Source organism: Delphinapterus leucas, chromosome X (genome assembly GCF_059928025.1).
Source record: "Delphinapterus leucas isolate spDelLeu-1000000601 "Yukka" chromosome X, BTC_Dleu_Yukka2, whole genome shotgun sequence".
Lineage (NCBI taxonomy): Eukaryota > Metazoa > Chordata > Mammalia > Artiodactyla > Monodontidae > Delphinapterus > Delphinapterus leucas.
The window spans coordinates 76,872,848-76,944,936 of NC_143150.1; the positions used below are offsets into that span (position 1 = coordinate 76,872,848).

The following is a 72,089-nucleotide window of genomic DNA, read 5'->3' on the forward strand; positions in this document are numbered from 1 at the left end:
CTCAATAGATGCAGAGAAAGCTTTCGACAAAATTCAACACCCATATTTGATAAAAACCCTCCAAAAAGTAGGTATAGAGGGAACTTTCCTCAACATAATAAAGCCCATATATGACAAACCCACAGCCGACATCATCCTCAATGGTGAAAAACTGAAAGCATTTCCACTAAGATCAGGAACAAGACCAGGTTGCCCACTCTCACCACTCTTATTCAACATAGTTTTGGAAGTTTTAGCCACAGCAATCAGAGAAGAAAAGGAAATAAAAGGAATCCAAATCGGAAAAGAAGAAGTAAGGCTGTCACTGTTTGCAGATGACATGATACTATACATAGAGAATCCTAAAGATGCTACCAGAAAACTACTAGAGCTAATCAATGAATTTGGTAAAGTAGCAGGTTACAAAATTAATGCCCAGAAATCTCTGGCATTCCTATACACTAATGATGAAAAATCTGAAAGTGAAATCAAGAAAACACTCCCATTTACCATTGCAACCAAAAGAATAAAATATCTAGGAATAAACCTACCTAAGGAGATAAAAGACCTGTATGCAGAAAATTATAAGATACTGATGAAAGAAATTAAAGATGATACAAATAGATGGAGAGATATACCATGTTCTTGGATTGGAAGAATCAACAAGCTGAAAATGACTCTACTACCCAAAGTAATCTACAGATTCAATGCAATCCCAATTAAACTATTGCTGGCATTTTTCACAGAACTAGAACAAAAAATTTCACAATTTGTATGGAAACACAAAAGACCACGAATAGCCAAAGCAATCTTGAGAACGAAAAACAGAGCTGGAAGAATTAGTCTCCCTGACTTCGGACTATACTACAAAGCTACAGTAATCAAGACAGTATGGTACTGGCACAAAAACAGAAAGATAGATCAATGGAACAGGATAGAAAGCCCAGAGATAATCCCACGCACATATGGTCACCTTATCTTTGATAAAGGAGGCAGGAAACTACTGTGGAGAAAGGACAGCCTCTTCAATACGTGGTGCAGGGAAAACTGGACAGGTACATGTAAAAGTATGAGATTAGATCACTCACTAACACCATACAGAAAAATAAGCTCAAAATGGATTAATGATCTAAATGTAAGGCCAGAAACTATCAAACTCTTAGAGGAAAACATAGGCAGAACACTATGACATAAATCAAAGCAAGATCCTTTTTGACCCACCTCCTAGAGAAATGGAAATAAAAACAAAAATCAACAAATGGGACCTAATGAAACTTCAAAGGTTTTGCACAGCAAAAGAAACCATAAACAAGACCAAAAGACAACCCTCAGAATGGGAAAAAATATTTGCAAATGAAGCAACTGACAAAGGATTAATTTCCAAAATTTACAAGCAGCTCATGCAGCTCAATAACAAAAAAACAAACAACCCAATCAAAAAATGGGCAGAAGACCTAAATAGACATTTCTACAAAGAAAATATACAGACTGCCAGCAAACACATGAAGGAATGCTTAACATCATTAATCATTAAGGAAATGTAAATCAAAACTACCTTGAGATATCATCTCACACCAGTCAGAATGGCCATCACCAGAAATCTAGTAACAATAAATGCTGGAGAGGGTGTGGAGAAATGGGAACACTCCTGCACTGCTGGTGGGAATGTGAATTGGTACAGCCACTATGGAGAACAGTATGGAGGTTCCTTAAAAAACTACAAATAGAACTACCATATGACCCAGCAATCCCACTACTGGGCATATACCCTGAGAACACCAAAATTCAAAAAGAGTCATGTACCAAAATGTTCATTGCAGCTCTATTTACAATAGCCCGGAAATGGAAACAACGTAAGTGCCCATCATCGGATGAATGGATAAAGAAGATGTGGCACATATATACAATGGAATATTACTCAGCCATAAAAAGAAACGAAACTGAGCTAATTGTAATGAGGTGGATAGACCTAGAGTCTGTCATATAGAGTGAAGTAAGTCAGAAAGAGAAAGACAAATACTGTATGCTAACACATATATATGGAATTTAAGAGAAAGGAATGTCATGAAGAACCTAGGGGTAAGACAGGAATAAAGACGCAGACCTACTGGAGAACGGACTTGAGGATATGGGGAGGGGGAATGGTGAACTGTGACAAAGCGAGAGAGAGCCATGGACATATGTACACTACCAAACGTGAGGTAGATAGCTAGTGGGAAGTAGGCGCATAGCACAGGGATATCAGCTCGGTTCTTTGTGACCGCCTGGAGGGGTGGAATAGGGAGGGTGGGAGGGAGGGAGACGCAAGAGGGGAGAGATATGGGAACATATGTATATGTATAACTGATTCACTTGGTTATAAAGGAGAAATTAACACACCATTGTAAAGTAATTATACCCCAATAAAGATGTTAAAAATAATAAAAAATAAAAATAAAAAGAAATGAATCAAATTTCATATGGCTGTGCCCATCTGTTTTTCAGGATCTACATGTGTACAAGTTCTTCCATCATTGCCAGCTGATTCAGTCAGGCTCGAATGAAGTTCCAGGGGAGCTCATTAAATATTTAAAGGTAAATGAACTGTAGCTTTCTGTGAAAGGTTTGTTTTTCATGTTGTTTGGTTGCCACATTTTTTGACGTGGCGGAAAAAATATCAAACGAACCCTTTAAAAATACTTTTGGCTGTGTACCCTCAAGAGAACACTTTCTATTATGTGCTTTTCCATCAAGAGGCTGTTTAGAAGCAGACCGCAGAATTGCTACATTACGAAGAAAATGTTTTAGCCAGAATTCGTTGACATATTTTTGAAAATCTCATGAAAATGTTTATTTCAGTTCCATAAATTGATTTTTCCAGGCCTTTTCTCATCTTGCCGATGGCCTGGTAAATGTGGAAAAAGTTTGGGGAAAAGGGCCAGGAGAAATGGAGTCACTTTTGCTTGGAATGAAATGTGAAATGATTCCTGTGTTCATAGGTGAAAGATTATCAGAAGGGTCAGCTAAAAAAAGAGAACCTAGTTTCTGCATGTTGCATAGGAGGGAGTCACAATTAACGCCATATTTTATCAAATGTATTGAGAATCCAAGACTCCATTTATTCCCTAATGGGGTGGGACAGGGTGCACGTCATGGGACCCAGCTAACAGTGACTTTTCTTTTCAGTAGATCAGCCATGGCCAGTCAAACATTTTTATTTTAAATGAAGCCTCTAAAGGATTTCCCTTTAGGCATATGTTAATAGTGAATGATATTCTCAGGAAATGAAAAGGTTCATTTCTTTCAGAGAGGTAGTATGACATGGGGTAATACACTTATGGGTTCTGGAATCACAAACTGAATTTGTGTCCCAGGTATGTCACTTATTAGCTCTTTGATTGACCTTGACAAACTTACTTAACTTCTCCAAGCCTTTGTTTCTTCTTCTCTCACATAAAGATAAAAACCTACTTGTAGTCATGAGAGAAATGCAAATCAAAACTACAATGACGTATCACCTAACACCAGTCAGAATGGCCATCATCAAAAACTCTACAAACAATAAATGCTGGAGAGGGTGTGGAGAAAAGAGAACCCTCTTGCACTGTTGGTGGGAATGTAAATTGATACAGCCACTATGGAGAACAGTATGGAGGTTCCTCAAACAACTACAAATAGAACTACCATACAACCCAGCAGTCCCACTACTGGGCATATGCCCTAAGAAAACCATAATTCAAAAAGAGTCATGGACCACAATGTTCATTGCAGCTCTATTTACAATAGCCAGGACATGGAAGCAACCTAAGTGTCCATCGACAGATGAATGGATAAAGAAGATGTAGCACATATATGCAGTGGAATATTACTCAGCCATAAAAAGAAGCGAAATTGTGTTATTTGTAGTGAGCTTGATGGACCTAGAGACTGTCATACAGAGTGAAGTAAGTCAGAAAGAGAAGAACAAATACCGTATGCTAAGACATATATATGGAATCTAAAAAAAAAAAAAGAAAAAATGGTCATGAAGAACCTAGGGGCAAGACAGGAATAAAGACGCAGACCTACTAGAGAATGGACTTGAGGACACGGGGAGGGGGAAGGGTAAGCTAGGACGAAGTGAGAGAGTGGCATGGACATGTATACACTACCAAGTATAAAATAGTTAGCTAGTGGGAAGCAGCCGCATAGCAAAGGTAGATCAGCTCGGTGCTTTGTGACCACCTAGAGGGGTGGGATATGGAGGGTGGGAGGGAGACGCAAGAGGGAAGAGATATGGGGATAGATGTGTATGTATAGCTGATTCCCTTTGTTATACAGCAGAAACTAACACACCATTGTAAAGCAATTATACTCCAATAAAGATGTTAAAAAACAAAACAAAAAAAAACAACCCACTTGTAGGGTGGTTACGAGGCCTCAGTGAGATAAAGCATCTGGTATATAGTATTCATTCATTCCACACTTTTTTCTTGAGTGCGTCCTATGGGCCAGGCTTCATTCTAAACATTGGGAGGATAAATGAAAAAAGCAAACAGTATCCCTGCTTTCAAGGAGCATACTTTGTTGTGGAGACAGATGGACAATAAACACATAAACAAATGCACACACACACACACACACACACACACACACATATACAGTGGTCCCTCTATCCTTGGAGGATTGGTTCCAGGACCCTCCATAGATATCAAAGTCCAAAGATGCTCAAGTCCCTTGCAGTCAGCTCTCCGTATCCACAGATGCGGAACGTGTGGATACGGAGGGCCGACTGTGTTTGTCATGTCAGGTGGTAATAAGTGCTATAAAGAAAACCAAAACATAGTGCAGGGGAGTAGGAGTGATGAGTCCCTCTTTTAGATAAAGTGTCAGAGAAGAGCTCTCCAGTAAAGTGATGTTTGACAGAGACCTAAAGGAAAGGAGGGTGCCAACTATGTGGAATTCTGGGGGAGAGCTGGGAATAGCAAGGGCAAAGGCCCTGAGGAGCTTGCTTGGTGTGCTCAAGGAACAGCCGGAATTCCAGTGTGTCTGGCACACAGAATGATTTGCCCTCACATTGGAAAGGTGGCTGGGTTGCTGGTCAGGTCAGGCCTCCTAAGCCATGATGAGAGTTGGAATTGTACCCTGAATGAGATGGAAATCGTTGAACAGAGAAGTGACATGATGTGACTTTGGTTGTAAAGTATCATTCTGCCTACCATACAGAAAATATATTGTTGGAAGGGTAGAATCAGGGAGGTAGCCGATAAATGGTGGCTACGATTCTTAATTATCATTAAGAAGTATAGTAGTCATCTAACTTCAAATCCTTTTCTTGGGTAATGTCTAGAACTCCCACTCTATGTATGAATGCATTGTCTGTTGAGATCATTGTCTTTTTCTTCCAGTGGGGAAGCTTTGTAAAAGTTTTAACAGAGTTGAACAGAACACTATTTTCCTATACTGGTATTCTTAGAATGGAGGAAAAAGAAAGTACTCATATTTGCGTTTTTAAGGGTGTGGAATTTCTGATATTTATGTGACCTATGCTTGCCCTCTAGTGGCAGTGAATGAAATGTCATGTGATTATAGAAAGAGCCAAACTCCAGTATGGAATGTTAGCACTGAAAGGGATCTTTAGCGATTTTGTTTTACAGATGAGGAAACTGAGGCCCGAGGAGAGTGATTTGCCTGTGGTCATTCTGGTTACTAGCAGAGCTGAGCCAAGCCTGTCTCTTGATGTGTCTCTTGACTCCTAGTCCTGTTTTCTTTCTATCAAACCTTGCTACCTGTTGTCCTTATAAATGACAGTGTTTCATCACTTCATTTAACCATCTACATGTTGAGCCCTTATTATGTGTTCAGTATTTTCCTAGATGCTGTGGGGCTTGCAGAGAAGAATAACTTAGGCTCATTGTCTATAGGGATCTTACAACTAGTCAGAGAGACAGGATCCACTTAAGTCAAATGACAATATAAGTCAGTAGTACAAATGATAGTCCAAAGCAATATGTAGTTAAATGTCAAATGCGTGATACAGGGTATAAATGCTAAGAGTTCAGAAAACCGAGGAACCACTGAGACTAGAGGGTTCCCATCTTTATCCCTTTGGTTCCTTATTTTATTCATTTATTCAGTCATCCCTCAAATATTTATTGAGCACCTACTATGGGTCACATATTGTACTGGATGCTGGGACTATAATGGGAACGAGTTAGACAACATACCTACTCTAGTTGGGGTAGAGAGATTATATATAAGCAAGTCACGTTACATAGGGATGAGTGCTGTGAAGAAAATAGACCAGGTTAATGGGCTCTAGCATGACCAGGAGTGCAGTCAAGATGGACTTGTCAGGGAAGGCCTGTCTAGGAGATGACACCATTTCAAGCTGAAAAGAAGCTGATGGGAGGAAGACAGCCATAGGTGATAAAGCTGTGTAAAAGGATGACAGAATATTGCAGCAGGTGTAAACACTTTGCAGTGGGATGTGTGGAAAGAAGAAAAACAAAGAACGTAGCTAGAGCACATTGAGCAGCAAAGCAGGAGGATGGCCTCAGATGAGTGGGGAGTGATAGGCAGGGTACATGTAGGACGGGGAGCCCTTCACAACTTTTTGTTCATGGTGGTTGGTTTTGTTTGTAACAGAGGGAAATGACATTGTGGAATTTGCCTTTCAAAAAGAACCCTCTGGCTGCTTTGTGGAGAATAAATTCCAGAGGAACAGTACTGGTGCAGGGAGATCACTTCTGCATGGAAGGTCCGTCTCTCTTTTCTACTTGATGTGATCCTACTTACGATCTTTGAACCTTCCTCCTTTCTGAAGCCTCATATGACATTCCCTCCTCACTGGCAGACTCGGCTGCTTCTTCCGCTGTATGCCTTGTATATACCGCTGTTGTACTGTTTAGTGTTTGTATCGCAGTGATTTAGTTCCATGTGTTTTCCCCACACAGTCTGTGAACTTCTTGATGGTAGGAACCATGTTTTTTTGATGTGCTTGGCAATTGAAAGTTCATTCAGTATGCCTTTGTTGAATGAGTGAATGAATGGCTTCACTGAACTGGGGGTTTGAACTTGACTGGGAAGGGTGGCGAGGATTTGGCTACAAAGTGTGAACAAAGGTAGCAGTGCATTGATATATTCAAGGAGCAGTCAAGACACCAGTGTGGCCTCGTGAAGAATGATGAGTGTTAAGGTTAAGAGTGTAAGCTGGGTCTTAAGTAACTTAGACTTAATACCTGGGTCAGAGTTTCTCAAACTTGGCACTATTGACATTTGGGTCAGGATAAGTCTTTGTTGTAAAGGGCTGTCCTGTTCACTGGAGGGTGTTTAGAAGCATCTCTGGCCTATCCACTAGATGTCAGTAGCACCCCCCCAATTGTGACAGCTCAAAATGTCTCCGGACATTGGGGTTGGGTTGTGGCACATGGTCTCTGGTTGAGAACCACTGCCCTAGGTCATGGGGAAGCATCAAAAGAATCTTGTTGGTGGCACAAGGTGGCCTGATGTAACCCCTATTTGAGGAGGATTAAGTTTTGGAAATGAGAGACATATTGGGAGTGAGGAGAAAGTGTACATAGACCTACTAGAAAATTATTAGACTATTTTGGTTATAGGTTAGAGTTCTGAAAAAGGGCGATGGCTGTAAGGATAGAAGAGAGAGGGCAAAAGGAAGGAAAAACCTGAAGGATAGACCATGGGTTCCCTGAGCTCTGTTTCTTGCCTTATGCATCCGATTGAAGAGAGGCTGCCTGGAAATCTCAGAGGTCACTGTTGAGATGATTCGAATATAGATGAGAAAAGCCTGAAAAGGGATGCTGAGAGTAAGGATGGCAACATAGAGCAAGAGTAAGGGAGGCTATGAAAGATAAATGCTGAGTTCCTTAGTACAGAGACTTGTTTTACCCGTGTCTGTATTTCCCAGGGCACTAAATATTGAATTGGTGTAGAAGGTGCTCAGTGAGGTTTTTTTGGTTGACCAGTTGACTAAATGAGTGAGTGAATGAATGAGCGAATAAATGAATGCGGAGAGAAGGGAAGTAAGAAGAAAGACATTTTACATATTTAACTGCTTGTATCATTTCTATGTATACACGGACATATTTCTTCTTTTTGATGTCAAGATACTGATCAGTAGAGATGAGTGTTAGCACTTTGAAGAAATGTATTGTGAGATGTTAGAATGCAGAACTGCCTCAGCTTGTGGATGGTGCTAGTGTAAAGCCAATTATATATAGAAACACACTTTATTGAATGCCATGTAACTTCTCGCCACAAAGTAATGGCCCACTTGCCGCTGTAAAACACACGAACTTGGGGGCTGGTAGGCCCGTCTCCATTACCTCCAAACATGCCTGCTCCTCGCCCCGATTGAGTGTTGGTTTACCAAGAGTCTGTTGTCTTTATTCCAAAACCTGTTGATCCCAGTTATACTTATCTTCAATAGAGCATTTAATATTAAATGAACTAACAGAATCTGAGTGCCAAAATAGAGATGTGGCTAAAGTAACTGACAAAGTCCCCTATCCCCTGAAGCTCATGTTTAAAGTGAGCTTATATTCTAGTGAATGTAGTTTTCATTACTTAATTTTTTGTTGTTTCACCTTTGCAAGTTATATCATATTTTGGTTTATTTTCATAACTAATAATGACTTATTTTAGTGTTTGCATGCCATGGAGATCCATGTCATGATACAGTTTCTACCTGTAATTCTTATGCAACTCTTCCGAGTCCTCACAAATATGACCCATGAAGATGACGTGCCTATCAGCTGCACCATGTGAGTTTCAGTGTCATAATACCAAGAAGCAACTTTTGTTTCCTTTTGCATTTCTTCATTTGAAATATAAATTTATCTTCCAAATGAGAACCCCAAAGTCAGAAATCTAATATCAGTTTTCTCTAGTTTCATACTTCTCATACCAGGGGACTTATATCCCCAGGGACAGGTGATACCAGAAACCATAGGATAAACTTCCTCAACCAGAGGTTCTAAAGCTGCTGCATGTTAGAAGATTTTAAAAATGTCTGTTCACGGACCACACTTCATACCAATTAAACCAGAATCTCTGAAGGTGGAACTCAGCATCAGTATTTTTTTTTTAAGTTTCCCTGATGATTCCCTAATGCAAGGGAGTTTGAGAACCATTGCCCTTGACCAGTCTCGTCCAATAGAACTTTCTCCAGTCGTGGAAATGTTCTATACCTGTGCTTTCCAATATGGTGGCCATTAGCCACATTTAGCTGTTGAGCACTTGAAATGTGGCTAGTGTAACTGAGGAACTGAAGTTTTTTTTTTTGTTTGTTTTGTTTTTCCTTGCGGTACGCGGGCCTCTCACCACTGTGGCCTCTCCCGTTGCGGAGCACAGGCTCCGGACGCGCAGGCCCAGCGGCCATGGCTCACGGGACCAGCCGCTCCGCGGCATGTGGGATCCTCCCGGACTGGGGCACGAACCCGTGTCCCCTGCATCGGCAGGCGGACTCTCAACCACTGCACCACCAGGGAAGCCCAGGAACTGAAGTGTTAATCGTAGTTAATTTTAATTCATTTAATCGCCACTTGTGACTAGCAGCTCTCACATTGGACAGAGTTGCCCTAGGCCATCAAATTGTACTCGAAAGAATAATGGAGTGTTCTTTTTATATGAAAACAAACAAGGATATATTGTAGAGTAGGATGCAAAATGCACCTGTATTTTGAAATTAAAACAGGAGTTTTTCAAAAAATTGTGAGCTCAGTGCTGGCTCTTTCTGGCTTTGCTGCTTCTGCTGTTGCCACTTCTGTTGAGCCTCTCTGGAGCCTCAGGGCTGAAGTGCCACACACCTCCATACTGTTTGCTCTTCTCTGCTGCTGGGCATAGTCTGGTTGCAAATTTAAAAAGCATTATTCTAGTCCAGTTGTTCTCAAAATGTGGTTCCCAGACCAGCAGCATCAATATCACCTAGGAGCTTATTAAAAATGCTAATCATTGAACTTCACCCCAGACCTAAAAAATCAGAAACTCTGGGAAAGGGGTGAGCACTTTACCCTCCAGGTGTTTCTGAGGCACGCTAAAGTTGGAGAACCACTGCTGGTCTCATAATTTTAAAACTTTCTATGAATCTTAGGTTTACTTCCAATTTTAGTTCATATCATTATACCTGCTCTGTCTCTCCCTTCCCTTTTCCCCCATCTGTTGTCATGCTTAACATTTTTTTCTATTCTTTTCCTTTTATTCTCACTAGAGGGGATTTCAATATTTACCTTACTGAAGGTTTTTTGTTTTTTTTTTTTTTACTATATGGTAATTATGACCATACTTCAAATGTGGTTTAGAAAGGAGATGAAATATCTGGGTTGCCAAAATAAAATATCCGTCTTTTGAACCAGGAAACATATTTTACAAGACCCTGGGCATGTTAGATGCTGAAATCTCTGTTAGACCCGAACTAAGATGCAGTCATCTCACCTTTAATTATTTAGGCAGTATTAGGTATTTTTAGGGTTAAGTATGATGGTTTTATCGAACAATCAAACTATAGTGGTTAATTGTAGCCTGACATGCTGACTTTTGTGAATGTTGTTTCAGGGTTCTCTTACATATCGTATCAAAGTGCCATGAACAAGGCTTGGATAATTATTTAAGATCCTTCATAAAGGTTTGTGGAGTAAAGCTTTCTTTCTGAGCAGTTTGTCTTCTGAGAGAATTTTGTCTCACAGCTCGTTTTCTTTGATTGTAGTATAGCTTCCGACCTGAAAAACCCAGTACTCCTCAGGCCCAGCTGATACATGAAACTCTGGCTACTACAATGATAGCGGTATTGAAACAGTCTGCAGACTTTTTAGCAATAAACAAACTGCTAAAGGTAAGGGCACAGGAGACGACAGGCAAGAAAAGCAGCCAGAGATATGCTTGTTTGATACCCTCCCATTTCACTTCTAGTCTTTCATCGTTTCCTCATGTGACTTTCCTTTTCCTCACCACTTTACCTACACATCCTTTTCCCCCAAGTTCTCCACAGAACCTCCTTCATTCCCTTCACCCTTCCCACCCCATCCTGCCCACAGTCGAATGTGTAATAGAAAGAATTTTGGAGGAGATAGACCTGGGCTAGAATCCTCTATTCACTGCATAATAGTTCTGTGACCCAGAGCCTGTTATTTAGCAGTCCTGAGCCTCCACTTCCTCATTTCTAAAATATAAGCAAAGCATTTAACATGTTGTTTCTGGCACATAGTAGGCACTCAAATGGTGGCTCTTATTATTGTCATGTTTTTACTATTCCTGTTAATAATGGTAGAATTTCAATTTTTGGGTATTTTAGGATGTATCTGCTTGAGGCTTCTCTGTACCCTTCAAATTACATTTACACAAACACCTCTGCTACTTGGGCTGGCCCCAGTGTTGTACCAAGGGCAGGGTTGGGTCCCCCACTGGGTGCAGGCCATAATACAATTCATTGTCTATAGAGAATTTAAAACCAATACTAAAGTAAACTAAAAGTTGGTTTGCTCTTATCACCACATGTAGGCAAATCAAAGCAGTGTCAGTGATAAAACACCCCTCCCCACTGAGTTAAACATTCCCACCAAACAGCCTTTGTCCATCACCAGCCAGCCCTAAGGTACACTACTACCTTTTTGCCAACACAATTTGAAGGTATCCTGTGGGACTTGGACAATTGCGATCACTTTAAAATGTTACTAAAGTTCAGAGACAAAATCCATAGTGATTCGTCAACCTCTGCTAAGCTTCAAGGATTTGGGTAACTATTAAAGATTGATTTGTTTATTTTAGTACTCATGTTTTTTCTTTGAAATTATTGCAAAGTCTATGGCCACATACTTGTTGGAAGAGAATAAAATTAAGGTAAGTAGGCTCAAGAATAATATTTAACATAGACAAAGAAGGCTAATCTTATTCACAGGTAGCCGTGACATGCAAATCCTCTTTTATATTTTAAGGGCTCTTAGCCCTTAGCTTTTTCAATTTTGCTGAAAACAAGCAAACAAACAATGGATGTATTGCAAAAATCTGACAGTTCATTTGTTTTCAAAGTCTAATCGTCAGAGACTCTTCCACATAGATTGTTTCCTGTGAGGTATTTGCCATGTTAAATGCATTATCTTTGAAGCTTTCCCTTTGTCTTGTGGTTTTAAAATGTCTATGTCGCAGCCAGAACATGGTAAGGAATTATTCTTCACCAATATGGTCTTTAAAGCCAAAGAAAAAAAATTACCTACTTTCTAGAGACTCAGCTAGGCTGCTGGAGAAACTTTTGACTGAATTAATCCATCAATTCAGTTAAACAGCCATGTCTGATCCCCCACCCCCAATGGTTAATTATTTAAATCAGAGGTCCCACATAGGTGGCTTAACCAGAAGGCACGTCTTGCTGGTTTTACATGGTGTTTCTCAGAAATATTAATTTGAATGCCTTTAGGTGGGGCATGTACTTTCTATGTTGCCACAAACCCCACCACTCCTTAATATACCCCGACACTCTTTATACATTTAAATAACTTCTCTGACCCTGTTGGCCTCTGAGTTTGTAACTCTTGAACTAAAGGCACAGTCTACACATTGCTAATATAATCACCATCTACTTGTTGCTAATACATGTAAATAAAAATGGTTGAGTTTGGTCAATGAGACTATTTTGAGAAATATCAGAAACTCCTATATTTATGAAAGATAGCACATTTCTCGTTGTTGTATTTTTATTCTCCGTATGTAAGGGGCAATGCTGGAATGCGATTGTTCTAGAAAGTGGGTAATAATAATATTTGATTTGCTGCAGAGAAGGGGCATGGATTTGTAAGGCACTTAGTTTTTACTTCTCTCCACTCCCCATCTTCTCACAGCCTTTCAGCATGTCTCAACCTTATCTTAAGAACCTCATAGTAAATAATCCACCCAAGCAGTTTTAGTATCTCACATACCCTTGTTTTCTTATTAAAAATTCACAACTAGGTTTCAGATCTCCAGAGCATGATTTTCTGATGTAAGACCTCTGTTTACCAGAATTAAAACAAAGTTTTAACACTATTACATGAGCCCTTTTGTGTATTAAAAACCAAACATCCACATATCTTTTTAAAGTAAAGATGAGACTATTTGAAATATAAAATCTCCGTTTCTTCCATGGAGTTTAAACTTAAAGTTTGCTATGTAAACGGAATAGAACGTAGTCGATTTAATAGCAGTATTTACCTCATTCAAGTCAACAAACATTTGTCTGTCTTCTGTGTGAGAATCCAAAGATGTGAGAGGCTATCTCTGTAATTATATTCAAATACATGTACAAGATCAAGTGTGATGACTGCTATACTGAAAATACAAACAAAATACAATCGGAAAACAAGAAAGGGGGGGATTAGGACCAGGTAGTATGAACAGAGACTAGAAGAATAATTCCCCAAGACAGGGTTGAGCGTGTTTCAGGTAGAGGATTCATGAGCAAAGATGAGATATATGCATTCAAGAATTGTTCAGGGAGGAGCAAGAAAGTCATTGTGCAGAGTTTAGGATGTGTGGAGGTAGAGCTGGCAAGACCATCTGATGCCAGATGATGAAAGGCCTTGAATGTCAGGCTAAGGGATTTAGATTCGGAGCTATGTGCCATGGAGCTATCTATATACCAAAGATTTTGGAAGAGGTGAGGAAAAAGCCAGAGTCAAGGCAACCAGTTAGAAGACCAGTCTTTCCCCCTTGTCTGCCTGGCAGAGTCCATTCATCTTTTAGGCTCAACTCTTTCCTAACCTTCCCACACAGGGCTGATCACCCCTTCTGTTGTTTACCCGTCCTTTACATACTTGTATAACTTTTTATTGTGCTGTATTTTAATTATTTGTTTGTTTATTTGTCTTTACCATTAGACAAGACTAAAGACCATATCTTATTCACCTTTGTATTTCTCTAGAATGTAATGCATTGTTTCAAACACAGTAGATCCTCAAAATGTTTTTGGATGAACAGATAAATATAAGCCTACCTCATTAATCCAGGTGAGAGGTGATGAGGCAGTGGAAGTTGAAAGGAGAGATGAGAAGTGAGATGCAAATGGCTGATTAATCAAATATTGAGTTCCTTCTATTTCACAGGGTTACTGTAGGTACCATGGAGAACATAAGAAAAAGAGATCATTCCTATTGTCCTCTCTAGGTGAAAACAGGAAAATAATAAGGAAAATACAAGCTAGTATAAAGTGTTTAAAGGGCCCTGTAGACCAAGGTGGTTAATGAAAATGGGCTTCATCATTAAAGAATGGGCAGGATTATGTAGAAGCAGTGATAGAATTGCTAGCTAGACCTGGCATGAGCAGAGACCCAGAGGTGGGAATGCACAGTGCATCTTCAGTGGGTAATAAGTAGATGAGCTGTATTGGGAAATAAAACTGGAAAAGTAGGTTGGGACAAGATTGTGAGTGCCCTTGAATGCCAAGCTAAGGAGTTTGAAATTATATTAGAGGCAATAGGAAACTGTTGAAAGCTTTTGGGAAGAAAGGTGACATGATTAGGGCTAGGACTTAGAGATTAATCTGGAAGCAGTTGGATGGAAAGATTAGTGGCAGGAAGACAGGTTTGGAGGATAACTGCAGTTGTGCAGTTGCAAGGTAATGAAAGCCTTAACCAGGAGAGTGATAGCAGGAACATATAAATAACTAGTAGGGTTGTCACAGAGGAAGAATGTTTTGTAGGCCAAGACTTCACAGGACCCACAGAAAAACTTCACTTTTGGCCTGAAATGTTCACATAGGTAAGCCCCACTAACCACCCTCCAGTTCACTTTGAGCTTTGAGAGTTAACCAAAATGAGGCAGTATAGCTAATAGATTACATATCAATATATATGCATATATATGTTTATATACATATATGTGTATATATATGTATACATGTATTTGTGTGTGTATATATATATGTGTATATATATCTTAGTTTGAAAATTATACAGTTGAGTCCCAATTCCAATGATAAGTCATTTGCCCTTTATCTCTCTATTTTTTTAAAAAATAAATTTTATTTATTTATTTATTTATTTTTGGCTGCATTGGGTCTTCATTGCTGTGCTCAGGCTCTCTCTAGTTGCGGTGTGCATGCTTCTCATTGCGGTGGCTTCTCGTTGTGGAGCACGGGCTCTAGGCGTGCAGGCTTCAGTAGTTGTGGCACGCTGGCTCAGTAATTGTGACTTGCAGGCTCTATAGTGCAGGCTCAGTAGTTGTGGCACACGGGCTTAGTTGCTCCGCAGCATGTGGGATCTTCCCAGACCAGGGATCGAACCCGTGTCCCCTGCATTGGCAGGCAGATTCTTAACCATTGTGCCACCAGGGAAGTCCCATTTTATCTCTTTAAGGTCACCTAAATCTCTGAAAGTTTTTCTATTATCTGTAAAAGTGAGAATGTCATCCCCTTAATGTGGAAAAAATTTTAAAGTTTTAGAATTATGTAACTAACTGTTCATTTTGATTTGGTTTCTATAGCGCTGTCTGACACTAATGGATAGAGGATTTGTTTTCAATTTGATAAATGACTATATATCTGGATTCAGCCTCAAAGATCCTAAGATAAGTTATAAGGACATAACTGCAGTGGGTGTCAGACATTAGAGTGTGAGAACAATGGTGACATTCTCCTCTGGAGGATTTGGAACTGCTGTTTTCATTTAGGTGCTTTGACTAGAGTTATACCTCAAAGCAGGGAATAATGGATAGTGTTTTGGGGGTCCCCAATACTACCCCGTGTTTGATGGTTCACTAGAATGACTCACAGGACGTACTCATGGCTAAGATTCATTACAGTGACACAAAAAGGATGCTCAGTTGGATCAATAAGGGGAAAAGACATCAAGTGGAGTCCTTGGCAATCTACGTGTAGGCTTCCTGAGTGCCCTCCCTCCTGTGAAGGGTCACATAGAGCACATCCTCTCTCCAGCAGTGAAAATTGAGCCACATGTGTGCAACATTTCTCTTTAGGGAAGCCCATTTGAGACTCAGGGCTTAGGGGTTTTGTTGGGGGCTAGTTATGTATTTGAGGCTGGTCAAAATTTCCAGAGTCTTGGAAAGGACAGGAAGGCAGATGTTCACCATAAATCACATGGTTTGCACACTGCTGAACAGGTTGGCACAGAAGGCACAGTCTTATCATGTAGGAAATGTTTGTTTCAAGATCTAATTTCCCACACCACAAAACAGAAAATCACAGGCCAATATCTTTGATGAACATAGACGCAAAAATCCTCAACAAAATATTAGCAAACTGAATTCAACAATACATTAAAAGTGTCATACAACATGATCAAGTGGGATTTATTCCAGGGATACAAGGATGGGTCAACATCCACAAATCAGTCAACCCGATTCATCACATTAATAAAATGAAGGATAAAAATCATATGGCCATCTCAATAGATGCAGAAGAAGCATTTGCTAAAATTCGACATCCATTTATGATAAAAACTCTCAACAGTGGGTATAGCGGGAACATAACTTAACATAATAAAGTCCATATATGACAAACCCATAGCTAACATCATACTCAACAGTGAAAAACTGAAAGCTTTTCCTCTAAGATCAGGAACAAGGGGCTTCCCTGGTGGCACAGTAGTTAAGAATCTGCCTGCCAATGCAGGGGACATGGGTTCGATCCCTGGCCCAGGAAGATTCCACATGCCGTGGAGCAACTAAGCCCATGTGCCACGACTACTGAGCCTGCACTCTAGAGCCCGTGAGCCACAACTACTGAGCCCACGTGCCACAACTACTGAAGCCCGTGTGCCTAGAGCCTGTGCTCCACAACAAGAGAAGCCACCGCAATGAGAAGCCCATGCACCACAACGAAGAGTAGCGCCTGCTCACTGCAACTAGAGAAAGCCCACGCGCAGCAACAAAGATCCAATGCAGCCAAAAAAAAATCAGGAACAAGACAAGGATGCCCACAGAAATTAGGTGACAAAAAGAAATCAAAGGCATCCAAATTGGAAAAGAAAAAGTAAAACTGTCGCTATTTGCAGATGACATGATGATACATACAGAAAACCCTAAAGACTACACCAAAACTCTGTTAGAACTAATAAATGAATTCAGTAATGTTGTATGATACAAAATCAGCATACAGAAATCTGTGGTATTTCTATACACTAATAACTAACAATCAGCGAAATTAAGAAAGCAATCCCACTTACAATTGCATCAAAAAGAATAAAATACCTAAGAATAAATTTAACCTAGTAGGTGAAAGACCTGTACACTGAAAACTATAAGACACTGATGAAAGAAGCTGAAGAAGCCACAAATAAATGGAAATATTCCATAATCATGGATTGGAAGAATTAATATTGTTAAAATGTTCATACAACCCAAAGCAATCTACAGATTCAGTGTATTCCCTATCAAAATTCCAGTGGTATATTTCACAGAACTAGAACAAATAATTCTAAAATTTTGTATAAAACCACAAAAGATCCTGAATAGCCAAAACAATCTGAGAAAGAACAGAACTGGAGGTATCATGCTCCCTGTTTCCAAACTATACTACAAAGCTATCATAATCAAAACAGTATGGGACTGGCATAAAAACAGATACACAGATGAGCAGAACAAAACTGAGAGCCCAGAAATAAACCCATACATACGTGAACAATTAAGTTACAACAAAGGAGCAAAGCACATACAATGGAGAAAAGACAGTCTCTTCAATGAAAGGTGTTGGGAAAACTAGACAGCCACATGTAAAAGAATGAAACTAGACCGCTCTCTTACATCATAACACAAAAATTAACTCAAAATGGAGTAAAGACTTGAATGTAAGACCTGAAATCATAAAATTCCTAGAAGAAGACGTAGGCAGTAACCTTATTGACATCCTTCTTAGTGATGTTTTTGTGGATCTGACTCCAAAGGCAAAGGAAACAAAAGCAAAAATAAGCAAATGGGACTGCATCAAACTAAAAAGCTTTTACACAGTGATGGAAACCATCATCAAAATGAAAAGGCAGCCTACTGAATGGGAGAAGATATTTGCAAATCATATATCCATCAAGGGGTTAATATCCAAAATATATAATGAACTAATACAATTCAACAACAACAAAAACAATCATTTAAGAATGGGCAGAGGATCTGAATAGACATTTTTCTAAAGAAGACATACAGGTGGCCAACAGCACATGGAAAGATGTTCAGCATCACTAATTGGGAAACACAGATCAAAACCACAATGAGACATCACCTCATAATCTGTTAGAGTGGAAAAGACAAGAAATAACAAATGTTAGAGAAGATGTGGAGAAATGGGAACCCTCGTACACTGTTTGTGGAACTGTGAATTTGTGTAGCCACTGTGGAAAACAGAATGGAGATTCCTCAAAAAATTAGGAATAGAACTACCATAATATGACCCAACTTTTCCACTTCTGGGTATCTATCCAAAGAACATTAAAACGCTAATTCAAAATGATATGCACCCCTATGTTCACTGTGGCATCATTTACAGTAGCCAAGATATGGAAATAACCTAAATGTGCATTGATGGATGAATGGATAAAGAAGATGTGGTATATATGTGTGTAAGTGTGTGTGTGTCTTTGTATGTGTATATATATAAAATGGAATACTACTCAAACAAAAAAGAATGAGATCCTGCCATTTTACAATGTGGATGGACCTTAAAAGTATTATGCTAAGTGAAATAAGTCAGATGGAAAGACAAATACCATATGATTTCGCTCACATGTGGAATCTAAAAAGAAATGAACAAAAAAAACCCAAAACAAACTCATAGATACAGAGAACAGATTAATGATTACCAGAGGAGAAGAGGTTGGGGGGTGGGCAGAATGGTGAAGGGGGTGTAAACTGTATGCTGATGGATGGCAACTAGACTTGTGGTGATGATCACTTTGTAGTGTATACAGATGTCAAATTATAATGTTGTATACCTGAAACGTATATAATTAAAAAAATCCAATTTCCCAAATGCCAGCCAATGACCAACCATGCAAGCAGGCCTTTTTAAGGTGAGCAGTCTTAGACCTGCTATGTTAACTCTTTACTGCACAGGTCACATTTTAAGGTATGCCTAAAATACTAAACACTTCTGTTTTGAAAATTAATGCACTGTATTTAATTACTAAAATAGTAAATGACTACTAAATAGGAGTTCTTGTATAATTTCTTTGTGTTTAGGTCCTGGCTGAATACAAGTTTGAATTTCTGCAAACAGTTTGCAATCATGAACATTACATTCCTCTGAATTTGCCAATGGCATTTGCAAAACCTAAACTTCAGCGAGTTCAAGGTATGTATTTGTGTTTTCCATCATTAGGGATTGTGTTTTCTTGTTTTTGGCTAGCGCTAGTATAGTATAACGTTTTCTAGTTAAACCAGTCAATCTAAAGGTAATGTCAGAATTGTTGCTATCTGAAGATAGGTTCGTTAATGGTACTCGGCATTTCCTTCATAGTGTCAGTGGTAGTATTCATAGAATGAAGAAATTAGGTGTGTTACATAGATTGCTGCTTAAACACAGATGTCAGATACCAGTTAAATTGCTCTCTGTAGTACTGTTTGGACTCTTATGTGAGACTGAATTAAGAAAAAAAACATATAAATATATTTCTGCTGAGTGGAACATCAAAAGAGAAGTATAAAGACAGAGTAAAATAGTGATATGTATGTATTAAATTGATGAAATGCCTTCAGTTATCTCCATTGCTAGTTTTATTGAATGCTTTGTTGTGTAGCACTATTCTTATGTTACTATGTTTTTTATTTGTCCCTTTTCTTTTCATATATTAATTAGATATTTTTTCATTTGTGGTGGACCGTTTGACTTCAGTAGGTAGGTTTAACTCGGTTCACTCTAAAGTAGTTTGCTGTCTTTAAAAACAATTGATTTCATGAATGGCTAAGATGGATGGGGGCTTTCTTTGCTTTTTAAATCCTCCCTAGCCAAGATGAGGCTTTAGTTAATGTACCCAGAAAACCTAGGAGGTGGTGTATTTGTTAACTCTTAAAATCAGCTTGAGTGTTGATTGCTAGAAGAATCAACTTTAAAACGCCGTCCTCAGAAAACAAGTTTTGGCTCAAGCCAGCATGGGGCTAGAGGGTAGCTGTTCTTTAAGTGTGTCTCATCTCTGCCAGGCTTGCCTCCCTTCTCTCTGACCCTGCTTAATGACTGCTTGGCCGCAGTTTTGGAGGTTGGCTGAAACTACCTGATTCGATTTATTCAGACCCCTGAAGTAAAAAACCTTACTACCATTGTAAAGTCGACCCAGATAAGGCCACCTGGGCTAGTCCGTACTGGTTCTTGTGCATAGAAAGTGGTTGGGATTCACAAAAGAGCATGACCAATGGCAGAAAGAATATCAGCTACCTCGGTCTCTAGGAGGGTAGCTGCTGAGCACCAGTTTCAGTGCTTGAATGCCAGCCAGTGAAAATGGAGAAAAAATATTTAAAAACCCAAGCACCCGTATTCAACTGCTCCCTTATTAGATTCTGAGCATGTATAGCTCTGATACTTCCCCCAGTATTTATTGATGGCTTGAGGAATTCAGGGAAAAGAAGGGATGAGGATTTAGGATTAAATCTGATTTAGCATTTATTAAGTCCTAACTGAATATATAGCATTATATTAAGTGCTGAAGAGGCCAGAAAAGAAATGGAAAACATATCCTTCAGCTTTATGGCCTAACTAAAATTAAAGGGTACGGGAGAGGAAATATAGTAGAAATTTACCGTAGAAATGACTAAACTTGGTCACAGTCCCTTCTGATTGTGACCCAATCAGTTTATAAGGCAACTCCCAACCAGGATATTAGCAGCTGGGATTTAAAATGGACTGAGGATCTAAAAGGAAGTGAAAGAAATAGTTTGAAGCGGTAATTTTATGAAATAAAAGATTTGTATTCGCGTGATGAATTTGAGTGAGATAAGACTGTTTTTCTTATTGTTCTTGTACCCCATTGTATTGGGGCCAATATATAACATTTACTAGAACAGTCAATAGTTAATACTGTTACAGTGATTCAGTTGTCTAGTTTCTCTTCCTTTTCCTACTTTACAAATACAAACAGATAAGTGAATCAAGTATTGCTGTAGAGAATTACTCCAATTTGTAGTTGTAACTAAATCTCTTCAGATATGAAGAAATGTGTTAAAACATTGCCAAATACAGTATTCTTTCATTCTAGATTTTATCCTAAGATTTCTAAGATTTGAAAAGCATCTCGAAAAACAAAGAATTCTAGGGACTATCTTAACGACTGAAATTATCATTAAGGCTATCATCTAGCCCCAATGATGAGTGCTCGTATCTTGTAAAATTTTGCATGCTTATTCTATATGATAAAAGAACTGTTCATATTTGTTAATCATAACAATATAGTTCTTGCTAGCGTGGTCACATATGACTAAGTAATAAATATAGTGCTTTAATGTTAAAGTAATTTTTGAATATTTTTATAAATGGGTTTTAAATTTCATTATACTGCAGATTCAAATCTTGAATACAGTTTATCAGATGAGTATTGCAAGCATCACTTCTTGGTTGGTCTACTTCTGAGGGAAACCTCCATTGCTCTTCAAGACAATTATGATATCAGATATACAGCTATCTCTGTCATAAAGAATCTTTTGATAAAACATGCATTTGACACTAGATACCAGCATAAGGTAAGGATGTTCGTATCATCATCAGTATCACATTAGTTAGTTTCTAAGAAGATTTTATGTTCAAGGTGAAGTTTTCAGTAAGGAACGTTACAGGAGGATTGATGAAGTTATTTTTACAAATACGTTTTGTTTCCGTTTCAAATGATTAGGTTTTAAAAATACTGTTCAGATAACTGTTGAAGAAGAACACTGGTTTTTCAAATCATGTCTAAAGAACAGCACAGCTGCTTCATGATTTGTTACATAAACTAGAATTTTTAAAAAAATTCTTACACAATTATAGCCATGTGCACTCTTTCAAATACACGCCTTAATATATATCCTTAAATATATCTCCCTAAATAAATGCTATTATTGATTATTAACTGATTAATAGTGACACATTAAGTATGTCCAATATATAAAAGATATAAATATGAAGTTTTTCTTCTTACTGAAAAAATGTAGGTGTGGCTGTAAACCTTCCATACATTACACACTGTCTATGTGTGAAGGCCACAGCTGCAGTTGCTTTTTGCCGCACCTTTAACTTAATATATGGGGATGGAGGGTATATTCAAATCTTATTAACATTATACCCTATGGGCTTCAAATAGTAGATGGCAAACTGTATGGATTTAGAATAACCTAACTTACTTACCTGGCTCAAGGTAACATATTATTTCATAATTAAGAATTTGTCCCTTTGTTTTACATTCAAATTTAAATAAAATTATCATGTCATTTATTTACTTTGGAAAGCTGACTTGGAGCTGGATCTTATTCTTTTTCTACAGTATTCCCATTTGTCCTTAAAAAACAGAAAATACCTGCCAGCTACATCCAATTACATTTCTTTAATTATGAAGATTTGTTTTACTTACAAATTTTGCCAGTTTTCTTCATATAATTCTATCCTAAAGTAGATTTAAACTCTTTAGCTTTCAGATGTTATTACTTACTGCAATTTGCATCGTTTTTTTCCACATTATAGTTATAATAACATACTCCCATTTTGTGTGGTTTGCTCTATTATGTGCCACTTTTTGTGTGTGTGTGAATGTTGATATTGACTTAACGTAAGTTAACTGGCATAATATATCTAAATGAAAAGATATCTTAAAGTCATCCATTCCAACCAAGCTTTGTCAAAGCTTTAAAAATGCCAGTTACCACTGGGCTCTGTTTGTACCTAGTAGTAGCGGAGGAAAATGTCTTTAGCCATGATTTCAAAGAATTTGTGGCAAAAGTACAAAATGAAGTTCCTGTTCTTAAAGCACGAAGTTGTATTTTTTTCCCCTGCCTCCTTAGATGAAAGTGAAGGAATATCGGATTTCACTAGTGTCTTACCTAGAGGTAGAACTTTAAATATTTTATATCACATATTTGCACATTATTTACTTTTTAAAATTCTGAGAGCATATATGTACTCACATGCACACACACACATCACTGTTGTTATCTGTAAATAACACTCTGCCTCTTTGAGTGTTTGAGGTTTTAGACTATGGGAAAGATTGACATGCCAGCCTCATTACCCTTTCAGTAATTTCTAAAGCCCTTTCTTTGTTCAAAATCTTCTGACAGGTTTTAAGTGTGTATAGGATTCTCCCCATGAAACTTTGCTTCATGGACCTGCTTCATTCCCTTTCTCTGTTTGGTCCAAAGACTTCACAGGTGGCCTGAGTAAGAGGTCATTTGTCAAATATCGATACATTCACTTAAAACATGTTCACCATTAATGATGATGCCACGGTGAGGGCAGAGAGGGGAGCTTTGAGCCTCTATAATTTCCATTGGGTCCCCCAAAGTGACCCCAAATAAAAATACAGTCAAGAAAAAAATTCTTGCTGTGGAAAGGCTGCTTTGAGACTAGATGTCCTAGTCACCGCCACCCCCCATTCCAACCATGTTGCCTTCCTCAGCCTCTCCTCTAATGAAACTATGGAGATGTCACTGGTCCCTATTATGTGCTACTCAAAAACTGCTTTGGGAGCCCTCCTAATACCATGAGACATCTTTCCTACCCAGAACAAGAATATCCAACATCTAACATTTATTCTGGGGTCTGTATTAGTTCCTGTACCACTGCAAGTGATGTTGACTCCTAAGAATTGCAATTTCTGCTTGGACTGTGGGCAGATTTTTTTTTCTTTTTTTTTTTTATGGTAATCCTACACACATGTTAAAAAAAAGAATCAAAATGCCTCTCTCCCATTCCTTACCTCCATGCCTCAATTCATCTCTCCAGAAGCAACTACTGTTATCAGCTTCTTATATAAACTTCTATTTTATGCATGCACAAGCCAATATGCTATATATATGTCTATATATAAATATATAATAGAAACCATTATGCATTTTTCCTTTGTCATTTAACAATATAGCCTGAAGATTTGATCTGTATTTATTTTAAATCTGCATAGTATTCCATCATATGGATATACCTTATTCTATTTATCTAAACTGTCTTCTGTTAATAGATTCTTAGATGGTTTTCTGTCTTTTGTGCAGACAAAACTTTTAATATATTTGCCCTGACTGCATGCTTTCCTGTGTTCCTGTTCACCTGAGAAAGGTGTAGTAGTATCTCCTTCCCTAGTGATCATTCACTATCAGAACTAAAATGAATTCCCATCTAGAAGCTATAATATTAATAATAGTAGCTAAAATTTATTGAGGACTCACTATATGCCAGGCACTGTATTAAACATTAGCTTACATGAATTAATGTCACTGTTATTATCCCCATCTTACTAAAGAGAAAACTGTGGTTGTGACTTGATCACAATCAAGTAACTAGTAACGGGAGAGCTGGAATTCATGTGTCTAAAATTCAAAATCTGTGCTCTTAACCACTAGACTATACTGCCTCTCAAATCTTAAGTGGGACCCTGGAAAATTAGAGAACTGCCAAGAAAGGGTGATGATGATGGTGGAAACTCTTGAAATCAAAGCCATGTGAAGAATAAAGGAAAGTAGTAACAGCTATTTAGCCTTGTGAAGAGTGAATTAAGACAATTTGTGGTAATTGTCTCCAAATATTTAAAGGGTTGCCATGTAAAGTGGAAGTGGGCTATAACTAGCAGGTAGAACTTAACTGCTAAAGGATTTTTCTAACAGAACCTCTGAAAGGGCTGGAGTGTTTAAGAAGTTTAAAAACTAACCGTCTGTCAAGGATGCAGGTAAGGGCTGTTCCTGCCTTGAGCAGGATATTGAACTAGATCAGTGGTTCTCAAACCTCAGTGCACATCAGCACCATCTGGGGCAGATTCCTGGGACCCAGCCCAGACCTACTGAACCAGAATCTCCTAGCGATAGAGACCATTACTGATTAGGGTTGCGTATTAGAAGTAGGTCTGTTAAGAGTTCCTGAAACTCATAAAAGAGGAAGTACAAATGGACAATTAACATATGAAAAATTGTTCAATTTCAAGAATAAATGGAACTATGAGACACTATTGATCTGTATTCTATAGGTTAACCATTGTACCCTAGAGGCCTTATCTAAGTCTACAGACAAACCTCCCAAAGTCCTAAAGTATGGAGGGCAACTCTTGTGCCATCACAACCACTGGTTTGGCTGATTTGAATGTATGTACGTATCTGGTGAGGAATGTCTATAGCTGAGAAAAGCAATAAATAAATTCGTATAAGAGGTACCACATTCATTAAGATGACCAGTGGCCAGCTTCACTTGCATATTTACAAATATATCAATCTCCCAAGTTGTATAATTGATTTAGGGGGCCAAGATCACGTAATTTTAATTGCAGCTTTACTCAAAGCAAAGACATATTTCTTGAATGAATACAGTAATTCACCATTTTTTTACTTCTTCCATCCATTCATTCAGCTAATGTATATTGACCATATACTATGTGCCCAGGCACTGGGGATGAAGCAGTGAACAAGACAGACAGGATCCCTGCTCTCATCAAACTCAACCCTCGCTGGAGTTAAAGAGCAGGACTAATATGATCTGCTATTAAAAAAAAATAAACTTTTGCCTGTTATGTAGTGATGTTTGAGGGATGTGCTTTGACTCTCTATTGTATATAAATTCAAATACCAACAAAGTGGTGTGGCAGTTAGAGACTATGAGTATAAATAGACTCATGCTTCACTAATTTGTTATGGAAATTAGCTTGCTTTTAGTGTTTAAATGGACAGATGGAGCCAGCTTTATTTGTAATACAGGCATATTATATATCTATTAAGCTTTTGATAATTATTTTTCAGAACCAACAAGCCAAAATAGCACAATTGTACCTCCCATTTGTTGGACTGCTTTTGGAAAATATACAGCGATTAGCAGGTCGAGATACCTTGTATTCTTGTGCAGCCATGCCTAATTCTGTAAGTAGTAATGTGTTTCTATTGGCATTTTATCCTGTTTTATTGACTGTATTCAGAATTAGGGTCATACGCTGTATGGTCTCAATAGTGCACCTTTTACAACATTTTAAATTTATACTTTTTCCTGGAGCAGTGCTTCTCAAATCTTAATGTGGGGGGGACCTTGAAGATGGCGGAAGAGTAAGACGCGGAGATCGCCTTCCTCCCCACGGATACACCAGAAATACATCTACACGTGGAACAACTCCTACAGAACACCTACTGAAGGCTGGCAGAAGACCTCAGACCTCCCAAAAGGCAAGAAACTCCCCACGTACCTGGGTAGGGCAAAAGAAAAAACAGAGACAAAAGAATAAGGACGGAACCTGCACCAGTGGGAGGGAGCTGTGAAGGAGGAAAAGTTTCCACACACTAGGAAGCCCCTCCGCGGGTGGAGACTGCGGGAGGCGGAGGGGGGAGCTTCAGGACCGCGGAGTAGTGCACAGCGACGGGTGCGGAGGGCAAAGCGCGGAGATTCCCGCACAGAGGATCGGTGCCGACCGGCACTCACCAGCCCGAGAGGCTTGTCTGCTCACCCGCCGGGGCGGGCGGGGCTGCGAGCTGAGGCTCGGGTTTCGGTTTTGGACGGAGCGCAGGGAGAGGACTGGGGTTGGCGGCTTGAACATAGCCTGAAGGGGTTAGTGCACCACGACTAGCCGGGAGGGAGTTCGGGGAAAAGCCTGCACCTGCCGAAGAGGCAAGAGACTTTTTCTTCCCTCTTTGTTTCCTGGTGCGCGAGGAGAGGGGTTTAAGAGCGCTGCTTAAAGGAACTCCAGAGACGGGCGCGAGCCGCGGGTAAAAGCGCGAACCCCAGAGACGGGCGGGAGACGCTAAGGCTGCTGCTGCCACCACCAAGGGGCCTGTGTGCGAGCACAGGTCACTCTCCACACCCCTCTTCCACGGAGCCTGTGCAGCCCGCCACTGCCAGGTTCCCGGGAACCAGGGACAACTTCCCCGGGAGAACGCACGGCGGGCCTCAGGCTGGTGCAACGTCACGCCGCCTCTAACGCCGCAGGCCCACCCCGCACGCAGTGCCCCTCCTTCCCCCCCCCCACCCCCGGCCTGAGTGAGCCAGAGCCCCCGAATCAGCGGCTCCTTTAACCCTGTCCTGTCTGAGCAAAAAACAGACGCCCTCCAGCGACCTACACGCAGAGGCAGGGCCAAATCCAAAGCTGAGCTCCTGTGAGCTGTGAGAACAAAGAAGAGAAAGGGAAATCTCTCCCAGCAGCCTCAGAAGCAGCGGATTAAAGCTCCACAATCAACTTGATATACCCTGCATCTGTGGAATACCTGAATAGACAGCGAATCATCCCAAATTGAAGAGGTGGAATTTAGGAGCGAGATCTATGATTTTTTTCCCTTTTCCTCTTTTTGTGAATGTGTACGTGTATGCTTCTGTGTGAGATCTTGTCTGTATACTCTTGCTTCCACCATTTGTCCTAGGGCTCTATCCGTCCATGGTTTTTTTAAATTTTTTTTTCTTAATAATTAATTTTAATTGTAATAACTTTACTATACTTTACCTTCGTTCTTTCTTTCTTTCTTTCCTTCCTTCCTTCCCTCCTTTAGACAACGAATCACCCCAAATTGAGGAGGTGGTCTCTGAGAGCAAGATTTATGATTTTTCCCCCTTTACCTCTTTTTGTGAAGGTGTATATGTATGCTTCTGTGTAAGATTTTCTCTGTAGGGCTTCCCTGGTGGTGCAGTGGTTGAGAGTCCGCCTGCCGATGCAGGGGACGCGGGTTCGTGCCCCCGTCTGGGAGGATCCCACATGCCGCGGAGCGTCTGGGCCTGTGAGCCATGGCCGCTGGGCCTGCGCGTCCGGAGCCTGTGCTCCACAGCGGGAGAGGCCACAACAGTGAGAGACCCGCGTACCGCAAAAAAAAAAAAAAAAAAAAAAGAAAAAGAAGATTTTCTCTGTATAGCTTTGCTTCCAACATTTGCCCTAAGGTTCTATCCGGCCCTTTTTTTTTTTTTTTTTTTCTAAATATTTTTTAATTCAATAACTATATTATACTTTATTTTATTTTTACTGTATCTTCTTTCTTTCTGTCTTTTTCCTTCTTTCCCTCCTTCCTTCCTTCCTTCCTCCCTCCCTCCCCCCCTCCTTTCTTTCCTTCTTTGCTTCTTTCTTCCTTCCCTCCTTTCCTCCTTTCCTTCTTTCTTTCCTCATACTTCTACTAATTCTCTCTACTTTTTCTCCCTTTTATTCTGAGCCGTGTGGATGAAAGGCTCTTGGTGCTCCAGCCAGGAGTCAGGGCTCTGCCTCTGAGGTAGGAGAGCCAACTTCAGGACACTGGTCAACAAGAGACCTCCCAGCTCCACATAATATTAAACGGTGGAAATCTCCCAGTGACCTCCATCTTAACACCAGCACCCAGCTTCACTCAACGACCAGCAAGCCACAGTGCTAGACAACCTATGCCAAACAACTAGCAAAACAGGAACACAACCCCACCCATTAGCAGAGAGGCTGCCTAAAATCATAATAAGGCCACAGACACCCCAAAACACACCACCAGACGTGGAACTGCCCACTAAAGAGACAAGATCCAGCCTCATCCACCACAACACAGGCACTAGTCCCCTCCACCAGGAAGCCTACACAACCCACTGAAACAACCTTAGCCACTGGAGACAGACATCAAAAACAACGGGAACTACGAACCTGCAGCCTGCAAAAAGGAGACCCCAAACACAGTAAGATAAGCAAAATGAGAAGACAGAAAAACACACAGCAGATGAAGGAGCAAGATAAAAATGCACCAGACCTAACAAATGAAGAGGAAATAGGCAGTCTACCTGAAAAAGAATTCAGAATAATGATAGTAAGGATGATCCGAAATCTTGGAAGTAGAATGGACAAAATGCAAGAAACAGTTAACAAGGACCTAGAAGAAATAAAGATGAAAAAGCAATGATGAACAACGCAATAAATGAAATTAAAAGTACTCTAGATGGGATCAATAACAGAATAACTGAGGCAGAAGAACGGATAAGTGACCTGGAAGATAAAATAGTGGAAATAACTACTGCAGAGCAGAATAAAGAAAAAAGAATGAAAAGAACTGAGGACAGTCTCAGAGACCTCTGGGACAACATTAAACGCACCAACATTCGAATTATAGGGGTTCCAGAAGAAGAAGAGAAAAAGAAAGGGACTGAGAAAATATTTGAAGAGATTATAGTTGAAAACTTCCCTAATATGGGAAAGGAAATAGTTAATCAAGTCCAGGAAGCACAGAGAGTCCCATACAGGATAAATACAGGGAGAAATACGCCAAGACACATACTAATCAAACTGTCAAAAATTAAATACAAAGAAAGCATATTAAAAGCAGCAAGGGAAAAACAACAAATAACACACAAGGGAATCCCCATAAGGTTAACAGCTGATCTCTCAGCAGAAACCCTACAAGCCAGAAGGGAGTGGCAGGACATACTGAAAGTGATGAAGGAGAAAAACCTGCAACCAAGACTACTCTACCCAGCAAGGATCTCATTCAGATTTGATGGAGAAATTAAAACCTTTACAGACAAGCAAAAGCTGAGAGAGTTCAGCACCACCAAACCAGCTTTACAACAAATGCTAAAGGATCTTCTCTAGACAAGGAACACAAGAGAAGGAAAAGACGTATAATAAGGAACACAAAACAATTTAGAAAATGGGAATAGGAACATACATATCGATAATTACCTTAAATGTAAATGGACTAAATGCTCCCACCAAAAGACACAGATTGGCTGAATGGATACAAAAACAAGACCCTTATATATGCTGTCTACAAGAGACCCACTTCAGACCTAGAGACACATACAGACTGAAAGTAAGGGGATGGAAAAAGATATTCCATGCAAATGGAAACCAAAAGAAAGCTGGAGTAGCAATTCTCATATCAGACAAAATAGACTTTAAAATAAGGACTATTAAAAGAGACAAAGAAGGACACTACATAATGATCAAGGGATCGATCCAAGAAGAAGATATAACAATTGTAAATATTTATGCACCCAACATAGGAGCACCTCAATACATAAAGCAAATACTAACAGCCATAAAAGGGGAGATCGACAGTAACACATTCATAGTAGGGGACTTTAACACCCCACTTTCACCCATGGACAGATCATCCAAAATGAAAATAAATAAGGAAACACAAGCTTTAAATGATACATTAAACAAGATGGACTTAATTGATATTTATAGGATACTCCATCCAAAAACAACAGAATACACATTTTTCTCAAGTGCTCATGGAACATTCTCCAGGATAGATCCTATCCTGGGTCACAAATCAAGCCTTGGTAAATTTAAGAAAATTGAAATTGTATCAAGTATCTTTTCTGACCACAACGCCATGAGACTAGATATCAATTAGAGGAAAAGATCTGTAAAAAATACAAACACATGGAGGCTAAACAATACACTACTTAATAATGAAGTGATCACTGAAGAAATCAAAGAGGAAATAAAAAAATACCTAGAAACAAATGACAGTGGAGACACAATGACCCAAAACCTATGGGATGCAGCAAAAGCAGTTCTAAGGGGGAAGTTTATAGCAATACAAGCCCACCTTAAGAAGCAGGAAACATCTCGAATAAACAACCTAACCTTGCACCTCAAGCAATTAGAGAAAGAAGAACAAAAAAAACCCAAAGCTAGCAGAAGGAAAGAAATCATAAAAATCAGATCAGAAATAAATGAAAAGGAAATGAAGGAAACGATAGCAAAGATCAATAAAACTACAAGCTGGTTCTTTGAGAGGATAAACAAAATAGATAAACCACTAGCCAGACTCATCAAGAAAAAAAGGGAGAAGACTCAAATCAATAGAATTAGAAATGGAAAAGGAGAAGTAACAACTGACACTGCAGAAATAAAAAAAATCATGAGAGATTACCACAAGCAACTCTATGCCAATAAAATGGACAATCTGGAAGAAATGGACAAATTCTTAGAAATGCACAACCTGCCAAGACTGAATCAGGAAGAAATAGAAAATGTGAACAGACCAATCACAAGCACTGAAATTGAAACTGTGATTAAAAATCTTCCAACAAACAAAAGTCCAGGACCAGATGCCTTCACAGGTGAATTCTATAAAACGTTTAGAGAAGAGCTAACACCTACCCTTCTCAAACTCTTCCAAAATATAGCAGAGGGAGGAACACTCCCAAATTCCTTCTACGAGGCCACCATCACCTTGATACCAAGACCAGACAAGGATGTCACAAAGAAAGAAAACTACAGGCCAATATCACTGATGAACATAGATGCAAAAATCCTCAACAAAATACTAGCAAACAGAATCCAACAGCACATTAAAAGGATCATACACCAAGATCAAGTGGGGTTTATTCCAGGAATGCAAGGATTCTTCAATATACGCAAATCTATCAATGTGATAAACCATATTAACAAATTGAAGGAGAAAAACCATATGATCATCTCAATAGATGCAGAGAAAGCTTTCGACAAAATTCAACACCCATTTATGATAAAAACCCTGCAGAAAGTAGGCATAGAGGGAACTTTCCTCAACATAATAAAGGCCATATATGACAAGCCCACAGCAAACATCATCCTCAATGGTGAAAAACTGAAAGCATTTCCACTAAGATCAGGAACAAGACAAGGTTGCCCACTCTCACCACTCTTATTCAACATAGTTTTGGAAGCTTTAGCCACAGCAATCAGAGAAGAAAAGGAAATAAAAGGAATCCAAATCGGAAAAGAAGAAGTAAAGCTGTCACTGTTTGCAGATGACATGATACTATACATAGAGAATCCTAAAGATGCTACCAGAAAACTACTAGAGCTAATCAATGAATTTCGTAAAGTAGCAGGATACAAAATTAATGCACAGAAATCTCTGGCATTCCTATATACTAATGATGAAAAATCTGAAAGTGAAATCAAGAAAACACTCCCATTTACCATTGCAACAAATAGAATAAAATATCTAGGAATAAACCTACCTAAGGAGACGAAAGACCTGTATGCAGAAAATTATAAGACACTGATGAAAGAAATTAAAGATGATACAAATAGATGGAGAGATATACCATGTTCTTGGATGGGAAGAATCAACATTGTGAAAATGACTCTACTACCCAAAGCAATCTACAGATTCAATGCAATCCCTATCAAACTACCACTGGCATTTTTCACAGAACTAGAACAAAAAATTTCGCAATTTGTATGGAAACACAAAAGACCCCGAATAGCCAAAGCAATCTTGAGAACGAAAAAAGGAGCTGGAGGAATCAGGCTCCCTGACTTCAGACTATACTACAAAGCTACAGTAATCAAGACAGTATGGTACTGGCACAAAAACAGAAAGATAGATCAATGGAACAGGATAGAAAGCCCAGAGATAAACCCACGCACATATGGACAACTTATCTTTGATAAAGGTGCCAGGAATGTACAGTGGAGAAAGGACAGCCTCTTCAATAAATGGTGCTGGGAAAACTGGACAGGTACATGTAAAAGTATGAGATTAGATCACTCCCTAACACCATACACAAAAATAAGCTCTAAATGGATTAAAGACCTAAATGTAAGGCCAGAAACTATCAAACTCTTAGAGGAAAACGTAGGCAGAACACTCTATGACATAAATCACAGCAAGATCCTTTCTGACCCACCTCCTAGAGTAATGGAAATAAGGACAAAAATAAACAAATGGGACCTAATGAAACTTCAAAGCTTTTGCACAGCAAAGGAAACCATAATCAAGACCAAAAGACAACCCTCAGAATGGGAGAAAATATTTGCAAATGAAGCAAATGACAAAGGGTTAATCTCCAAAATTTACAAGCAGCTCATGCAACTCAATAACAAGAAAACAAACAACCCAATCCAAAAATGGGCAGAAGACCTAAATAGACATTTCTCCAAAGAAGATATACAGAATGCCAACAAACGCATGAAAGAATGCTCAACATCATTAATCATTAGAGAAATGCAAATCAAAACTACAATGAGATATCATCTCACACCAGTCAGAATGGCCATCATCAAAAAATCTAGAAACAATAAATGCTGGAGAGGGTGTGGAGAAAAGGGAACACTCTTGCACTTCTGGTGGGAATGTGAATTGGTTCAGCCACTATGGAGAACAGTATGGAGGTTCCTTAAAAAACTACAAATAGAATTACCATATGACCCAGCAATCCCACTACTGGGCATATACCCTGAGAAAACCAAAATTCAAAAAGAGTCATGTACCAAAATGTTCATTGCAGCTCTATTTACAATAGCCAGGACATGGAAACAACCTAAGCGCCCATCATCGGATGAATGGATAAAGAAGATGTGGCACATATATACAATGGAATATTACTCAGCCTTAAAAAGAAATGAAATTGAGCTATTTGTAATGAGATGGATAGACCTAGAGTCTGTCATACAGAGTGAAGTAAGTCAGAAAGAAAAAGACAAATACCGTATGCTAACACATATATATGGAATTTAAGGGGAAAAAAATGTCATGAAGAACCTAGGGGTAAGACAGGAATAAAGACGCAGACCAACTGGAGAACTGACTTGAGGATATGGGGAGGGGGAAGGGTGAGCTTTGACAGGGCGAGAGAAAGTCATGGACATATACACACTAACAAACATAGTAAGGTAGATAGCTAGGGGGAAGCAGCCGCAAGGGAGAGGGATATTAGCTCGGTGCTTTGTGACAGCCTGGAGGGGTGGGATAGGGAGAGTGGGAGGGAGGGAGACGCAAGAGGGAAGACATATGGGAACATATGTATATGTATAACTAATTCACTTTGTTATAAAGCAGAAACTAACACACCATTGTAAAGAAATTATACCCCAATAAAGATGTTTAAAAAAAAAAATCTTAATGTGCATATGGGTCACCTGGGGAATGAAGACAGCGATTCTAATGTAGTAGCCCTGGGGTGGAGCTTGAGATTATGCGTTTCAAACAGGCTCTTGGCTTTTTCTCGTCTAAGGACCATACTTTGAGTAACGAGGTCCAAGAGAACACCGAGAATCCTCTGTGCTCAGTGTTTTCTTTTTAAGATTTGCTGCTGTTACATGCCTTCATATATTTATTCAACTGGAAAACTGAACAAAACATTCACTTTGCAAAATATTAGGCACCAGGGATTAAACTGTATTCCTTTGCTTCTCCTTCTCTTTGACAGCCTCCTTTCAGCACTTCCTGATGAGTGGCTTTTAACTCATCACAGTTGGTCTGTGCTTTTTTCTCCCTGTGCTTTTTTCTCCCCTTAGAATCTTAGAGTTGAAAGGAACTTTGGAGGTGATCAGTCTTCCACTTGGCAAAAGAACATTTTGCCATAGTAGTAATAAAAGCTTTCCTTCTCACATTAGATCTACAAGATTTTCTATCCACTGGTCCTAGTTTTGCCTTCTAGTGATACATAGAACACATCCATTTCTACCTCCACGTGATACCCCTTCACACATGTCCCTTCTAAATTTTTCTTCAGGCCAGATATCTCCACTTCATCATTTGTTGTTTCAAACCCTTTACATTTCTTGGTTGGAGTCTTCTGGACATGCTCCATTTTACCAATTGCCATTTTAAAATGTGGTGTATACTTTACAGTCTGTCCAGTGCGACTAATAACTCCTGCCCCACCCCCACTCCACGTTCTGTCTGGCCCAAGATCACCTTCACATGTTCAGTAGCCAAGTCACATTGTTGGGTGGCAGGTGAAACTGTGTCCTTTACAGCTTCCTTTGGAAATTCCCCATAATAAATGCCCATAGATTTGTCAAGCCTACCCTGGGTTCCTGAGAAAGCTGCTTTTAAGCCTCACTTGATTGCCTGTACCTCCCAATTATGTAAATCAGCTAAATGTGGACACTATATCACTTACCTGGGTGGCAAGCAAGCCTTTCTTCACAAACACAGTTACTCATGCTTATGCTTACTCCACAACATTTGACAGTGATATTTGGAAATATTTTACTTACCTGTTCTTTCTTTTGCAACTCAAGATCATGTAGGGCCTCTGGTCACACCTCTCCTTCTAGTATTGCCCTTGCTTCAAGGAGGAGAATGGAATCATGTTTAGATCACACCAGTTGCAGCTTTTACCAGCCACCTAGAGTTGTGTCACTTTGCCAGAGGTCATGGTTGTAACAGTGTACCAGGATCCATTTTCTTTTTTGTGTGTGTGGTACGCAGGCCTCTCACTACTGTGGCCTCTCCCGTTGCGGAGCACAGGCTCCGGACACGCAGGCCCAGCGGCCATGGCTCACGGTACCAGCGCCACCAGGGAAGCCCCCAGGATCCATTTTTAAAAGAGATGTCCCCTAAATACCAATACTGATACGTGATTTAGACTTTCACAGTGAGCTTTGTTTAAAATTAGGGTACCATCTCATTGTTAATTCCGATTTCTTATCCTAGTGTACAAATGTATTTAAATGACAGAGGTATCACACTGTGTTACAGGCATCCAGAGATGAGTTTGCATGTGGCTTCGCTTCACCTACAAGTAGAGGGAGTCTGAGCACTGACAAAGACACCGGTAATTAAAAGTCCTTTAAAGATTATACGTGGCATGGCTGTTTAGAAATGTACCCTATACGTCTCTGTATTTTTGAAATATTTCATAATAAAAACTATACATAGCACAATCTCTACTAAAGTTTAATTAAAATCTTACACTTGCAGCCACATTTCTTTGCTTAGGTTTCCTTGTCTCAGCTTGTATAAAATTTAGCTTAGTATACTAAGAAAATAAAGGATAATGAGAAAAACACTGGTTTCCAATCATCTGTCTCCAGTCCTGGACAAGACACTTTCTTTTTCTGGGCCAAACTTCCTTATCTATAAAATTATCTAATTGTTTGCCTTTATTTTATGACTTGCAAGGAATTTCTTGTAGTTTCATACACGTTAAAGTGTTTCAAGGAAAAAAAATTGCTTACCCTTTATTTGGCTTCTTATTGTGTTTTGATGTAATATATAAACTTCACATTTTAGATGACCAAGATCTATTTCCTAAAATATGTCTTTACTTAAATTAACCCAGTGCTTAGTTTTAAAAATATTTTTGACAGTTCCTCCTGTTGCTAACAAGGACTTGGCTTTTTTCCAGCTTATGGGTCTTTTCAAAATGGACATGGAATTAAGAGGGAAGATTCGAGAGGTTCCCTCATCCCAGAAGGAGCAACAGGATTTCCAGATCAGGGCAGCACTGGTGAAAATGTAAGAACCTAAATATATAGGATAACCCTAGTGATGTGTTAAGTTACAGCAGTCTTTCTTTTTATGCAAATAGGGGTCTCTCTACTCTCCTGTAGTCTGTACTGGATCTTTAAAAAGCATCCCATAATGCTTGGATGTTGTAGCAGTTCCTTCCTATCCTGGCAGCTGCTACTTGGATATTTTAAAACTGTTTATAGAGGATAAGGCATTCATCTTTAAGAGTTCCAACTTTGAATACCTCCTTTAACCCTAGCACTCTGTAAACCTGTTCTAGAGAGGGAAGGTTCAAGTTTAAAATGCCTAATGTACCTTGTCACTTAAATCACTCCCTGGCAGGATTCAGCTTTTTATTCTTTTGTAATAGAGTAATGACATTAACATGGGAGAAGAAAAATTAGGTCCCCAAATGGATGATCTCAGCATCCCAGAATCACTTAATCACAATATATTCTCTAACTCTTCTATCAAATTATTTCAAGCCTGACATTGAAGTTTGGGATATGTCTGCCTTGAGACAGAGAAACCTCACTTTAGACCAGTAAAGCCTTGTCACGCTGCTACATAAAATCAGAGAATCATATAAAATTAGAATTAGAAGGGTCCATAAAAATAATAAATTCCAACTCTCAATTTACAAATTAAAACTGGGATTGTGATTTAGGACAACCACACAACTATGGCAGGGCCAGGCCTGAACCCAGGTTTTCTAATTCCGGCACTTTTTCTCCTAGATCATGGCATTCTTAGGGTGCATCTGGGGGACTTTATAAAAATGGATAGCTGAGCCTCATCCCCAGAATTTCTGTTTCCGTCAGTCTGGGGGCTTGCTCATTTGTATTTCTAAGTTCCCAGGTGATGCTGATGCTGCTGGTTGGGAACCACCCCTTGAGAACCACTGGACTATATACTCCATTGAGTCTTTGCATAGTTAGTAATTTAATCATAAAGGTTCTTATTTCACACCATTTAGAATTAAGACAACAGACACTGTCATAGGTAAGACACATAAAGGACAAAGAGGTAAATGACTTGCCAGTAGCCACACAGCTAGCAAGCGTTCAGGACCTAGATGTTTTGCTCCAAGTAGAAGTTCTTGGTGAGTCCTAGATTAGTAAATATATATCCCCAGCCTAGGTTAGCTCAGCTGAAAGTATTGGTTTCGTTAGGAACAAGTATTAGTATTCGTTAGGAGATTGTCATTGCTGTATTCATACAAATCCCCAAATAAGTCAGATCTTGTCATTTTTAACTGATATTTTAACAAAAGTCACTAAATAATAGGAACATCACTACTTTGTAGAGGCTCTAATTTTGAAGTATTACTGGGTCCTCCTTAGTAAAATTATCTTGTAATGTCATTAAGCCCCCTTTTTAAGATAGATTTTCTGACCTATTATTTAGACGTTGGATTTTAATAAACTCTAAGGAGAGATTGAAATTAAAGAGTTTAAAATGCTTCTTATGCTTCGATGTACCTTAGTTAAGTTTCTCCTTGACGTAAAAGCTATTTTTTCCTGGAATAGCCACATATGATTATTCAAAATGTTTTCTTACTAAAACACAGGACCTATGGGAATGAAACATACACAGTATATTCATGGCTGTATCTTGATGAAGACTGCAAGGTAATTTCCAGTGATATTATTAGGTACAGTAGCAAAGAAGAGTCAGCCCATTTACCTTCCAAATGTGATATAAAATTTGGATTTATGCTTAGAATTTTCCCAAACAGGACTAATGGTTAAAACAGTTATTGAGTTAAAGGCTATGGGAAGCTACAGTACCAATATTGTTTCAGAAAAGTCCTATCTTTGTATTACAGACTCGGCAGAGTTCTGCAAGGAGTAGTGTATCTCAGTATAACCGATTGGATCAGTATGAAATCAGAAGCCTCTTGATGTGCTATTTGTATATAGTAAAAATGATTTCTGAAGGTGAGTTACCAGCATATTAATCGTGGACTGTACTCCACCCTCACAGGTTTACAAGTTCATGCAACAAATATTTGACCATCATCTGCATGTAGAACACATGCACATTAGAAACAGAACTTTGAAGACTCTGACCTTAGAATGTTCCTATATTTTAACTTAAAATAGGTTCATTTCGGTCATACAAGTTTGATTCTTTGAAATAACGGTTTTTTTGATTTAAAAATTAGTTTCTAAAGTGAGGCAATAGTTTTAGAAGTGCTAAACATTTTTTTCATGCAGAGCATATAATGCATTAAATGACCAACGTAAACAGAAAAAAATAACAATAACCAGTGCCATAGTTAACACTTTAGCTTTTATTTGACTCAGGATTTGGAAAATCAGAAGCAAACAAAAAGACAGGAAGGGTTCTTTGAGGGTAAGGAATGTCGTTGTTATCTTTTGCAGTACCATTATACAGTTTTGCATGGTGTCAGGTTCTTTTCCAGGCTCTGTTCTTTTTTCCCTGGTGTACAATTGTATTATTAACTAGTATTACCATTTCCTCTTTACCTTATATGATAAAATATAACCAAAGGATTTTCATAAACTGCATGTCCTCTGGAAGTAAAATCTTATTCCCAATACCACATTTGTTTACACAATTCCCTCCCCTTTCTTCCTTTTCTGTTTTTGCTCAAAAAAAAAAAAAGTAAGCAGGAATGAAGAACATAAAAGCACCTGGGTTCTGATCATCATAATACAGTAGTTAAATTTTACTTATTTTCTATTTCTTTATTTCATTTTTAGTAAATATTAAATCTTTTTTTGTAATAAGGCAGCATATAAAAACATAAAATAAGTTGATAGTTAACTCACTAGAAACACTGAAACAAATCAAAAGCTAGATATGAATGGTTAATTCTAAAGTATATTAATAAAACAGGTTTAAATAACTAGAATCTTCAAGTTCTAAGAATGTACGATTTAGAGTAAACATCAAAGATTATTGAGGCTATGTGATAAGCCTCCATGTTTGGGGAAAGAAAACAGTAAAGGGAAATCATTTTCAACTCTGGTGGTATTTCATTCCAGGAGATAACGGATCAGTTAATAACTACAGCCACAGCTCACGGTTTTTGTCTCCCCACAAGGTGAGAAATGGGGGAGTATAGAAAGTGACTGCTAATATGTATGGGTTTTTTTTCTTTAGGGTGATGAAAATATTCTAAAACTGTGGTTGTTTTATAAGTTTTTAAATGTACCATAAACTACTGTATTGGGCACTATTTAAATGGGTGAGTTTTATGGCACATGAATTCACTCAATAAATTTGTCTTTTTTTTTTTTAAGGCCCAAGAGGCAACATGGAAAACAAAAAACTGGAAAGAAAAAGAAAAAAGTAGTTGAATACCACCACAGCCCAGGGAAAGTAAGAAGGAGGGTGGTAGGGGGAGAGAGAGAAGGAAGGAGGAGAGGGAGATGCATCGTTGACTAGTTCTCCTCTCCTCCACCCCAGTACACGTGTGCACACACACCCACATGCCCACATGCCACATACAGTGTTAACCAGTGACAAGCCACTGGCTGCTTTTTACATGTCATGGGTAAAACCATAAATGCTTTGTTTCTTGAGAACTTCATAGTTCCCCCTTGTCTTACAGTCACATCTCCTCTTTATCTTTTGTAAATGTAAAGTCATGCTGCATGGTATCTGTTAAGTCATATTCATTTTATTCCAAAGAATATCTGCTTCTTGGTCCTTCTCAATGAATGTATTCTAGTTACCTTGTCAAGTCCAGTAAATATTTCACTTTCGTTATACCTTGTCAAGTCCAGTAAATATTTCACTTTCGTTACTCTATATGCATTTAAATGTTGAACTCTTACAGTCATAAACAGTAGCAACTTAATTTCAGCAAAAAGATGGTAGACCCTACACTTTCATATCAAAGTACAGGGATTCTGAAGAATGAGTTTCCTTCTCTGTAGCTGAAATTTATTAACTGGCAATAATTCACTGTTTCAAAGTCTTAGTCATTTGCCCAACTTTTGGGTAGGTCTTATTGCTTTGTATATTATATTCTGAGAAGTGTATCAGAGTCAGGGGTTATCAATTACACAGTCTGAATTGATAGCAAGACTGTTCTCTTGGAAAAGAAAAGCAGTCTCCTTAAGAGAAAGGAAGAGGGAAAGCTACTCCCTTCTTCCTGGCTGTACTCTGGCTTTTCTCTTTGTTGTAGACCCCAAAATGGAAATCTGGGTCTCACCTTGTGGCTTATCAGTACCAGCTGCACCTGTAGATTCAGCAGTATGCTTCCTCACAGTCACCTCTTCATTGGAAGGTGTCTGGTTACAGCTATCTCTCACCAAAAATCCAGTTTTGTGTTGAGAAAGACGAGTCGCTGATCTTTTCCCACGAGATGTATAGTCAAAAGGAAATACATATGAAGGGGGCTTTCCCTTTCTCTGTGTAAAACGAAATAAGTTAGTATCATCAAGCGTATATTCATCTGCAGTTGCAGGCACTAATGGAGTAGGTGGGTTTTCTCCCGCAGAAACACTGGAAGGGCTCCAAGAGAAGTAACTTTGAGCTCTACGCTTTTGTGTGGAGCTCTTCTGTGTGAAGATCGGTTTCTTTTGTGTACTGCCAAGCCTGTCCTCAGGACGGCTGAAGTCACCTTGAAGTCCATGCCCCCCTTGAGCGCCAGGTGCAGATGTTAAAGGAAGACTTGCAGATGACTTCTGGTTGGCACTCCTTCCTGTGGGAGGCTTGCTGCTGTTAGAGGAACTCTCCAGAGGGGTCTCTGGCACCACAGAGGGGTCCTTACTATAAAATGGAAGTGGAAGCTCGGAACTCTGTTGCTGTTCCTTTTTGTCTGCAGATTTCATCTGTTCAGTATTTGATTGCGTTACCGGTCTGAAGGGCGGATGTATCTGAAATGTGGGTGGAGGGTCCCTGACTGAAAAAACTAGCCCCGTCTTTTGAGTGCGAGGAATGAAGTCGTCATCACTATCAGAACTAGAAGGATAAAGCTGTTGCTCCTTCAGTTTTAGTCTTGCATAAAGCCGTTTATTTTCTTCTTTTAATTTATTCCTTTCTTCTGTGAGCTCAGCAATAAGCTTCATATTTTGTTGTTGGATACGGTCATATTCTTTCTGTAGCGTCTTCCTGTATATTTCGTTCACTGAACAGTGGTCACATACTTTGGAGCTTAACTTATGTTGCAGGTCATTGATGGTGACATTCAGGATATTCTGTTGCTCCATCAACTCTTTAATTTTGGCTCTGGAGCCCATCTGCCTTCTGTCTGCCAATCGCTCTTTCCTCAGACTGGTTAGTTTCCCCTGGAGACAGCGTAGCTCCTTGTCATGGAGCTCTTTTAGTGTTAGCCAGGCTTTTTTAAAAGCGTCAGAAGACAAATCACTGATGCTAACCTGCATTTTACCTCTTGCGGGAGAGCTCTGGCCACTTTCCTTGTCTCCTCCACCCACGTTGCCCGCCTGCGCCTGCATCTCGTCTCCCTGACTGGGACTGGGAAACAGTGGAGACAAACCGCCGCCGGCAAAATGGCGGAAGGGCTGCTGACTAGAGCTGGGCTGCGAAAGGGATGAGAGTTTCACCCCTTCTACAGACCTGTGAAGAGGCTTCAGAGCACAAGGCCGGTGCGAGGATGGCTCGGGGGTAGACAGAAGGGCCCGCTTTGGCGGCGGAAAGGAGACCCGAGCCTCCTTTTGGCGGGAAGAGCTAGTGCGCAGAAGTAAGATGACGCCTGCAAGCCGGCCTGTAACGAGAGGCCGGAGAGACCGGAAACGTGGTGACTTCTGGGAGAGCCATGCTGTGCTGAGCCGGAAGGGCGCCCGAAGGCGGAGGGGTGGACCGGAAGTCAGCGCTCACTTTATTTTTGAAACAAATCTAATTTGACCTTACGTTAGCATCTTATTCCTGATGATCAGTATTTTATAAACGTTGAAAACTATCAGTACTCATGGTCTTGAGTAAATTGGGGAAATAAAGTCAAAACCCACACACTCTTCCCTCCCTGTCACCCCTCTGTTTAGCCTACATTACCTAGTCGTCCATCCCTATCTTCAGAGGCTCTCGCGGGGCAGGCCATTACGTCATTGCCTACTTTTTTTTTTTTTTTGCGGTATGCGGGCCTCTCACTGTTGTGGCCTCTCCCGTTGCGGAGCGCAGGCTCAGCGGCCATGGCTCACGGGCCCAGCCGCTCTGTGGCACGTGGGATCTTCCCGGACCGGGGCACGAACCCGTGTCCCCTGCATCGGCAGGCGGACCCTCAACCACTGTGCCACCAGGGAAGCCCCGTCATTGCCTACTTTTGCGATCCCTACCAGGTTTTTAAATTTAGAAGTGGACCTGCTGACACCATTAGCTATATCTGAACAGGATAAAAAAGGAATGGAAGGTTAAGTGAGAGCAATGTTTTTGTTTTTAAAAACGTCTCCATGAGTGTTTTTGAAGTTAAAAAAAAAAAAAAAAGGAACAGCTCCAAAGAGAAGTATATGTGATAGGTTTAAGGGACATTTATATCTGAAATAGTTGTTCCATTAATGTGTGTGTATGCTTGTATATTGCCAGGACTTCAAGGTTGATAATCCGAAGGCAAAGAGGAAAAAGAAAGTTATCAGTCTCTTCCTCTAAAGTTTAAAGTTCTCAGACTGTTTGGTTCGCAGAGCCCTTTGAGTAGCAGGCGAAGGTGCTTGACCCTACCTTCCGAAAAGTGTACTTAAACGCACCATCTTGCATAAAATTTTAGGAAGCTTATTAAAAATCCCAGGTCAACTTCCCTTCCTCTGTCTTCAGGGATGATAAGCCATCCAAAAGAACATTTATAAAATACATAAAAATAATTGTTGAAGTTGAAATAATTACAGATTAAAAGGTATATTTGGGATTAATTCAAAAGAATACAGTGTGGGTATTGGGCAGTGAGATGAGATAGGAGGAGAGGATATAGATGAGACAGAATTGGCTGTGAGTTAATGGTTGCTGAAACTAAGTTATTGGTACTTTGGAGTTCACTGCGCTATTTGCTGTAAGATCTATGCTATCTCAAGATGTAACACTTTATTCATTCCATTTTCAGATACACTCTTAACTTACTGGAATAAAGTATCTCCTCAGGAGCTCATAAACATCCTTATACTTCTAGAATAAGTTATATTAACTTATTTTCATAAAATTTCCTCTTATTTTTGGGAGCTTAATTTTTATACATAATAAAATATTACCCCCTTTCTGTTTTCAACAGCATATTTGTTAATAATGTAGGAAATGTTAAACTATTTTGATAGTTTAGAGGCTGATGTACAGGTTCTTCACACATAGATAGAAGAAAAACATGGAAATGAAATACTTGTGATATTATAGAGAACTCTAGCTAATAATAGTGCATCCTTGCAGACCATCAGGAGTCTTTCTGTGATATGGAAAACTGGAAGTGGCATCAGCTGTCCTAAATCATTCATTTAGAGCAGATGCTGGCTTAATGGAGCAGCTTAAATGTTGGAATTTAGAATTTGTACTCTTATGTAGAGCTGAGTAATTCTACTCACTTCAGAAATGCATATATATATATATATATATATATATTTCCATATATATATATATATCTTCATTGCAAGGTCCTTAGGGAAAATAATCTAGCCTTTTTCCTAGGTGGAGGTTGGAAATTGTCCTATATTGTATGCTGAGCTATTTTTACGTCATTATTGAAAGCTAAAAGAAAAATTAGAATGAAATGTAAGAAATTTCTAAATAAATAGTACACATATATGATATCGTGTGTGTCTACCAAAACACAAAGAGGGTAATCTATGCATAAAAACTTAGTAAAGTCTTTCAAAATTTTGCAGAAGATGTCAGCAAATAAAAGTTATGATTAAAGAAACTACTCTAATTATATTGCAATGTTTACTAATGAAAATATATGATGTTGGGGATTTACTTTAAAAAAAATAAAGGCGGTAGGGAGTGTGGAGGGAGAGCATGGGACCTGTTTGGGGTATAAGTTAAGAATGGCCATGAGTTGATAATTGTTGAAGCTGGTGGGTGCTGGGTATGTGGGATTTAGTTTGCTGTCCTCTTTACTTTTGTATGTGTTTGAGATTTTCCATACTAGGAAGTATTTTAATGCCATTATAAAAAATATAGCAATTGCCCCAATTGCTTAAGAACCTTTTTAGGTGTCACTGACTGTGCTAGAGACCTTTGGTGTGATACACACTATAAAGTACAAGGGATGATTTGCATTGACGGTTTTTAAAAAAAAATATGTCATTAGAATTGTATATGAAGACATGGAGCTTTTTGGTGTTGATGTAACTGTAGCAAATAAATGTAGAAAGATATAATATGGCAAGTAGTTATTTGTATATTTATTTTTGTATACCGAAGCATTATTGTAATATGATTTTAAATGGGTCGTTCTTTGTGACACATGAATTTTCAAATATTACTTGTTAAAATGCAAAGTATGGTAATATCTTACTAACATGCTATTGTTTTTCTTTCTAGAGTATGTTTGTTTCACTTTAGATATATGGGGAAAAGAAGCAAGGTAATTCCCATAGCACTGCAATTTCCACTTTTTTTCTTCTCTTCCAACAGAGGGCAGTCTTAATTATGCCATGTATAACCTAGATGATTCATTTTGAGTTGACATTAAGATACCCATGATTTATTTAATGCGTGTCAACTCAAAGTTGAAATTAATCTGATGTGAACATTTTTTAAGTTTTCCAGAGGGTAATAGACTGATATGCAGAGTTTCTGCTCTAATCCTAGAACAGATGCTTGTCTCTTCTGAAGGATGTGAGAAAGGGCTAGATCAAGGGGAAGGCAGGAAATCGTAAAGTGAGGACAACTGTAAGATCTGTACTTTTATCTACAACCTGTCAGTACTCACCTCAGTTACTAACGTGAATAGAAATCCCCAACAGCAATTGGGACATGAACTATATATTATTTATTTCTTCTTTTTGCTGTGTAAGTCTTAGTGAAATAAATACTTAAGAAAATGTTTGAGGAACTGTAAGGAAAAGATTACTTATTTCAATAAGATATATTTCAGGGGTAGAGTTAGTCATTAAAGGAACTCAAATAGAATTCTTTTTTTAAGTAAGTTCCATGGCACTTCCAAAAATTAAAGAGGCTGTTTAGATGGGGTTTATTGCTGAGTCTCTGGAACATACTAATAATTCAAGGGATGATTTCCACTGTCTTCCCAGCACTGGGAACTGGTTTAGACCTAATATGGTAACTACCACCATGAACCTTAACCTCTAAGATTCTGCTGACCCGCCCTCTATGTTTATTAGAGGATAGACAAACTCTTTTTCTTCCTTAGTTCCTGTATTACCCGGTTGTAATTTTTTTAATGGAACCTTAAAATTAAAGGAAAACAAAGAAAAATGTGCAAATAGACATGTTTATAGAGTAAAAATTTCTGCTACAAGTTTAACTTGGGTCCAGAAACAGATTAGATAGGCACTCATTCTTAAACATCTAACGCCAGGAATTCTTCCACCTTACGTCAACTCCTAGTATCCCTCTCACTGTTTTCTCTGACTCTTGCCTTTCCTTACCTCCTGAGAAAAGACTGGATCTTATTGGAGTGTTGTCCACTTTACTCTGATATTTTTGAGAAGAAGAAGGGAAGTAAGAAACTCCCTCTAAAGTCCTTACTTGTATTCGTATAGTATAAACTATTTTAAATATACATTAAGCTTCATACAATTTCCAGTGATGCCTCATTGAAGCCAAGTAAATACTGAGCATAACACAGTGTTTATGTGGAAACCTAGTCATTTATTAGTTTAAAAAATCTAACGTTGAGATGTATTCTCAGAGTGCTCCATTTCCTAACTTTAACATTTATTTTAGGGTGCATGATGCCTGGATGTCAAAACACTTTGGAATAGACCGAAAATCACAAACCATGCCAGCTCTTCGAAACAGATCAGGAATAATGCAGGCCCGGCTTCAGCATCTTAGTAGCCTGGAAAGTTCATTTACACTTAATCACAGTAAGTGAAAAATGTGTGTAGGGTACCCATTTGAAACAGATATTAATACTATTTAATCTTAAAGAAGTACTGGCTTAAATCTCCAATACAATTGGTAATCATTTCCCATACATAGATACAATTGCATATCTCTGTTTATGAACAGTCATTTCACCATATGTGAATATATGATAAGATATGCATGGATTTTTCGGCAATTTTAGGTAATGATGGGTTTTTTTCTTAGTTCAATATCAAGGAAGTTAATTTTCCCTTTGAATTATTGTTCTTATATTATTTTACATTTGATATCCTTTATTCCTACTTTAATGCAGATAACGGCATCTTAATATAATAGTATGTATAATATTTGTTTAGAGTCACTATTGTTCATTCAGTGATCTTAAGGGATTATCCATGCTGAGCTGACCGCAGAAATCAAAGAACTGTAAATAGTATTTTGACAAAGATGTATTTCACACAGGTTGAAGTACTGACAAGTCGAATAGGACAAGGAGGAAGCTACAGGGTTATATAAATGGAAGCTATCCTCTGAGGAACAAATATTAATAAAAAAGTCAAAGAGTGAGATAAACGTTCATTTCCACACAGTCCTTTGGGGATTGCATAAAAGGAAGCCAGCAGAACTGGCTTTGCGATAGGGCTAATAATAAAAACAAATGTCTTGAGCAGATGGACCTGAGCTAATAGAGTCAAGACTTTTAAAAAAATGCAAGTCTTACAGCCTTCAGCTTTGCTCTTTGTCACTTGTAAAAATATCAGTATAATGAACCTATGTATTTCAGTTGGCCCAGATGCTTTGTTTTCCTCCTGATTTAGAAACGTCTCATACCATTGGCATCATTGAAAACATCTGGCCATAGGGCGCCACTGTATGTAATGTAGCTGCATTTCTATGAGTTTCTCATTTTTGCACACATAATTAACAGCACAGCCTAAAATGCCTCCTGCGTTATTTCCTGGTTACGTCACCATAGTTCATCACTGAAATCTTGTCTCCAAAGAAGTGGGCACCTAATTATTTGTTGCAGAGCTGTTGATACAGAGCTGAAGTAAAAATTAGTGGAATTGATTAACCCAGACCATATTTGATTAAGGAGTAAATACAGTGAAACTCATTAAGTCTGCAGGCATTGAAAGCCTGCTTTCTTTGTGTTTGTCTCTCTCTCTGAGTCTTTGGAGGAGAAAATCATTCAAAGCTGTTATGTGAATTTCTGTGTTGGGCAGTTTTAATTTTCTTTTTTTTTAAATCCCAGGTTCTGCAACAACTGAAGCAGACATTTTCCATCAGGCACTTCTTGAAGGCAATACTGCTACTGAAGTTTCCCTAACAGTACTAGATACCATATCATTTTTCACCCAGTGCTTCAAGGTAAACATGAAGAGTTAGAACTCAGTCGGTATCATTGAAAAGAAAATATTATGCAAAAACTAATTAGTCAGACGAAGCTTAGTATAGTATAAAAGCCCCCAGTGAGCAGTCAGGAAACTTGGATGGCAGACCTAGTTTGGCTCCTGTGTGACCTTGGGAAATCACTGAGACTCGTGTGCCACATCCATAAAATGAGAGGATTGGACTAATTTGCCCTGAATTTCCCTTCTCTTTTATTTTTCTGTTTAAAAAACAGTTTTCTTTCACACTTTTATGAAAATATCCAGTAATTTTTAGCCCAAATTATGATTGAGTCAGTTTATCCAAACACCCATTGTGATGAGGTATCTTGTCAAGCCAGATGATGTCCAGGCAGGCTGGCTGGCTGGCTTCCCTCGTCAGGTGCCTGGTGGTTTCTCTCAGATGCTTGCCTCTCGATACAAATCATCATTGCTAGGACTAAAAAATAATAATAAGAAGAAGAAATTAAAAGCAATTATCTTGCAGGGTTGTTGAAGGTGTAAAATGAGATAATGGATGTGAGAGTGCTTTGAAAAGTAAAGACTGTATAACTATAATGAAGGGTAACAGTAGTGGGAGAACTCAAAAGTGAAAACTCTTGCTGGCTTTTCATCTGAGTTATACAGATTCTTTTTCTTTTCTTCCCCCCTTCTCTAAGTAATTCAGTTAATTGCTTCAGCCCTCTGGATTTACTATGGAAACCTGGCCTGTGCTTTTCAAAGAGGCTTATCAGGGAAAACTGAATTAGATACTAATAAGAAATAGGCTGCAAAATCCCTTTATGAAGTATTAAGTTCTGATTAAAATGCAGCCCAAATTCATTTTTTATTGTGCCAGTAAGTAAGACATTTGGTCTCAAGGTTTGCATTGTATTCCTTCCTCCTATTCAAATACTTCTCATTTGTTTAACATACATCTCTTGGTAGATGTCAGGCACTATCCTAAGTGCTTTAGAAATATTAACCCACTTTTTTGTCGTGGGTCTGGAGGTGGAAAAGAGGACTGCAAATGGGCAGCAAGGATCTTTTTGAGATGATGGGAATGATTGGGTTGTAATGGTTGCAAAACCCTGGAAATTTACCAAAAATAATTGAATCATGTACTTAAAATAGGTAAATTTTGTGGTATGTAAATTATACCTTAATAAACTTAAAAGTACAAATGTGAACTCACCTTTAATCCTCACACTAGCTTCGTGATATAAATACTGTTATTTTTCCCATCTTAAAATGAGGAAACTGAGGCTCACAGGGAAGTTAATGTCACATAGGTGGTTAGTTAACAGAATCAGGATTCTGATCTAGGCCAGTTATCACAAGAGTCCATGCTTCTAACCACTACCCCATGCTTATTAGAAGTAGACTAACAGAAATATCAAACACCATTCAGGGATTCTGGCTATCAAGGTTACCATTAAATCTGTTAGAGGTTTGCATATTGTTTTGGTTCGTTGTTGTTATTTTTGGCCAAGTTGTAACCTGGTAATTAGTTTCTTGAGGGATAGGAGAGCAGGACTGGAGGTGTTAACCAATGCATTTTTTTTTAAAGTTTCACAAACCAATAGATATTTCTCTACAATTTGTTGTTTCTCTTATTTCTCTATTTGCAAGGAACATTTAAACAATTTACGTAGTCTGTTCAATTGTGATCCCTGTTATTATCTCTACTCATAGAGGGTTTAATTTGCACCAGTGGCTAAAGATATCTTAAACATACATTTAAAAGCAAATTAGATAATAGACTTTTAAAATGGAATTGATGTTTTCCTTAATTCTTACATTACTTTATCAGAGAAATACAAAGGCTGGTTACCTTGTATCCATTTTTAATTTACTGATTTCTGAATTGAGGAGCAATATGGTTAGGTTAATAGAAAATACTCTTCCCATACTAGTTCTGTATTTGCTGTGTTATACTGGAAAAAGATTTTTTTCATCTATTTAAAATTATGGAATTAAGTATAGATGTAGTTTATATAGTATTTTAAGATTTCCAAGTTGAAAGATGGCACAGATGATTTTAGATTATGTTAAACTTTTTATTGTTACTTTTCAAGCAGTGGTTTGATAAACAGGTTGTTGGTAAAGCCTGTTCTCTCATTCTGGGGGGAGCGGCATAAACTATTTCTGCAAATTTTTTTTCATGTTTTGTAGAGCCAAGTTTTAAATAATGATGGCCACAACCCGTTAATGAAAAAAGTATTTGATATTCATCTTGCTTTTCTTAAAAATGGGCAATCTGAAGTGTCGCTGAAACATGTCTTTGCCTCACTGCGAGCTTTCATTAGTAAGGTAAGAGCAGAGCTTTGTGGCTGCGAGTGGCCTTGCTTCATAGCAAGAAGGAAAGGGGAACAGGGATCATTGCGAAGACCTCTCCAAACCTCAGATAAGGAAGCCATTAAATCCTACCTTTGTAAATATTAGAACAGCAAAATACGTAAAGAGAGCCTGACCAGGCATTCCCTAAAATCAGCACGTGCTTTTTATTTTGCCTGTCATCCCTTTCTGAAGAGTATCATTTTAAAATTACCAACTGCCAGTTTTTCTTCTCTTTTGCTTCTTTTTAAAGTATTGTCATGCTGAAGATATATAAGCTGTGAGGGTACTCGTGTATAAGCACTTTGAAAGCAGAGACCAAGTCTTATAACCCCAGGGCCTTGTATGATATCTTGCAAATTGTAGGCACTCAATACATGTTCAGATGAATGAATGCTTCCTTTCAGTGCGAATTGTATCGGTGGCCTCTAAATGTTCAGGCCACTTACCTCATCTAAACTAAAACTTCAGACTAGGCTTTTAGGATAAGTATGACTGAAACAGATAGCAAGATTTATTTCTGATCTGGTTTTGATAGCTTTTAAACATAATTAAAAGCATTAGGAAGCAAGATGGAGTTAAAATTATGGAAAGGCACAGTCTAGGCCTCCACTCTAGTATGTGTAACTCCAACAAGACAAATTCAGTTAACCGATTTGTGTAATAGGATAGCTGAGCATGGAAAACTTTTTTGTCATTATTTGTATGGCAACTTACGGGGCTTAACTGATATAAAAATTAGGTGATCTTGAAGGTTTATTTTTAAATTGACGTTCTTTTTTTAAAATTTTTAAATTTTTGGCTGCGTTGGGTCTTTGTTGCTGCTCGCGGGCTGTCTCTAGTTGCGGCGAGCAAGGGCTATTCTTTGTTGTGGTGCGTGGGCTACTCATTGTGGTGGCTTCTCTTGTTGCGGAACATGGGCTCCATGCATGCGGGCTTCAGTAGTTGTGGCACGTGGGCTCAGTAGTTGTGGATCGCAGGTTCTAGAGCGCAGGTTCAGTAGTTGTGGCGCAGGGGCTTAGTTGCTCCGCGGCATGTGGGATCTTCCCGGACGAGGGCTTGAACCCATGTCCCTGCATTGGGAGTCAGATTCTTAACCGCTACGCCACCAGGGAAGCCCTAAATTGCCATTCTTTAATATATATATATTTTTACATCTTTATTGGAGTATAATTGCTTTACAATGGTGTATTACTTTCAGCTTTATAACAAAGTGAATCAGTTATACATATACATATGTTCCCATATATCTTCCATCTTGCATCTCCCTCCCTCCCACCCTCGCTATCCCACCCCTCTAGATGGTCACAAGCACCGAGCTGATCTCCCTGTGCTATGCGGCTGCTTCCTACTAGCTATCTATTTTACATTTGGTAGTGTATATTTGTCCATGCCACTCTTTCGCTTTGTCACAGCTTACCCTTCCCCCTCCCCATTCCCTCAAGTCCATTCTCTAGTAGGTCTGTGTCTTTATTCCTGCCTTACCCCTAGGTTCTTAATGACATTTTTTTTCTTAAATTCCATATATATGTGTTATCATACGGTATTTGTCTTTCCCTTTCAGACTTACTTCACTCTGTATGACAGACTCTAGGTCCATCCACCTCATTACAAATAGCTCAATTTCATTTCATTTTATGGCTGAGTAATATTGCATTATATATATATGTGCCACATTTTCTTTATCCATTCATCCGATGATGGACACTTAGGTTGTTTCCATCTCTGGGCTATTGTAAATAGAGCTGTAATGAGCATTTTGGTACATGACTCTTTTTGAATTATGGTTTTCTCAGGGTATATGCCCAGTAGTGGGATTGCTGGGTCATATGGTAGTTCTATTTGTAGTTTTTTAAGGAACCTCCATACTGTTCTCCATAGTGGCTGTACCAATTCACATTCCCACCAGCAGTGCAAGAGTGTTCCCTTTTCTCCACACCCTCTCCAGCATTTATTGTTTCTAGATTTTTGATGATGGCCATTCTGACTAGTGTGAGATGATATCTCATTGTAGTTTTGATTTGCATTACTCTAATGATTAATAATGTTGAGCATTCTTTGATATGTTTGTTGGCAGTCTGTATATCTTCTTTGGAGAAATGTCTGTTTAGGTCATCTGCCCATTTTTGGATTGGGTTGTTTGTTTTTTTGTTATTGAGCTGCATGAGCTGCTTATAAATTTTGGAGATTAATCCTTTGTCAGTTGCTTCATTGCAAATATTTTCTCCCATTCTGAGAGTTTTCTTTTGGTCTTGTTTATGGTTTCCTTTGCTGTGCAAAAGCTTTGAAGTTTCATTAGGTCCCATTTGTTTATTTTTGTTTTTATTTCCATTCCTCTGGGAGGTGGGTCAAAAAGGATCTTGCTGTGATTTATGTCATAGAGTGTTCTTCCTATGTTTTCCTCTAAGAGTTTGATAGTTTCTGGCCTTACATTTAGGTCTTTAATCCATTTTGAGCTTATTTTTGTGTATGGTTTAGGGAGTGATCTAATCTCATACTTTTACATGTACCTGTCCAGTTTTCCCAGCACCACTTATTGAAGAGGCTGTCTTTTCTCCACTATACATTCCTGCCTCCTTTATCAAAGATAAGGTGACCATATGTGCATGGGTTTATCTCTGGGCTTTCTATCCTGTTCCATTGATCTATCTTTCTGTTTTTGTGCCAGTACCATTCTGTCTTGGTTACTGTAGCTTTGTAGTATAGGCTGAAGTCAGGGAGCCTGATTCCTCTAGCTTCGTTTTTCGTTCTCAGGATTGCTTTGGCTATTCGGGGTCTTTTATGTTTCCATACAAATTGTGACATTTTTTTGTTCTATTTCTGTGAAAAATGCCAGTGGTAGTTTGATAGGGATTGCATTGAATCTATAGATTGCTTTGGGTACTAGAGTCATTTTCACAATGTTGATTCTTCCAATCCAGGAACATGGTATATCTCTCCATCTATTTGTATCATCTTTAATTTCTTTCATCAGTGTCTTCTAATTTTCTGCATATAGGTCTTTTGTCTCCATAGGTAGGTTTATTCCTAGATATTTTAGTCTTTTTGTTGCAATGGTAAATGGGAGTGTTTTCTTGATTTCACCTTCAGATTTTTCATCATTAGTGTATAGGAATGCCAGAGATTCCTGTGCATTAATTTTGTATCCTGCAACTTTACCAAATTCATTGATTAGCTCTAGTAGTTTTCTGGTAGCATCTTTAGGATTCTCTATGTATAGTATCATGTCATCTGCAAACAGTGACAGCTTTACTTCTTCATTTCTGATTTGGATTCCTTTTATTTCCTTTTCTTCTCTGATTGCTGTGCCTAAAACTTCCATAACTATGTTGAATAAGAGTGGTGAGAGTGGGCAACCTTGTCTTGTTCCTGATCTTAGTGGAAATGCTTTCAGTTTTTCACCATTGAGGATGATGTCGGCTGTGGGTTTGTCATATATGGCCTTTATTATGTTGAGGAAAGTTCCCTCTATGCCTACCTTTTGCAGGGATTTAATCATAAATGAGTGTTGAATTTTGTCAAAAGCTTTCTCTGAATCTATTGAGATGATCATATGGTTTTTCTCCTTCAATTTGTTAATATGGTGTATCACGTTGATTGATTTGTGTATATTGAAGAATCCTTGCATTCCTGGAATAAACCCCACTTGATCATGGTGTATGATCCTTTTAATGTGCTGTTGGATTCTGTTTGCTAGTATTTTGTTGAGGATTTTTGCATCTATGTTCATCAGTGATATTGGCCTGTAGTTTTCTGTCTTTGTGACATCCTTGTCTGTTTTTGGTATCTAGGTGATGGTGGCCTTGTAGAATGAGTTTGGGAGTGTTCCTCCCTCTGCTCTATTTGGAAGAGTTCGAGAAGGATAGGTGTTAGCTCTTCTCTAAATGTTTGATAGAATTCGCCTGTGAAGCCATCTGGTCCTGGGCTTTTGTTTGTTGGAAGATTTTTAATCACAGTTTCAATTTCAGTGCTTGTGATTGGTCTGTTCATATTTTCTATTTCTTCCTGATTCAGCCTTGGCAGGTTGTGCATTTCTAAGAATTTGTCCATTTCTTCCAGATTGTCCATTTTATTGGCATAGAGTTGCTTGTAGTAATCTCTCATGATCTTTTATATTTCTGCAGTGTCAGTTGTTACTTCTCCTTTTTCATTTCTAATTCTATTGATTTGAGTCTTCTCCCTTTTTTTCTTGATGAGTCTGGCTAATGGTTTATCTATTTTGTTTATCTTCTCAAAGAACCAGCTTTTAGTTTTATTGATCTTTGCTAGCGTTTCCTTCATTTCTTTTTCATTTATTTCTGATCTGATCTTTATGATTTCTTTCCTTCTGCTAACTTTGGGGTTTTTTTACTCTTCTTTCTCTAATTGCTTGAGGTGCAAGGTTAGGTTGTTTATTCGAGATGTTTCCTGTTTCTTAAGGTAGGATTGTATTGCTATAAACTTCCCTCCTAGAACTGCTTTTGCTGCATCCCATAGGTTTTGGGTTGTTGTGTCTCCATTGTCATTTGATTCTAGGTATTTTTTGATTTTGTCTTTGATTTCTTCAGTGATCACTTCGTTATGAAGTAGTGTATTGCTTAGCCTCCATGTGTTTATATTTTTTACAGATCTTTTCCTGTAATTGATATCTAGTCTTATAGTGTTGTGGTCGGAAAAGATACTTGATACAATTTCAATTTTCTTAAATTTACCAAGGCTTGATTTGTGACTGAAGATATGATCTGTCTTGGAGAATGTTCCATGAGCACTTGAGAAAAATGTGTATTCTATTGTTTTTGGATGGAATGTCCTATAAATATCAATTAAATCCATCTTGTTTAATGTATCATTTAAAGTTTGTGTTTCCTTATTTATTTTCATTTTGGATGACCTGTCCATGGGTGAAAGTGGGGTGTTAAAGTCCCCTACTATGAATGTGTTACTGTCGATTTCCCCTTTTATGGCTGTTATTTTTTGCCTTATGTATTGAGGTGCTCCTATGTTCGGTGCATAAGTATTTACAATTGTTATATCTTCTTCTTGGATCGATCCCTTGATCATTATGTAGTGTCCTTCTTTGTCTCCTCTAATAGTCTTTATTTTAAAGTCAATTTTGTCTGATACGAGAATTGCTACTAGAGCTTACTTTTGGTTTCCATTTGCATGGAATATCTTTTTCTATCCCCTCACTTTCACTCTGTATGTGTCCCTAGGTTCGAAGTGGGTCTCTTGTAGATAGCATATATATGGGTCATGTTTCTGTATCCATTCAGCCAGTCTGTGTCTTATAGTGGGAGCATTTAGTCCATTTACATTTAAGGCAATTATCAATATGTATGTTCCTGTTCCCATTTTCTTATTTGTTTTGGTTTTGTTATTGTAGGTCTTTTCCTTTTCTTGTGTTTCTTGCCTAGAGAAGTTCCTTTAGCATTTGTTGTAAAGCTGGTTTGGTGGTGCTAACCTCTCTCAGCTTTTGCTTGTCTGTAAATGTTTTAATTTCTCCTTCAAATCTCAATGAGATCCTTGCTTGGTAGAGTAATCTTGGTTGTAGCTTTTTCTCCTTCTTCTCTTTAAATATGTCTGCTACTCCTTTCTGGCTTGCAGATTTTCTGCTGAAAGATCAGCTGTTATCCTTATGGAGATTCCCTTGTGTGTTATTTGTTGTTTTTCCCTTACTGCTTTTAATATGTTTTCTTTGTATTTAATTTTTGACAGTTTGATTAATATGTGTCTTGGCGTGTTTCTCCTTGGATTTATCCTGTATGGGCCTCTCTGTGTTTAATGTAATTGATTAACTATTTCCTTTCCCATATTAGGGAAGTTTTCAACTCTAATCCCCTCAAATATTTTCTCAGTCCCTTTTTTTTCTCTTATTCTACTGGGACCCCTGTAATTCTTATGTTGGTGTGTTTAATGTTGTCCCAGAGGTCTCTGAGCCTGTCCTCAGTTCTTTTCATTCTTTTTCTTTATTCTGTTCTGCAGTAGTTTTTTCCACTATTTTATCTCCCAGGGCACTTATCCGTTCTTCTGCCTCAGTTATTCTGCTCTTGATCCCTTCTAGAGTATTTTTAATTTCATTTATTGTGTTGTTCATGGTTGCTTGTTTCCTCTTTATTTCTTCTAGGTGCTTCTTAAATGTCTCTTGCATTTTCTCCATTCTATTTCCAAGATTTTGGATCATCTTTACTATCATTATTCTGAATTCTTTCTCAGGTCGACTGCCTATTTCCTCTCCCTTTGTTAGGTCTTGTAGGCTTTTACCTGGCTCCTTCAGCTGCTGTGTGTTTTTCTGTCTTCTCATTTTGCTTACCTTACTGTGTTTGGTGTCTCCTTTTTGCAGGCTGCAGGTTCATAGTTCCCGCTGTTTTTGATGTCTGTCCCCAGTGGCTAATGTTGGTTCAGTGGGTTGTGTAGGCTTCCTGGTGGAAGGGACTAGTTCCTGTCTTCTGGTGGATGAGCCTGTATCTTGTCTTTCTGGTGGGCAGTTCCACGTCTGGTGGTGTGTTTTGAGGTGTCTGTGGCCTTATTATGATTTTAGGCAGCCTCTCTGCTAATGGGTGGTGTTGTGTTCCTGTCTTGCTAGTTGTCTGGCATAGGGTGTCCAGCACTCTATCTTGCTGGTCTTTGAGTGAAGCTGGGTTTTGATGTTGAGATGGAGATCTCTGGGAGAGTTTCGCCGTTTGATATTCTGTGGAGCTGGAGGTCTTTTGTGGAACAGTGTCCTGAAGCTGTCTCTCCCACGTCAGAGGCACAACACTGACTCCTGGTTGCAGCACCAAGAGCCTTTCATTCACTTGGCTCAGAATAAAAGGGAGAAAAAATAGACAGAAAAAAGAAAGAAAGAGGATGAAATAAAATGAAATAAAGATAAAATAAAGTTATTAAAATAAAAAATAATTATTTTTTAAAAATTAAAGAAAACAGACAAACAGAACCCTAGGACAAATGGTGAAAGCAAAGCTATACAGACAAAATCTCACACAGAAACATACACACTCACAAAAAGAAGAAAAGAGGAAAAAATAATGAATTTTGCTCTCAAAGTCCACCTCCTCAATTTGGGATGATTTGTTGTCTATTCAGGTATTCCACTGATGCAGGGTACATCAAGTTGTTTGTGAAGATTTAGTCCGCTGCTCCTGATGCTGCTGGGAGAAATTTCCCTTTCTCTTCTTTGTTTGCACAGCTCCTGGGGCTCAGCTTTGGATTTGGCCCCGCCTCTGCATGTAGGTCGCCGGAGGGCATCTTTTCTTAGCTCAGACAGGACGGGGTTAAAGGAGCACCTGATTCAGGGTCTCTGGCTCAGTCAGGCCAGGGGGAGGGAGGGACATGGAGTGCGGGGCAACCCTGCAGTGGCAGAGGCCAGCGGGACGTTGCACCAGCCTCAGGCGCACCGTTCGTTCTCCCGGGGAAGTTGTTCCTGGATCCCATGATGCTGGCAGTGGCGGGCTGTACAGGCTCCCCGGAAGGGTGGTGTGGTTAGTGACCTGTGCTCACAAAGAGGCTTCTTGGTGGCGGCAACAGCAGCCTTAGCGTCTCATGCCCGTCTCTCGGGTCTGCGCTGTTAGCTGCAGCTCGCACCCGTCTGTGGAGCTCCTTTAGGCAGCGCTCTTAATCCCCTCTCCTCGTGCACCAGGAAACCAAGAGGGAAGATATGTCTCTTGCCTCTTCGGCAGGTCCAGAGTTTTCCCCAGACTCCCTCCCGGCTAGCCGTGGTGCACAACCCCTTCAGGCTGTGTTCAAGTCGCCGGTCCTCTCCCAGCATCTGACCAAAGCCCAAGCCTCAGCTCCCAGCCCCCGCCCGCCCCGGCGGGTGAGCAGGCAAGCCTCTCGGGCTGGTGAGTGCTGGTTGGCACTGATCCTCTGTGCGGGAATCTCTCCACTTTGCCCTGCGCACCCCTGTTGATGTGATCTCCTCCACAGCTCCGAAGCTTCCCCCCTGTGACACCCACAGTCTCCACCTGTGAAGGGGCTTCCTAGTGTGTGGAAACCTTTCCTCCTTCACAGCTCCCTCCCACTGGTGTAGGTCCTGTCCCTATTCTTTTGTCTTTTCTTTTTTCTTTTGACCTACCCAGGTACCTGGGGAGTTTCTTGTCTTTTGGGAGGTCTGAGGTCTTCTGCCAGCATTCAGTGGGTGTTCTGTAGGAGTTTCTCCATGTGTAGATGTATTTCTGGTGTATCTGTGGGGAGGAAGGTGATCTCCACGTCTTACTCTTCCGCCACCTTCCCTGTCTCTCCCAATACTATGTTAAATAAAAGTGGTGAGAATGGGCATCCTGAACTTATAGGAAATTCTTTCAGCTTTTCAACATAGGGTATGATGTTAGCTGTTGATTTGTCATATATGGCCTTTATTGTGTTGAAATATGTTCCCTCTGTACATATTATATTGAGAGCTCTTATCATAAATCATAAATGGATATTAAATTTTCTCAACAGTTTTCTGCATCTTTTGAGATGCTCATAATTTTTTTTTCTTTACTTTATTACTGTGGTGTATCAGATTGACTGATTTGTGGTTTGAGCCATACTTGCATCTCTGGGATAAATCCCACTTGATCATGGTGATGTACCTTTTAATGTGTTGTTGAATTTGGATTGCTAGTATTTTGTTGAGGATTTTGCACCTATGTTCCTCAGTAATACTGGTCAGTAATTTTCTTTCTGTTTTTTTTTTATATTTTTGTTTTGTTTTGTTATCAAGGGAATGCTGGCTACATAGAATGAGTTTGGAAGTGTTCATTCCTCTGCAAGTATTTGGAACGTTTTGAGAAGGACAGGCATTAACTCTTCTCTAAATGTTTGGTAGTATTTACCTGTGAAGCTGTCTGCTCCTAGGGTTTTGTTTGTTGGAAGTTTTCTTAATTACTGTTTCAATTTCATTACTGATACTTGGTCTGTGGATATTTTCCATTTCTTCCTGGTCCTATCTTGTGAGATTGTACACTTCTAGGAATTTCTCCATATCTTCTAGGTTTTCTATTTAATTTTTGCATAATTATTTGTAGTAATCTCTTATGATCCTTTCTATTTCTATAATGTCAGTTTTGACTTCTCCTGTTTCATTTCTGATTATACTTGGTCTCTCTTTTCTTATTGATCGTTTGACTAATGGTTTATCAATCTTCTTTATCTTTTCATAAATAAAGGTCTTAGTTTCATTGTTCTTTCTTATTTTTATTTAGTTTATTTTTTAGTCTTCATTTCACTTATTTCTTCTCTCATCTCTCATTTCTTCTATCAATACTGGCTTTTGTTTGTTCTTTTTCTACTTCATTTAAGTGTAAGCTTAGGTTGCTTTTTTGGGATTTTTGTTTTATTGTTTCCTGTGGTAATCTTTTATTGCTATAAACTTTCCTCTTAGAACTGCTTTTTTTAAAAATCTTTGTTGGAGTATAATTGCTTTACAATGTTGTGTTAGTTTCTGCTGTATAACAAAGTGAATCAGCTATATGTATACATATATCCCCATATCTCCTCCCTCTTGCGTTTCCCTCCCACCCTCCCTATCCCACCGCTCTATGTGCTCAGAAAGCACCGAGCTGATCTCCCTGTGCTATGCGGCTGCTTCCTACTAGCTATCTATTTTACATTTGGTAGTGTATATTTGTCCATGCCACTCACGCACTTTGTTCCAGCTTACCCTTCCCCCTCCCCGTGTCTTCACGTTCATTCTCTAGTAGGTCTGTGTCTATTCCCTTGCCCTTAGTCTTGCCCTTAGGTTCTTCATGACTTGTTTTTTTTTTTTTTTTTTAGATTCCATATATATGTATTAGCATATGGTATTTGTTTTTCTTTTTCTGACTAACTTCACTCTGTATGACAGATTCTAGGTCCATCCACCTCACTACAAATAACTTAATTTCTTTTCTTTCTATGGCTGAATAATATTCGATTGTATACATGTGCCACATCTTCTTTATACATTCATCTGTCAATGGACACTTAGGTTGCTTCCATGTCCTGGCTATTGTAAATAGTGCTGCAATGAACACTGTGGTACATGACTCTTTTTGAATTATGGTTTTCTCAGGGTGTATGCCCAGTAGTGGTATTGCTGCGTCATATGGTAGTTCTATTTTTAGTTTTTTAAGGAACCTCCATACTGTTCTCCATAGTGGTTGTATCAATTTACATTCCCACCAACCGTGCAAGAGTGTTCCCTTTTCTCCACACCGTCTCCAGCATTTATTGTTTGTAGATTTTTTTATGATGGCCATTCTGACCGGTTTGAGATGATATCTCATTGTAGTTTTGATTTCCATTTCTCTGATAATTAGTGATGTTGAGCCTCTTTTCATGTGCCTGTTGGGCATTTGTATGTCTTCTTTGGAGAAATATCTATTTAGGTCTTCTGCTCATTTTTTAATTTTTTTTTATATTAAGCTATATGTGCTGTTTGGATATTTTGGAAATTAAGCACTTGTCGGTTTCATCATTTGCAAAAATTTTCTCCCATTCTGTAGGTTGTCTTTTCCTTTTGTCTATGGTTTCCTTTGCTGTGCAAAGGCTTTGAAGTTTAATTAGGTTCATTTTTGCTTTTGTTTCCTTTGTTTTAGGAGACAGATCCAAGAATTATTGCTGTGATTTATGTCAAAGAGAGATCTGCTTATGTTTTCCTCTAGGAGTTTTATAGTATTGGGTCTTACGTTTAGGTCTTTAATCCATTTTCATCTTATTTTTGTATATGGTGTTAGAGAATGTTCTAATTTCATTCTTTTACATACAGCTGTCCAGATTTCCTAGCACCACTTACTGAAGAGACTGTCTTTTCTCCATTGTATATTCTTGCCTCCTTTGTTGTAGATTTTATGACCATAAGTGCGTGGGTTTTCTTCTGGACTCTCTATCTTGTTCCACTGATCTATGTGTCTTTTTGTGCCAGTCACATGGTGTTTTGATTACCATAGCTTTGCGGGATGGTCTGAAGTCAAGGAGCCAGATTTCTTTAGCTCCATTCTTCTTTCTCAAGATTGTTTTGCATATTTGGGGTCTTTTGTATTTCCATATAACTTAAAAAAATTTTGTTCTAATTGTGTTGAAAAATGCCATTGGTAATTTAATAGGAATTGCACTGAATTTGTAGATTGCCTTGGATAGTATTTCTATTTTGACAATGTTGTTTCTTCCAATCCAGGAATACAGTGTATGTTTCCATCTGTGTCATCTTCAGTTTCTTTCATCAACATCTTATACTTTTTGGAGTACAGGTCTTTTGCCACCTTAGGTAGGTTTATTCTTAGATATTTTATTCTTTTTAATTCAATGGTAAATGGGATTATTTCCTTAATTTCTCTTTCTGATCTTTCATTGTTAGTTTATAGGAATGCAACAGATTTCTGTGTGTTAATTTTGTATCTTGACACTTTACCAAATTTGTTGATAAACTCTAGTAGTTTTTTGGTAGCATCTTTACTGTTTTGTATGTATAGTATCATGTCATCTGCAAATAGTGAAAGTTTTACTTCTTTTACAACTTGGATTCCTTTTTTTTTCTTTTTCTTCTCTGGTTTCTGTGGCTAGGTATTCCAAAACTATGTTGAATAAAAATGGTGAGAGTGGGCATCCTAGTCTTGTTCCTGATCTTAGAGACAATGCTTTCAGCTTTTCACTGTTGAGTATAATCTTAGCTGTGGATTTGTCATATATGGCGTTATGTAAAATTTACTTTTGAATGAGAGTGTTAAGCTTATTTTTTGAGGAGGGGTCATTTGGAAAAGACCTTGAATGATCAGTAGAAGTTAATCAACTAGGATTGGATGGGAAGCACATTAAGGTGGGAGCAAACTTCCAAATGCAGTGAAATGTGAAGAAATCTGAGCTAATAAAAATATGATTTGAACCAAAATTTAAAAAAATAATAATGTTAGAGCACCAGCTAAATTAACCAAAATGAAAAGAGAAAAAATACAGTATAAAATTAAATAAAATAAGAAGTTAAACAAAAATATTTTAAAAGAGTATAAATTATTAGACCCTTTCCTGAAGGCAGAGATGAAGAAATTAAGAATAAAATTTCTAAAGACTTTTGAGTTTTTTAAAATAAGTGAATGGAATTACATGAAAAGAATTAAATATCCCTGCATAGACTGGGGGAAAAACAAGAAAATAATTAAAGAAACTTTAAAAATAGATCACCAGTTCCAGATATTCCTATAATTGAATTTTATGAAGCTCATCAAGACCTGATAAGTTTAGTAGGTATGAGTATTTAATAATTTTTGATCATAAGATGTCACTGCCCATTAGAATATAGGGATTCTGATATTAGTCAAGAAGCTGAATCATAAAGAAAGTTATCAGGTAGTGCCCTTAAAGGAGTTACTGTTGAAAATATTGAGTAAAATCTTAAAAAACTATATAAAGTGTGCTTACGACCGAAACTTGAAGATGGCTTAATAGTAGTATAAGTGATGATAATAATATGTAACCTGGCTTTTCTATGGTACTTTAGGCTTTACAAATCAGTTTTGATGGTTACCATATTTTCTTGGGGGATCACAGGTTCCAAGAGAAGACAACAGTTGAAGTGGACCCTAGAAGGGAAGTAGGCAGAGAAAGGAGAGGCATCTTGGTACCATAAACTATATTATGCACTTTTGAGCAAGAGCTTAGTGGGTACTCAGTAAAAAGTGTCATTAAATGTACATATAAGTCATTCCAGGCAGAGTGAGTGACATGAACAAGGAGAAAGGCATGAAAGGATACAGCGTGTTTGAAAGATGTCTGGTAAATCCTACTGTGTACAGGGAATTTAACAAGGTAGTTTTATAGACATGATATTTTTTTCTCAGTATTCCTGTGATTGTAGGCAATAAACTCTGTTTCACAGATGAGGGGACTGTAGCCCCAAAAGGCTAAGTAATTTGACCAAGGTCACAAAAAAAGTTAGTAGCAGGATAGCAATTCATTCCCAAATCTGCTGATGAGAAAACCAGTATTTTGTTTCCCTCACTTTACCTCCAGAATATCACATTGTGTAGGAAGGAGTTGAGGTAAGAATCAGAATATAGAGCACCTTGAATATTATGACCACGATTTAGGGCATGATTCTGTAAATGGTTTTTGAGTCAGTATGGGGTATGAGAGAGGAATGGATATTGTAATGAGAACTATGGTTTACAAAGGATAGTCTGAAAGAAGATGGATTGAGAGGGTGGTAAAGAGATAGGTAGACTACAGAAGGAAAAATGTTAGTGGGCTGTTGGCAATTTTCCAAAAGAAGATAAGTGCCTGATTCAAGGCAGTGGAGGTGGGAAATCTACCTTGTGGTGCTCTTATTTTTAGAACAGTATTAATTTCTTCTGTTGTGTTGTTTGTTGTGCACTATAATATGATTGAGATATATATTGCTTCATAAAGAGATGTAACCCTGGAAACTTTGAAAAATAAAAATGAACATGAAGAGCATTGGAAACAAAGGATAGCTGGCTTTAAAAAAATTTATTGGGGACTTCCCTGGTGGTCCAGTGGTTAAGACTCTGCACTTCCAATTCAGGGAACGTGGATTCGATCCCTGGTCGGGGAACTAAGATCCCACATGCCGTGTGGTGCGGCCAAAAGATTTAAAAATATATATTGATGTAATGATAGCATAAGGATACTTATTGTTTGAGAAATTAGTTTATTCTGAGAGGGGATACATATCCAATGAGTTTCTTACAGATCCAAACGTGAATAACCTACATCATATAAAGAATCAGAATGACTTTGCAGTGCAGTTTGAAACCAGGAAATGTGATACCTCTGGCTTTGTTCTTTTTTCTCAGGAAAGACATTATGAAACTGGCATAAAAAATACACACATAGACCAATGGAACAGAATATATAGCCCAGAATTAAACCTCCACATATACATTAACTAATAGTCAACTATGGAGACAAGAACACCCAATGAGAAAAGTATAGTCTCTTCAACAAACGGTGCCAGGAAAACTGGATAAACACATGCAGAACAATGAAATTGGACCCATATATTATACCGCTCACAAAAATTAACTGGAAATGGATCAAAGAGTTAGCCATAAGACCCAATGCCATAAAATTCCTACAATAAAACTTAGGGAAGAAGACCCTTGTCATTGGTTTTGGCAATTATTTTCTGGATATGACACTGAAAACACAAACAACAAAAGCAAACCACAGCAAGTGGGACATCAAACTAAAAAGTATCTGCACGCAAAAGAAACAACAAAATTGAAAAGCAACCTGTGGAATGGGAGAAAACATTTGCAAACCATGTAATGATAATGGGTTAATAACCAAAGTATATAAAGTACTCATTTAATTCAATAACAAAAATTAAATTAAAATGGGCAAAATAACTAAATAGATATTTTTCCAAAGACATACAAATGGTTAACAGATAAAACAAAAGATGCTCAACATCACTAATCATCATGAAAATGCAAATCAAAACTACAGTGAGATATCACCTCTTACCTTTTAGAATGGCTATCAACAAGAAGACAAGAGAAAACAAGTATTGGTGAGGATGTGGCAAAAAGTGAACCCTTGTACATTGTTCATGGAAATGTAAACTTGTTCAACCACTATGGAAAATAATGTGGAGGTTTCTCAATAAATTAAACATATATCTAACATATTATACAATAATTCCACTTCTGACCATATACCCAAATTAAATAAAAGGAGGATATTGAAGAGGTATATGCACTCTCATCTTTATTGCAGCCTTATTCACAACAGCCAAGATATAGAGAAAAACAGAAGTGCCCATCCCATGCTCCATCAGTACTGAATAGCTTGGAATTTTCAGAACATATTAGGCAATTCCTTATCTCTCTGGTAAATACTTTATAAGATTGTAATGTCTAGCTCACACATAGTTACCACCTTCCTGAGGCTATGATCAGAATCAACCACTCCTTTCTATGTGTATCAATATATATTTTTTGTCATACCATGTGTAATTTGTATTATTCCCCTACTAGGTTGTGAGCTCCATAAAGACAGGAACTGAAGCAGTTTTAGTTCTGAATCTCCAGCTGCCAGCCTAATGTTTGATATGTAGTAGCTACCTAGTAAATGTTTTTGAAATGAATTAGTTGGAGTAGGTGTAATTGTGCTGACTTTAGAAATAACAAAAGAGAAACACAGAAAAATAAGTGATTTCTTCAAAGTAACAAAGCTATTAGGTAGAAATGTGAGGAACTGAATGGAAGTACACTTGATAATAAAATTAGTCATTTTGTTACCAGATTTTGTAATCTTTGGAGCAGAGAAAAGTCAGAGTGACTTGAATGCAAATAGAGAAGACTCCAATGGCAATCACCTCTGAGTCAGGAAGTGGTAATTCCAGAGTTAGACCCAAATAAGCATGTAGTAGAGAGAATAATGATCCACCAAAGATGTGCATATTCTTAATCCCCAGAACTTGTGATTTATTAGGTTACATGGCAAAGTGTAATTAAGGTTACAGATGGAATTAAGGTTGCTAATTTACTGACCTTAAAATTAGGAGATTATTCTGGATTATACAGGTGCACCCAACATAATCACAGGAGTCTTTAAAAGTGGAAGAGGGAGGGAAGACAGAAGTAGAAAGATGTCAGCATGAAAGTTAGTTGATTTGATGTTGCTGGTTTTGAAGATGGAAGAGTAAGGCCACAAATCAAAGAATGTAGGAGGCTTCTAGAAACTGGAAAAGGCAAGAAACAGATACTCCCCAAGGACAGTTGTAAGGAAAGCAGCCCTGCTAAAACTTTCATTTCAGTGCAGGAAGATTTATTTTTGACTTCTGACCCCCAGAATTGTTAGATAATAAATTTGTGTTATTTTAAGTTTCTAAGTTTGAGGTAATTTATTACAGTAGAAAGACAGGAGACAGTGGTAAGAAAAATGGGTAATGGAACTGCAAGCCTGAGTCAGAAGTAAAGGACAATACTCAGTGATTTACTGGGAGAAGTTTCAGCTTCCTAGGAAACACAAAGTAATTAAGAAAGTCCTATGTAAAAGACAAAAATGAGTTTTAATAATATGTGTAATTTTTTATTTAGACTAGCTTTTTATGATTGAAAAATTAATAGATGGACATAGTAAGACATCTAAACAGTATATGGGGGTACACAGTATAAAATCTTCATTCCACCTCTGCCCTTCAGCTACCAGTTACCCTCTCCAGAGGAATCAATTTGCTGTTATGAAAACACAAGAGTGTATGTTCTAGACCTTGTCTATGCATAGGCAAGCACTTTTGTGGATAAAACCCACATTTTCAAACAAATGGAGACACACTCTACATGCTGTTCTGCACCTTGCTATTTTGTTACTTAAAGTACTATATTTAATCAATTCTAAGTCATGCTTTTAAACATTTTGAAATATGTGAAATCAGCATTTATGTCATGATTGATGGCATCTTATAATCACTGTTGGTCAGGCGTGGTCATGATATAGCAGTTTTCATTGCCTGAGTCTCTTAAATATTTTGGCATGAGTGGACAACTGCAATTCCTTTATATCAATTAATAAATCATTTAAGGATTATTGAAAGAAGTAGTATAAGGGCCGACAGTTTCTGAAAATCTTCTGTTGACACTCTCTAGTAAGAACAAGAAAGCATCAGCATCTAAACTTTCAGAATGGGTGTTGGCACGTAGGAAGAAGATTCTAGAGAAGATAATGTAGTATTCTTTTTAAAAATTCTGCATCATAAATGCTTTTGGTGCCCCATGGAATGATGCTCTGTGCAAGATCATGAACATCATTGACATTGAACTCAAAAACATTTCAGAAGAGCCAAACTCTTAATGTAAGAAAGCTTTAGGAATACCTTAGTAAATTACTTTTTAAAATATTTTCTTTTGTATGTACAAGCAAGTGTGATTTAAGATAAAAGTCTCAGTATTAAAAAATCTAAATTAGATAATTCAATAAGTCTAAAGTAATAACCTATGTGGCAGGAAAGGAGTTATGCTTGTAGCTTTTCCAACATGGTCTCTGGACCCCTAAGGAGCCCACAAGGAGGTCCCTGATATCAAAAATATCTTCATCATAATACTAATTTATTTGCCTTTTTCATTGTGTTGAATCATCTTTTCATTCCAGGAATAAGTCTTACATAGTCATGATGCATAATCCTTTTAATATGTTGATGAATTCAGTTTTCTAGAATATTTTTGAGGATTTTTTCAACAATATACATAAGTGGTATTGGTCTATAGTTTTCTTTTCTTGTAGTGTTTTAGTCTGGCTCTGATATCAGTGTAATATTAGCATCATGGAATGAGTTAGGAAATGTTCCCCCATATTTCAATATTTTGAAAGAGTTTGAGAAGAATAGGTGTTAACTTTTTAAAATGTCTGATAGAATTCACCACTTGAGCATTTTGACACCAACTTTTGCTTTGTTGGAAGTTTTTCTTTGATTATGGATTAAATCTCCTTACTTGTATAGGTCTGTTCAGATTTTCTATTCCTTATTAAGTGAAATATTATAGATTGTGTGTTTCTTAGAATTTTTCCATTTCATCTAGGTTTTCCAATTTGTTGGTGAACAATAGTTCATGGTGCTCTTTTATAATCCTTTTTATTTCTATAAAACCATTAGTATTGTCCCCATTTTCATTTCTAATTATATTAATTGTGAAAATTTCACAACTAATATCTCACTCAATGACAAAAGATAAAAAAGTATTTCCCCCCAAAGATAAGAACAAGGGTGCCCATTTTTACCACTGTTGTTCAACATTATACTGGAAGTTCTAGCCAGAACAAATGGGCAAAGAGGAGAAATAAAATGTATCCAAGTTGAAAAGAAGTAAAACTATCTCTATTAACAGATGACATAATTCTATAGATAGAAAATTCTAAATAATACACACAAAAGCACTATCAGAACTAATAAACAAATTCAGCAAAATTGAAGGATACAAGGTGAGCATGCAAAAATCAGTTGTATTTCTGTACCTTGAAACTACTGTGTGATCTTGGGCAATTTATGTAACCTCTCTGTGCCTTTGTCTCCTTATCTGTAAAATGGAGAAAATAATAGTGTCATAAAGTTGTGAAAAGTAAATGAGTTAATGCACATATTGTAAAACATTTAGAAAAGTTACTAAACACTCAAAAATATTACATTATTTAAATTCTGTTTACATGTTTTTGTTCAACTAGCTTTAATTATCAGTTTATCTCCAATGCTTAACTTGGTATCTGTCCCAGAGTAGACACTTACAAAATAAGTTTGTTAAATGAATTGATGAATGTGGATGGGTAAACAGTTATAATGTAATAGATGCTGCAGCAGATACTGAGTACAAGGCACTTTATTTTATTTTCATTGAATATAGTTCCCTGTGCTATACAGTAGGTCTTTTTGTTTATCTGTCTTATATACAGTAGTGTGTATACGTTAACCCCAAACTCTTAATTTATCTCTGCCCCCCCCACACACACTATCCCCTTTGGTAACCATAGGTTTGTTTTCTATGTCTGTGAATCTATTTCTAAATAAGTTCATTTATATAATTTTTCTTGCTTTCTCTTTATCTTTCTGACTTACTTCACTAAATATGGTAACCTCTAAGTCCATCCATGTTGTTGCAGATAGACATTTAATTCTTTTCTATAGCTGAGTAATAGTGCATTGTATATGTATATACCACATTTTCTTTATCCATTCATCTATCAATGGACATTTAGGTTGCTTCCATATCTTGGCTATTGTAAATAGCGCTGCTATGAACATTGGGGTCATGTATAATTTCTTTTCTTCTTTTCTTAAATTTTTATTGGAGTATAGTTTATTTACAGTATTGTGTTAATTTCAGGTGTACAGCAAAGTTAATCAGTTATACATATATATATAGCCACTCTTTATGAGACTCTTTTCCCATATAGGCCACTACAGAGTATTGAGTAGAGTTCCCTGTGCTATACAGTAGGTCCTAATTACTTAACTATTTTATATATGGTAGTGTGTATATGTCAATCCCAATATTCCAATTTATCTCTCCTGCTCTTACTCGCTGGTAATCATAAGTTTGTATTCTACATTTGTAACTTTATTTCTGTTTTGTAGATAATTTCATTTGTACACTTTTTAAAGATCCCACAGATAAGCTATATCATATGATATTTATCTTGCTTAGCCTGGCTTACTTCACTCAGTATGACAATCTGTAAGTCCATCCATGTTGCTGCAAATGGCTTTATTTTGTTCTTCTTTAAAGCTAATAGTCCATTGTATATATGTACCACATCTTCTTTATCCATTCCTCTGTCGATGGACACTTAGGTTGCTTCCACGTCCTGACTACTGTAAATAGTGCTGCAATGAACATTGGGGTGCATTTATCTTTTCAAATTAGAGTTTTCTCCGTATATATGTCCACGAGTAGGATTGCTGGATCATATGGTAACTGTTTTTAGTTTTTAAAGAATCTCCATACTGTTCTCCATAGTGGCTGCACCAATTTACATTCCCACCAACAGTGTAGGAGGATTCCTTTTTCTCCACATCATCTCCAGCATTTATTATTTGTAGACTTTTTAATGATGGCCATTCTGACTGGTGTGAGATGATAACTCATTGTTGTTTTGATTTGCATTTCTCTGACAATTAGTGATGTTGAGCATCTTTTTGTGTGCCTCTCAGCCATCTGTATGTCTTCTTTGAAGAAATGTCTATTTAGATTTTCCACCCATTTTTTTGATTGGGTTGTTTTTTTTTTGATATTGAGCTATATGAGCTGTTTTTATATTTTGGAAATTAAGCCCTTGCCAATTGCATAATTTGCAAAATTTTTCTCCCATTCTGTAGGTTGTCTTTTCATTTTGTCTATGGTTTCCTTTGCTGTGCAAAAGTTTTGAGGTTTAATTAGGTCCCATTTTGGTTTTGTTTGTTTGTTTACTTTGTTTTAGGAGATGGATCTAAAAAATAATGTTGCAATTTAAGTCAAAGAGGGATCTTCCTATGTTTTCCTCTAGTAGTTTATAGTATCAGGTCTTACATTTAGGTCTTTAATACATTTTTATTTTATTTTATTTTTATGTATGGTGTTAGAGAATGTTCTAATTTCATTCTTGTACACGTAGCTGTTCAGTTTTCCCAGCACAAGTACAAGACACTTTAAAGGGTAAGAGGGAGGATATGAATATTGTTTGAAGGAATCAGGAAACTTTTCACTGACAGAGGGCATTTACTTTCAGAAATTTTATAGAACAGTCAGAGCTTTCAGAGCAAGCTTTGCATCCAGAAACAGGTAATGTGACTCTGATAGCCACAAGGTGGCAATATTGCAGGAGAGTCACCAGCAGAGGAAAACACTAGAATACGCCAGCTTCTTTCAGCTCAGAGAATGTTTATAAGATTTCTCTCTCTTCTCCCTAGAGCTTTAAGTCATGACTTTTTCCTTTTCTTTCCTTTGTTGTTGGAAATTGACATTCCTGCTTTAGGCTGCTCAGGAAGCTGTCTGGCACTCCAGCCACTCTGTCATAATCAGACAGAAGAGAGAAATGTGCTCAATATGTTTCCAGTTCACCAGATAATGAACATCTAATTCCAATTCCACTGACTTCCTGTTAACTTTGATATGCCCCACCACGTGTAGAGGGAAAAAAGGATAGGGGAGAAGCAAAACTAACATTTTTTGAAGAGGTAGGCACTATATCAAGCATTTTATATAAAATCATTTCATGTAATTACCCCAACAAATCCATCATCCAGCTTCAGTGATTATTAACAAATGCATGGCTGATCTTGTTTCATCTGTACCCTCACTCCCTACACCCCACCACCACTGAAATATTTTGAGGCAAATTTCAGACATTATATCATTTAATTTGTAAATGCTTCTCTAAGAGAGAAGAGATAAGAACTTAAAACAAACAAACAGAAAAACATAACAGTATCATTTTCACATCTTAAAAACATAACAACACTCCTTAAATCATTAAATGTTCTGTTACTATGTAGATTTCTCTGTTTTTTTTTTTTTGTTTTTTTTTTTGCGGTACGCGGGCCTCTCACTGTTGTGGCTTCTCCCGCTGCGGAGCACAGGCTCTGGATGTGCAGGCTCAGCGGCCATGGCTCACGGGCCCAGCCCCTCCGCGGCATGTGGGATCTTCCCGGACCGGGGCATGAACCCGTGTCCCCTGCATCGGCAGGCAGACTCTCAACCACTGCGCCACCAGGGAAGCCCTGGTTTTCTTATAAAAATAATTTATAATTGGTCGATTCAAATTAAGATTTGAGCAAAGTCCATTCATTGAATTTACTTGGTATGTGATGAAGTTTTCATCCCCATTTTACAAACAAAATCAGAGAGGATTGTCTGTTCAGTATTTTTTAAATGTATATTGCATCAGACATTGAAGCAGGATTTGGGGATACAAAGATTAAGAAGTCAAAGCCCCTGCTCTCTGTGGACTCAATTTTTCACTCCTGAAGTTCTGTATTTCTATCACAGAACTTATTACATTCTATCATAATTATGTGTTTATGTGTTCTCCTTCTAAACTATATAGTAAATTCCTTAAAGGCAGTTGTCATCTCATGTTCAACACTTTATCCTTAATACCTAACATAGTCCCTGGCACATAGCAAGTATTTAACAACTATGGGAAACTGAATAATTTTGTCTGACTGGGCAATGGGAAACAGTGAATAGTTTCAAGCATGTCAGTAATAATATAAGATTTTTCAATGTAGGTAGGTACTCAAGTTGCCAAATGGATTGGAGGCATTATTGACTGTAGGCAGGGAGAATAGGAAGGAAGTTACTTCAGGAATTCAAGATAGAGAGGATGGGGACGAGAACCAGATCAGAGGCAGTGAGGATAGAGAGGAAACAGATTGGAGTTATTGAGAAGGTGATTTTGATAGCACTTGTAAGTAATTCCTTAGATATGCAGGGTGAGAGTGAAAAGTTCCAGGATTCAAGTTTGGATAATGAGAGTACCACTAACAGAGATTCAGAATGAAAAGAAGAGGCAGGTTTGGGGTGTGGAAAGCAAAGTCAATTTGAAGTGTGTGTGATGTTCATGTGGCATTATCCAGTGGGATGTGTGAGATCAATGATCAGGAGAGAGATTATAAGTGAAAGTATAGATGTAGGAGTCATGAGCATTTAGGTGGTTGTTAAAAGCTAGATAGCAGATATCATCTCTCAGGAAGAGGACATGCAGTGCAAATGGAAGTGACCTGAGGATGAGATCCAGGGGAACTCTGAAACTTATAGAGAGGGTAGAAAATGAGAATCCCGTAAAAACAATGGAGAGGGAAAAGCCAGA

General features: G+C 38.1%; 3 protein-coding genes across 3 annotated transcripts; 2 read left to right on the forward strand and 1 right to left on the reverse strand.

The window, feature by feature from the left end:
- Nucleotides 1–2,452: 2,452 nt before the first annotated feature.
- On the forward strand, nucleotides 2,453–43,360 carry LOC149744299 (dedicator of cytokinesis protein 11-like). The gene is made up of 8 exons (XM_089904457.1): nucleotides 2,453–2,553; nucleotides 19,105–19,216; nucleotides 21,413–21,591; nucleotides 25,813–25,929; nucleotides 35,425–35,500; nucleotides 36,074–36,183; nucleotides 38,006–38,117; nucleotides 43,205–43,360. Exons 2-8 carry the CDS (start codon nucleotides 19,180–19,182, stop codon nucleotides 43,273–43,275), a joined length of 702 nt encoding a protein of 233 aa, XP_089760583.1. The 5' UTR covers nucleotides 2,453–2,553; nucleotides 19,105–19,179; the 3' UTR covers nucleotides 43,276–43,360.
- On the reverse strand, nucleotides 40,292–42,214 carry LOC149744300 (uncharacterized). The gene is made up of 2 exons (XM_089903897.1): nucleotides 42,169–42,214; nucleotides 40,292–41,881 (listed from the first exon to the last, which is right to left on the reverse strand). The coding sequence occupies exons 1-2, from the start codon at nucleotides 42,212–42,214 to the stop codon at nucleotides 40,293–40,295; spliced, it is 1,635 nt and encodes a 544-aa protein (XP_089760023.1). The 3' UTR covers nucleotide 40,292.
- Nucleotides 43,361–44,711: 1,351 nt separating the features above from the next.
- On the forward strand, nucleotides 44,712–53,157 carry LOC149744301 (dedicator of cytokinesis protein 11-like). The gene is made up of 3 exons (XM_089904458.1): nucleotides 44,712–46,145; nucleotides 47,402–47,517; nucleotides 49,692–53,157. Exons 1-3 carry the CDS (start codon nucleotides 45,956–45,958, stop codon nucleotides 49,959–49,961), a joined length of 576 nt encoding a protein of 191 aa, XP_089760584.1. The 5' UTR covers nucleotides 44,712–45,955; the 3' UTR covers nucleotides 49,962–53,157.
- Nucleotides 53,158–72,089: the final 18,932 nt, after the last annotated feature.

Excerpts from the sequence above, each read along its gene's own strand:
- LOC149744300 (XM_089903897.1), bottom strand. The coding sequence starts at position 42,214 with ATGGCCTGCCCCGCGAGAGCCTCTGAAGATAGGGATGGACGACTAG. Across the intron at positions 41,882-42,168 it reads AGATAGGGATGGACGACTAG|GCCGGCTTGCAGGCGTCATC; the intron begins GTAATGTAGGCT and ends CTCTCGTTACAG.
- LOC149744301 (XM_089904458.1), top strand. The coding sequence starts at position 45,956 with ATGTATTCTCAGAGTGCTCCATTTCCTAACTTTAACATTTATTTTAGG. Across the intron at positions 46,146-47,401 it reads TTCATTTACACTTAATCACA|GTTCTGCAACAACTGAAGCA; the intron begins GTAAGTGAAAAA and ends TTTAAATCCCAG. Across the intron at positions 47,518-49,691 it reads TTTTCACCCAGTGCTTCAAG|AGCCAAGTTTTAAATAATGA; the intron begins GTAAACATGAAG and ends CATGTTTTGTAG.
- LOC149744299 (XM_089904457.1), top strand. The coding sequence starts at position 19,180 with ATGGCATTTGCAAAACCTAAACTTCAGCGAGTTCAAG. Across the intron at positions 25,930-35,424 it reads GTGCAGCCATGCCTAATTCT|GCATCCAGAGATGAGTTTGC; the intron begins GTAAGTAGTAAT and ends ACTGTGTTACAG. Across the intron at positions 36,184-38,005 it reads AGGGCAGCACTGGTGAAAAT|ACTCGGCAGAGTTCTGCAAG; the intron begins GTAAGAACCTAA and ends TTTGTATTACAG.